At 38.0% G+C, this 72,089-nt stretch overlaps 1 protein-coding gene across 1 annotated transcript; it reads right to left on the bottom strand.

Moving 5' to 3' along the window:
- Positions 1–27,096: 27,096 nt before the first annotated feature.
- Positions 27,097–56,909, bottom strand: LOC125238769 (V-type proton ATPase subunit D-like). The gene is made up of 6 exons (XM_048146203.1): positions 56,754–56,909; positions 40,934–41,105; positions 39,331–39,442; positions 39,141–39,212; positions 37,472–37,632; positions 27,097–27,155 (listed from the first exon to the last, which is right to left on the bottom strand). The coding sequence occupies exons 1-6, from the start codon at positions 56,770–56,772 to the stop codon at positions 27,104–27,106; spliced, it is 588 nt and encodes a 195-aa protein (XP_048002160.1). The 5' UTR covers positions 56,773–56,909; the 3' UTR covers positions 27,097–27,103.
- Between the last annotated feature and the right edge of the window lie 15,180 nt (positions 56,910–72,089).

The following is a 72,089-nucleotide window of genomic DNA, read 5'->3' as shown; positions in this document are numbered from 1 at the left end:
CGTTTTCCGGGATCTAAGGCTAAGCTAGATCGATTTTTCACCCCCGCTAACTCCCACATAACAAATTTTAGCGAAATCGTTAGAGCGCTTTCCGAGATCGTCGGTACATATGTATAATTATATAAATAAATAAATATTCAAGAATTGCTCATTTAAAGGTATAAGATAAGATATTATGAATATTGAAAAGCTAGAAGCGTTTACAATCAATCACGCCTGTATCCCATAAAGCGGTATGCAGAGCACATGAACTACTCAAGTTCCAGTGCCACTCTTTAGCCTGTCACCACATGGGCACACCTCGGACACTGGCGATCAAATATATGAAAGAGGCGCGTTCCTAAGCACACAGTCTAAGCTCGTGTAGGTGAACTGAACGCGTACTAAGCACTGTTCGCGTTTTTGAGAGGCGGTAACTATGAGGTAACCGTGAGGGGGTGGGCGGCACTTTCAGCGGAGAGCGGGAGTGGCCATATTGTACGATAGTACTCTTTATTATACTGTGTCTGTAGAGTGCCAGTTTACCTCATCTGTGATGGTAAATGTGAAAAAATATATGAAGAACCCTTTGAAAAATCAGTCGTTTACATACCTGTATGGTCCAGTTTTGTATTTTTTCCCAGTCACTATCGCGTGTTGAGTTGTTACTTACACATGAGTGGACATACTGACAGCAGTTCGGATGCTGTGGAGCACGGCAGGGTTAGATTAACAAAAAAAAACTACTATTTTGGCTCAGTGATCCAAAGTGAATCTTGGCCTCCGATTCGAGAGATCGCCACCTGTCCCGATCCTGCGCAGCCTCTTGCCAGTCACTGACTTGAAGCCGACGCAGATCCGCCACCACACTGTCCTCCCAGCGATACCTAGGTGCGTAGCCGAATGGCACAAACGCTCACGAAACGCTCACGAAACGAAACGCTAGTAGATACCTATCTCTATCGCTCTTGCGTATTGGCACGTCAGAGCCAGACTATACCTTTCGCGGCGTTTCGTTTTCGTTTCGCGTCGGAGAAATGCCATTCGTACGGGGCCTGGGTAGTGATGTGCAAGTTACGGAAATTTTCCAAAAAAATCTTAAATTTCTTGAAAAATTCACGACACTTTCACGAAAAATAAAGGGAATTTAAATTTATGAAATGGAAAGTTTCTATCCATACAATTGTCCATACAAAGTATGGAAATTTTCCGAAGTTTTCTGTGTGAAAATTTCAGAATTTTGGAGTGTTTTCGTCGGCACACCAGTAGGCCTGGGTAGACCCGCCGGACGGCCACCAGCCGGTCGACCCAAGAACGCTCTCTTGACAGCTCGCTCGTATCCCGTATATAGAGAAAAGAAATTGCTGGAAACTGTTATTTTAAATTTGTTCATTAATAAATGTTTAAGCATTATACGTCAACACACAAATTCAATTGCAAATGTATTTATACTTTTGTGAATTTATTCCTTCGCGTGATTTAACTTCAACAGCGCTCGAAGCAACAGCGCAGCGTCACTCTTTTCCGGGAAGCGAGGCGCGACTGAGGTTACGGGGTGGCCCAAGGTGAGGCCCAAGGTCACTTTGTACCTAAGTGGATTCCGTCTAGCCCAATTAGATTTTGAAATATTTAAGTGGTCCAATCAAAGCGCCGGTCCAATGATCGCAACCTTCCCCTACTCGTACAAGGTAAATGCACACTATAGGTAATAGTTGTAAAGCAAGATGGTTTAGGGTAAATGTAAAAACTGGCCAAGAGCGTGTCGGGCCACGCTCAGTGTAGGGTTCCGTAGTTTTCCGTATTTTTCTCAAAAACTACTGAACCTATCAAGTTCAAAATAATTTTCCTAGAAAGTCTTTATAAAGTTCTACTTTTGTGATTTTTTTCATAATTTTTAAACATATGGTTCAAAAGTTAGAGGGGGGGGATGCACCTTTTTTTCTTTTAGGAGCGATTATTTCCGAAAATATTAATTTTATCAAAAAACGATCTTAGTAAACCCTTAGTCATTTTTAAATACCTATCCAACAATATATCACACGTTGGGGTTGGAATGAAAAAAAATATCAGCCCCCACTTTACATGTCCCCTACATGTACCCTAATAAGACATTTTTTTCCATTTTTTATTTTTGCACTTTGTTGGCGTGATTGATATACATATTGGTACCAAATTTCAGTTTTTTACTGCTAACGGTTACTGAGATTATCCGCGGACGGACGGACGGACAGACAGACATGGCGAAACTATAAGGGTTCCTAGTTGACTACGGAACCCTAAAAAGGGTGAGGTTTCCGCGGCGAAATTTCCGACCCGTCAGATTCAGAAACGGAGGTTTTCCGGATAAAGCTCTGAACACACTAGCTGACGGTTTATCAAAACCTACGTTCTATCCGTTTTAGACTTTTTTTTATATTTACTTTTATATTTAGAGTAGTTTTTGGTTGTAATTCGACATTTAGAGATCTTCTACATCACTAATTAATTGTAGTAGAGTTATACTTTAGTTAGAACTTAGAATTAGTATATTATCAATTGTAATTTCAATTCAATTTTAAATATTTTCTAAATATGTCATAGTGGCACTGAAATTTGAGTAGTTTCATGTGCTCTGCCTACCCCTCCATGGGATACAGGCGTGATTGTATGTATGTATGTATGTACATAAGAAGAAAGAGTGGTAAGAGTGGCACTGAAACTTAGCAGTTCATGTGCTCTGCTTACCCCTTTATGGGATACAGGCGTGATTATATGTATGTTATATGTATGTATGTACATGTGACGTGTATAAAGTGCCCCTGTGGCCTATTTGCTGAATAAATTATTTTGATTTGATTTGATTATGAATAACAAAACTGATCTTTACTAGTTGGTGAGGTGAAAAACACATAAAAATATTTTGATTTTTGACCATACAACATATACACAAACACATGTATGAAAGATATATTACTCAGTGATAGGTGGAGGTAGATTTTTTAGATAGAGATGGAGAGTGACATAGGCTACTTTTTGTCTCTTTCTAACGCGAGTGAAGCCGCGGGCAAAAGCTAGTAATTATAATTATACTTCAAAACTCGCTATAGACGCACAGCTGACTATACATGTACAATGGACATACAGATCGCAGATAAGCCTACAATGGTTAAGTATCTAATAATAGAAAGGAGTCAGTCGTGACAAGCTTATTAAGGGGCGGCTTTCGCAATTTGACCTTGGACGAGATTGTAGCTTTGTTTGACAAAGTTATTGTTTATATGTAAGTATAAACTTTATTCTCTTAACATTTGACATATTCGATTGATATCGACCAGTTACAAATGTTACAATGGGTCCAATAGTATTTTATACCTTTAAACGAGCAATTCTTGCATATTTATTTATTTATATATATAAATAAATAAATAAATAATATTATAGGACATTCTTACACAGATTGACTGAGGCCCACGGTAAGCTCAAGAAGGCTTGTGTTGTGGTACTCAGACAACGATATATATAATATATAAATACTTATATAATTATATATAGAAAACATCTATGACTCAGGAACAAATATCTGTGCTCATCACACAAATAAATGCCCTTACCGGGATTCGAACCCGGGACCGCGGCGCAGCAGGCAGGGTCACTACCGACTGCGCCAGACCGGTCGTCATATATATCTATATATACCGACGATTTCGGAAACCGCTCTAACGATATCGCTGAAATTTGTTATGTGGGGGTTTTCGGGGGTGAAAAATCGATCTAGCTTAGCCTTAAGTCTCGGAAAACGCGATTTTTTGAGTTTTCATGCGTTTTTCTTTCGCGTTACTAAACGCAAAATATGGTCGCTAATTTCGTCGTCCGCGCATCAACGGCACATAGCTCAGTCGCAAGAGGGTTTGTCTTATATTCGCAGGCATATCGCAGGTGTCAGGGTTTCGAATCCCGGACAATTTTTTTTTTCTAAAGATGTGATAAAAAATAGAACAGACATTTTTAAACAGACCTCAATAATTCGGAACCTACCTTTCTAACAAAGTGTACAAGATTCAGTTTTATTGTTTGCTCGTGTGTACCCGGTATACGAGCCGCCCGATGGTAAGTGGTCACCGTAGCCCGCGGACGCCTGCAACTCCAGCATGCACTGCACGTTACCAGAACATTTTAGGCAAATAATTAATTGTAGTTGGGCCATATTTTTCAAAGTTTTCCACCCCACTTTTTTTGTAACATGGGTATTTTTTACGCGATTCATACTCAGAATCGCGAGGTCTTTCGATCCTGATCCTGTCCGTCTGTCCGTCTGTCCGTCTGTCCGTCTGTCCGTCTGTCCGTCTGTCCGTCTGTCTAGCTGTGTGTGTGTCTGTCTGTGGCATCGTAGCTCCCGAACGGATGAACCGATTTAGATTTCGTTTTTTTTGTCTGAAAGCTGAATTATTGTTCGTATAAACTAATAGACGTAACTGAACGCCATTGTACCAACTTGGTTAAGTGTTAAATAAATCTTTAGTGACTCATTTCCAACTGGGCCCTATCTAATAAAGCCATAATCAAGACACTAACATTATTTTACTGTATTGTTGTTTGTACAGATATGACCACGATATTAAGAAGTTAGGCACAGTTTCAAATAATCTGCTGTTATCAAGCAAAAGGTATAATATATTGTCGCTTAAGCACTGGTTTCACTCTAAGCATACCGTGGACTAGAGATGGGCCGAATATTCCGTAAAAATTCGGTATTCGGCATATTCGTGTGATACTATACAGCACGACCACGAATGATTTTATTAATTCTGTTGCGGTACAAATTCACGAAAAAAAATGTACTTTTTTGCACCTACGTTTAAAAAAATGTACCTTTATGGTTTTGGAGTTTCGACATAGGGGCCGTGGTCGTGCTAGGTAGGTACTCCCTGGCACGACCACACTATATTTAATGAGTTTTTAAATTTCTGTTGCAGTACAAATTCACGAAAAAAAATGTACTTTTTTGTACTTACCTTTTTAAAAAAGATACCCGCATGGTTTCGGAGTTTTGACATGGGTTGTGGTCGTGCTAGATAAGTACTTCCTGGCACGACCACACTATATTTATGTTTAATTTGATGGTCAAATGAATGTTAAACAAATATTTAGAAATTGTACTTTGTAAATTACTTCAAAAACTTAGTGTGGTCGTGCCAGGTAGTACCTATCCTAGCACGACCACAACCCATGTCGAAACTCCGAAACCATGAGAGTTTTTTTTTAAAAAGGTAAGTACAAAAAAGTACTTTTTTTTCGTGAATTTGTACCACAAGAGAAATTCAAAAAATCATTAAATATAGTGTGGTCGTGCCAGGGAGTACCTACCTAGCACGACCACGGCCCCTATGTCGAAACTCCGAAACCATAAAGGTACATTTTTTTTAAACGTAAGTACAAAAAAGTACATTTTTTTTGTGAATTTGTACCGCAACAGAATTAGTAAAAGCAAGTTCAGCAAGTTTTTCAATGTTCGTATTCGGTCGAATAGTTCTGTTATTTAAAAATATTTTAAGCGGGTTACTCACGTATTAAGTCGATATAGCGTTCGACATGTTTCGGCTCAATTTCGAGAGCCTTTCTCAAGAGTAGCGACACCCCGCCTTTACATGTCGAGAGCGCGACGCATACTGCGGGCGCTTGCTCGGTGCGCGCGGCCGCTGAGGACAGGCGCAGGGGGGGTCGGCGGCGCGGGCGACGTCACCGTGGCGAGATCGGAGCTACCCACTATGTTACTTTTGTCAAAAGCAGGATTGCACACAACACTTATTACGTCACTTGTTAAGGGTGCGTTTACACTGGGGACCGACGTAGTGCCTAGAACTGTTTTCCAACTCGGTGGCACCGACCAACCACTGTCACGATTGAAATTAGGATGACGACTAATTTCTATAGCTTCCCGTATTTTCCGCTGAACGAAGAACTTTTCTCGCGCCAGTACGGTTACCCTATCAAATCTTACATAGTGCTTAAAATATTTTTAAATATGTATGAGTCTCACGGGAGTTTTATAGTTCTGTTATATTGCCTAATATTTACCGAATAAACAAAGTAAATAAATAGCGCAAGTTGTTTCGTAATTCAACTGATAATGGCTATTTCAGCATTCTACGGAACCACCAATGGGAGTTAAAAATGCGTTAAGAAAGTAAAAATATCGTAGCTTAGGAAACAAAAACCAAAATTGTCTTATGCACTAAATTATAGGAAATAATATTCGGTTCGGTAACAGCTGAACCGAATGTTCGGCCGAATATTCGTATTCGGCCCATCCCTGCCTCGGAGACTGGCAATCAAATCTATGAAAGAGGCGCGTTCATCGGGCGCGTTCCTAGCACACAGTCGTGTAGGTGAACGCGTACCATGCTTGTATGAGTGAGATATGACAGGTTGACTGTTCACGTTTTTGACAGGCGGTAACTGTGAGGTAACCGAGAGGGGGTGGGCGGCACTTTCAGCGGGGAGCAGGAGTGGCCATACTGTACGATAGTACTCTTTATTATACTGTGACACAGGCTTAACTTTTGAACGTCAGATTCGACAATTTGGCCCATATTCTTAGCTTGATATGTGTTAAAACATTTTTATATTAAAGGAAAAAATGGAATGAATGATGGATGGAATGGAAGAATGGATGGATTTTTCCTTTAATATAAAAATGTTTAGAATCGTTAGCAGACGTTTCTGCTTGTTAAAAATAAATTTAGTATGTGTTAAAACGTCAAATATGAATAATTATTAGCGCCACCAAAGTTGCAACGACATCTAGGCCACAGAACTTTGTTCTCTATGGCTTTGAGGTACGTTTTTTACTTTATTCGTCTATACGAAGTTACATATGTCTTTGTCCTTAAGTTTTCTATGAACGAAGGTTTAAGTCCGTAGTGTTTGTAGTCGGTTGTAAAATAGTAGATTACAATACCGTGTTAGGCAACACCTAGACCGCATTACTGTGCAGTTATTAATAGAACCAGCTTTGCCTACTGTGGAGACATTATCACTTATCAGAGTTATACTTTCCCCTCACTAGCTCGGAAACACGTATTTCATCCTTTAATACCAGCGGGTAAAAACGCATTTTATCCACTAGTGAGTAAAGTGATTTGACCTTGAATATAGTCAAATTAACTGCTTTAAAGTTGGTAAAAGTATGTGAATCTAGTAATGAAGATGATTTACCACCTGTGGAACTACTGGAAGCCGCGATAAACGCATTTTTTGCGTTGTAGTTTCCTCGCTATAGTGAGGGAAAAAGTTTTGTGTTACACTCGGGTGCAAATTCTACTTCTCGTGTATTGAAAAACTCGCTAAGTTCAGGATTCTATTCTCGAACCACTCGCTTCGCTCGTGGTTCAACTATAGAATCCTTTCACTTGCTCGTTTTTCAATTCCACGCTCGGCGTTAAAATACAACATTGCCCCCTTGTATAACAAATAACTATTTTGCAAACATTTCATTTTTGGCAACAGTCATCTACTTGCTCTCCGAGACGTTTCTAAAAACCCTTTACTCGATCGGGATACGACCTTTCATAAGTAACAGGGTTCCTGATGACAACCTTTCTGCTCCATCATCAGATCAGCTCCATGATACCATAATATTGCATTGTCGCGTTATTTACATACATAATTATGTGTGCAAAATTTCAGCTCAATCGGAAACCGGGAAGTGGGTCAAATTTAGCTTTGAATTCTACGTTTTGATTTTGACCCAAACTAACATACTAACAAGGCAAGTTGAATAAAAGCCGAAATGATTGGAAGCGCTGGCAGCCTAGCGGTAAGTACGTGCGACTTGCATTCCGGAGGTCGCGGGTTCGAACCCCGGCTCGCACCAATGACTTTTTCGGAATTTATGTGCGAAATGTCATTTTGATATTTGCCAGTCGCTTTTCGGTGAAGGAAAACATCGTGAGGAAGCCGGACTAATTCCAATAAGACCTAGTTTAAGATTACCCTTCGGGTTGGAAGGCCAGATGGCAGTCGGTTTCGTAAAACTAGTGCCTACGCGAAATCTTGGGATTAGTTGTCAATGCGGACCCCAGGCTCCTATGAGCCGTGGCAAATGCCGGAATAAAGGAAGAAGGACGATAATTTAGATAACAATGACATTTCCTGCAGAAGTCTACTGTGGGATTTCAAGTATGATCAGAAATAAGTATATTATAATATAATTATATAACTACGCGCCATGTTGTATTTTTTTTATACTACGTCGGTGGCAAACAAGCATACAGTCCGCCTGATGGAAAGCTGTCACCGTAACCTATGGACGTCTGCAACTCAAGGAGTGTCAGATGCGCGTTGCCAACCCATTAGAAACCTGTACACTCTTTTGCTGTGTTAAGTACACAGCAAAAAGGAGTGTACAAGTTCTAAGGAGGGTTCGTAGTAGACCTCGTAGAGTCGGATAGGTCCTTCCGTCACCAGCACACCGCACCCTCGTTGAGCTCTGGCAGCCTTACACACCAGCAGGAACACAACACTATGAGTAGGGTCTAGTGCTATACTGAACCATCATCACATTTTTTTACTGCAGAACAGCGCCCTTTTGACAATAGTCATGGTCATGGTCATCATAATATGGTCAATCTTAGGTTTTAATTGTGACGTGCGTATCCTACAAGATTTCCTAATGGAATTTTTGAACAATTTTTAGAAAATAATGGTGAATTTTATCACAGTACCTGCATAATGAAGAAGATATCGATACAATTGTCATTTATTCACTTAGTTAAGTTTACAATTTTTTTAATATCCATCACCAGCTTTCTTACTCTAATAAAATCACCAATTAGCTACAAATCACTAGAAATAACAGTTTAGTTCTCTGGTAGTTCAGAATCCAGAGAGCTATCTTCTTTTTCAGTTGTTTTCTCTTCGTTTCTAGAACATGTAAAGAAGGAGCAACTCGAGACTCTTTCTTCAGTCAAATTATCTGTCTCAGACTCGTTGCAATTCTCTCTAGGAACGAAATCGGTGAAGCCTTGCAATACCTCTCTAAATCTGCTTGATGAGAGACTTGCTTTTCTCATACTATCGACCAAAGCCGAGGGCTTAAGCGCGTACTCAGAGTGCGCGCTACCCGGTAATCTTTTCACCAACGCTTCTCTATCATGGATTACGGCTACCAATCCTACCTTCCTGTCTTTCACACTGGATGTTCCAGAATTGGCATCATCGTCTTTAGGCTTCCTTTTAATCGTAATAACCCTACGCTTCTCAGAGACAGAACCGTCGGCGTTTTTCACCTTTATAATTTCCGTTATTTCCTCAGTTTCAAATACCCCTAGTTGCATATCCGATGATACCTCACTACTCCCCATACTGGTGCCTGTTGAAAAAGCAGTTTTACTATCACTTTTTGGCGGTGATTTTATAGAAACTGAGGGCTTCTTAGGAATCGCGACTTGTGTGCTAGTAGGTAATCCTAGTTCTTTTACACGATCTTTACAATCTGGGCACAGTGCGTTTACATTTACGTCCTTAGGTATGGGTGGTCCTTCAAGTTGTTTTTTTAATTCAGCTGCGGTTTGTTTAAAATGTATTATTTCACTACCCTCCCGACCTTCGCTCTCGTACTGTTTTGTAATGCCGAGTAACGTTTCAAGTTGTTCCAGTAACTGTTTTCTACTTTCTTTAGCCTGGACTCTTTGCTTTTCGTCCATCCCAGCCATAGGTCCTTGGCAAAGTGCGCATTTACTAGACTTTTTGGACATAGGCGATGGTTGAGTCATTTTTTCTAAGCAATCTGAGCAAATTTTGTCCATATCCACATCCTTTGGCCCTTCGAATCTTCTCTTTAAGTCAGCTGCGGTTTCTTTAAAATCTGAAAGCTCGTCTCCCTCCCGGCCTTCACTCTCGTACTGCTTTATAGTGCCAAGTAATGCATCAAGCTGTTCCAGCATTTTCTTTCTGCTCTCTTTAGCCGCAAGTCTTAGAGCAGCATCCGCCGCATCTAAAGGTCCGCCACAAACTGAACATTTCTGTTGTTTGAAATATGCTTCTTTACACAAACCACACAAATCCTCGACGTTTACACCATCAGGTATACTTGTGGGTGGTGTTCGTAGTTTGTTTTTCAATACTGATGTAGTTTGCTTAAACTGTATCAAAGTGTCCCCCTGTGAAATATCCTTTTCGAATTTCGTTGTTGGAATTATAGGTTCATCGCAAGTTATGCATTTCGGCAGTTGCATCAGATATATATCCTTGCATATATCACATAGATCGTTAAAATTGACATCTTTTGGCACACTCGTTGGAGGCGTGCGTAGCATTTTTTTCAAGTCCATTGTAGTTTTCTTGAAGTCGTCTAATTTGTCTCCCTTTGCAGTCTTTTCATAATTTTCCGTTGCGGATAGTAGCTTATCGATATTTGTTTTAATCTCGGAGATAGCGGATTCGTCAGTCAATGCTGGTCCTGGGTGGAATGGACCACCACAGGCCACACAAGCATCTGAGTGTGGCGTCTCTGGTACCGGATAATCTTCTATCTTCATATCTTTCTTACCTCTCGATTCTTTTTCCGCTTTTTCTTTAGCCTTCCTTTTATGTCTGTATTTCACTTCCAAGACTTTTTTCAATCTAAAGAACTCTTCTCTCTCCAACTCTTCTAATTCTGACAGAATATATCGTATCGTAACCATAGTCCTGGGTATGATAATTTTGCCCAAAACTTTTGCTTTCCTGCAGACAATTGAGTTTAGCTTTGACATTTTATTTAACACATTAAATATTTGTAAGAAAGCTGCCGATGGTGGATTTCGTTTAGATTTTTTGAATGGTACATAATACGATGTATATATATTTACTACACTACTGTTAGGTTGTCTGGAAGAGATCGCTCTTAAGCGATAAGACCGCCTCTTGTTTTACCTCTTAAGTTGTTGTGTATACTTACTATATTGTTTCCTGTATTGAGGTGTGCAATAAATAGTATTTGTATTGTATTGTATTGTTACTCGTTGAGATCAGCAAAAATAAACAACGTTCTGTACAAAATCAAGACATTGTTGCCTTGCTCAATCTTATTCCTGTACTTGGGTTAGAGTTAATATATCGAGAGTTTACTGGTGAAACCCAGTAGTTCGAGCAAACTGGTTTTTAAAATTCAAACTATGTGTAATTTCCACAATGTTATTTCAAGGACAAATTATTTCATATTACGATATAGATGAGGACTTCAGGCGTGATTAAAACCAGAGTTTCACATTATCCGATCCGATATCGGATGTAGGAAGGATTTTAAAGGAAAAAATCAAAGATGGCAGCGTAAATATATAGGATATCGGTCCGACATCGGATATCGGATCGCATAATGTAATAACGCACTTAGGATCGCACGTTCGACTCGTCTTATTGAACGGCGCGGCGAATCTAACAGAAGACTACGAGTCAACTGAATATTCGTATAATACTTTGCACTCTTGTAATAAAGTGCAACTTTACTATTCGTTTTAGAAGCATCAAAAAAGCCTTCACGAGTTGGTGTGGTAAGGATAATATATCCTAAAGTACTTTTAACTTGATTTGACAAATTAGAATGTATTAGCCGTTCTGCACCGATAGCATGGTCGCGCGATAAACGATAAATCAGTAGGCCGTCCCTATCGTACTAACAAATAGTGCGAAAGGGACGGCTTGCCTGCCTAGAGAAAATAAATTTGAAAAGTAAATATAAAATGAGGTCCCTGAATCATTTTTCACATCACCCATTTCAAAAGGCTTTCTTCTCTGTAATGAGGGAGCAAAGTGACACGTTCTGTTGAAGGACTTTGTTTCTTTATGTTTTAATAGTACATTGTGCAACAAGGGGAGGAAGTTGAATATTACTAACGAGAGTAAGTTAAATCGCGACGGCTTATCGGAGCGATTTAAAGACTCGAGTTAGTAATATTCATACTCCCCGAGTTACACACAATGTTTTTCATCACACTCTCAATGTAAAAAGTATGTAAATAGATGTAAAAAAGTTAAATACGGTGCAAGAAATTTCATTATTCCCTTGGGAGAACGATTTTTCAATAACTTACGCTCCGCCTGCGTGCAATAGAACATTTAAAATGCGGGTGTGAAAACTACTTTCTCGATTAGACTTTGCCAATGTTCCCCCTATTTATTTTAATACCGTTCTGATTCCGTATGATTCGCAACAGGTAAAGAACCTTGGCAACCTTTGACGACCGGTCTGGCTCAGTCGGTAGTGACCCTGCCTGCTAAGCCGCGGTCCTGGGTTCGAATCCCGGTAAGGGCATTTATTTGTGTGATGAGCACAGATATTTGTTCCTGAGTAGGGCTTCCAATACCGGGATCCCGGTATCACGGGATCCCGGGATCCCGCCTTTTTTTGGCCTCATTTCAATACCGGTATTTAATTTAGTAATACCGGGATCCCGGTATTTTTAGAAACTAACAAATTTTGCCAAATGAACGTAAATTACTCGTCAAAAACGTTAAATTTCTGCATCATGATGGCCGCTACACGCGTAAAATCTTGCTTCTTGCTCTCGTTTCTCGATTTGACACATTCTCTGTTTGGTATTTTTACACTATTTGTATGAAAATGATAGTTTTTTCGATGATTATATAGATAAAAATACGTATCGAAAGCATTCATTGAGGAGGGCCTGTCGCGAACCTTTTTTGTTACATTTGTCGCACTTGTGAATTCGCACGTAAGTGTGACACAGAAGCAACACGTCAAACGTATTTGCAACAGGCCACAGACCACAGACCCTCTGTAAAAAAAATCGCCCTTATGCATCTCTATCATAGATATAACATTTTACAAAGAATTGGTTAATGCATATGAACTAACGTATAACGTAGCTACTCTATGGTTTACTGTGCATGTGCATTAATGTGTTGAACTCTAGTGCAAAACTTTGCGGTAATATTCCCTACAGTAACGAAATTGGGAAATCTGAACTATCAAAATCAAGAAAATTACTTTTCTAATCCGTTCCTATTCCGCGAAGTAATCTTCTTGATTTTGATTATCATGATTATTTCTTAATGTGATTTATAGTAAAATTATGTAGGTATGTGGGACAATTTAACTTTTTTGGCTAATTGTTCAATGATTTGACGGATTTATTTTATTAGTGCTTTAGCGCCTCTAGTGCCACGAAAAACAAAAATACCACTAAATTGTACCACAGATATTGATTACAAATATTACAATGTTTTTCAAAAAAAAAAACATCTTATGTTCTAGTTTCAAAAGTCTGTGTCTAGTTTCAAATGATGTGTCTTGTTATTTACTAAAGTGATTTATTATAGTTAAATGAACTACAAGGTTCTATTCCGCACGAGCCTAAAGAGATCGATTTGGCAGAAAACATGGCTTGCTATGGATGGCCGCGTCTTCTTGCGAAATGTGCGATCTGGAGGCGATATCTAACTCACAGAATCGGTTCAGTACTTATTGTCTTGCAGAAACTTTTTCGCATATATTTGATTGGTATAAAAGTTCTTGGCAGAAGTCACGATTGACAGAAACATCTTACGCAGAATATGCTTTGGCATAAATCATTTCGCAGATTTTTGTAATACCGAATTGTCTGTTGTCATAATGTTGATGTGCATAATAGTTTTCTAGTCGAACAATACTTTCGCAGATAATATTTGTGCATAATATTCAGGCTGCATAATGTTGCAGTTTGCTTTTTGATAGCGAGTTGGATGTATTATGGTATATACAACTATGCTAAATCAAAGTCGAGTAATGTTCTGTAAAACAATGTAAAACAACTGTGCCAAATGTGTCTTATGCTAGGGTTGTAGTAATAATGCCAAGTTTCCTGCAAAATGACCATTCGATCGATAGTGCTTCTGCGGAACATGTTATGCAAAGAGTGTTTCTGACTAAAATTATTCTGCCAGATGAGGGTAACCCTACAGAATCACCTGAGTAGAGACCTGGTGCTCTTCCCCGCTTGCTTTTATACCGCGTCCTCAGTCCTACTCATAACAAAAATAAAGAGCACGGGGCGTAAGGTAACTGTCCCATATTACGGGAACTTAAGACGTTTTCTACTTTGAGTGAGGATTGTAAAAAAAATGTGAAGTTTCTAGTCGTGTTAATTATTTTATTTTAAGGATAAGTATTCTACGATGGATTTAAGACACTATTTTGCATCGTAACTTCTAATTTATAGAAATTACCGTTGTTTTACTTAACCCTTAGTTTGTCCATTATTGCGGGATACAATTTTGGTATGGCTTCAATTCCGGGAGTCGTTGTACGTAATTACGGGATACCTTTAAAGTCGACGTTGTTGAAGCATAATGAAATAAAAAAATGAATTAAAAATATTGTTTACATAACATAAATAAATAAATGCACATATCGTTTTGATAAATGCTTATACAGAGTGTATTTTTTTACAATTGGCAATGTTTTGATGTGTTAGGGTGGGATGGGAAATATGATATTTTACGGTATAACGATTGTATGATATAATGACAGGGTGTTATGTCATTAAGGGTTTTGAATTGAATTGTTATAAGTTTTACTGTCTGTCTGTCTAAGGCATCGCTTACGAATGGATGAACCGATTTAGATTAGTTTTTTTTGTTTGAAAGCTAAATTAGTCGAGAGTGTTCTTAGCCATGTTTAATGAAAAACACTTTACAATGTCGGGGTTTATTTTTTCAAAATTTAATTTCAATCCAGAAGCTATTGCCGGTTATAAAAATTGCAAGGTACTCGTGAAAATTTCAGTTTTTTGGTACTGGTGATCACTGAGCTACACCGTATACATATATGGTGGTGATACGTTATTCAAGTATGTATATATAAATAAATAGTACTCAATAAATAAATATCATAGGCCGTTCTTACACAGATTGACTGTCCGACGAATTTGTACTATTTTATATTTATTTATTTATTTTCGGAACACCAACAGCTATAAATAACATTATGCTAATTTAAATAATAACACAAAGCCAATTACAGGTATTCACAGATAGAATTTGAATGGACAATATATAAAATGTACGCGCAAATTCGCACATAGCTATTGTGAAGTATGACATTAAGGAAAGGAAAAAAAAACTATGGCACAAATCTCGAAATATGCTACTCAAGGCTATTTATATATGTCTATCCTATTATGTATTGTAAATTTTAGCTTTCTAGTACTAATAATGATTGAGCTAAATCGTAGACGGACAGACTGACTGACGGACAAACCAATATGCGGTATAAAGATTTTTACCTAACTAAGGAAGTTTAAAAACATAATAGTCGGGTCTCTATACCTTATTTTCTGTTTTTATATTTTAATATACTTTTATATAGGCATACCGGAATAAGATACACTCATATAAAGTCGTGTACTTAATTACGACAGTCGAAACGAAGGCTATGTTAAAAGACAAACAAGATTTTTTTCTTAGTACATTGGAAGATTATATAACAATTATACTCAAAACATCGAAATAAGTAACCTTTGTGCTATAATTTTATGAAATAAAACGAATTTGATGTCGATGCCACACTCCAATATTTCTCACGTATTACTCAACGAGTATACATTTCGTTTCGTATTTATGAGACTAAAATCTAAAAAATATATGTGCCGTAATTATGTCACTATAAATCTGTAATCTTTACTTAATATATTTACATCAAATATATAAATATACTTCACCGCAAATAGTAATAAAACATAAAAACATTGCGGACTGTGGTTCCGTTATTCCGTGATACTCCCGTAATTATGTACTCCGCGTCAAAATGGTGTACATTATTCCGGGAGCGGGTATTTTAATTAAAATATGCTTTAAATTAATTTGAAAAGATGATATAAATGTTTTTTAATAACTATAAGACAATTATGATAAAAATTTAATATAAATAAACTTACCCGCATCACAGTAAACCCTTAAGAAGTTTCGTTGCCGCGTTAAGCTCACCGTCAAACACGCCCATAGAAACCACTGCGTGGTTGCGACTGACGCGTTTGAAGGTACCTCACGGCTTCAAAAGATATGATACATATTCGAAAATCGACTTTTTCGGTTCTATTTGATCTATAGTTAATAAAATACTGCATTAAATTAAGATTTTACTGATAGTTTCCTTATTTTGCGACAAAAACCAAAGTATCCCGGAATAATGTACCACATTTTACTATCCCGGAATAGTGTACAGTTACCTTAGCCCTTTGAACTATGTATACTTATAAACTATAGAAGTTGAACCGACTTAGCCACATAAGTTTACGAACCGTTTTGGGTTGAAATCGAAACATATGAAGTTCAAAATGTATTCGATTTGACCCATCACTAAGTCGGATTGGCAAGATTTCGCTGTAGTATAACACTCATGAAAAGTAACAAACGAAATTTTGAATAAAATTTGTTATTTTAAGCAAATTACTTGGTTTTTATATTTTCGCTACTTCAATACCGGGATCCCGGGATCCCGGTATTGAAATCCTCGATACCGGAATGAATACCGGTATTGGATAAGGTCCGGTATTTGGAAGCCCTATTCCTGAGTCATGGATGTTTTCTATGTATATAAGTATGTATTTATCTATTTAAGTATGTATGTCGTCGCTTAGCACCCATAGTACAAGCTTTGCTTAGTTTGGGGCTAAGTTGATCTGTGTAAGGTGTCCCCAATATTTTATATTTTTTATCATCATTGACAGTACGTTATCCTGGGGACCTCAGGTGAGCAAAGTCAGCAGGAAGATATTTGCGGCAGTTGGTTTTCTTAGGAGACTACTTCCTCCCCATTCCTATCAAAATTGCCCTCGCACAATCACTTCTCCTTCCCATTTTGGATTACGCTGATGTGGCCTATCTCGATCTCACTGAGGAGCAACTTAGTAAGCTTGAGCGTATCCAAAACGTCTGCATTCGGTTTATACAGAATGGGGCCTGTAACTAAGGCGAAGAATTGAACTCTAGGCTATTCTCCTTATACTGATCAACATTTGTTCGGCGACTTTTAAAAATAACTTGTAAGTATTTTGATTTTTATCACCCTTGAAAGTTTTTTCTAAGAGGTAATGTATTGCGAATTCTGTTAAGTCTAAAGTGTGACAGACAACGTCAATGATAACAATAATGGCATACATTGAAGCTTATATTTATTTTGTATGAAAAATTAAAAATTTAAAGATTTCATAATTTTTATAAGTCACTGAACAAATGTTGATCAGTATAAGGAAAATAGCCTACAGTTCAATTATTCGTCTTTGTTACAGGCCCCACTCTGTATTTGTAATATCCCTCCACCATTAAGATGCCTTAAGACTAAGAATTCATTCAAATTTCATTTCAAAAAATACCTATTGGACAAGCAAAATTTAGGAATCCCATACGGGTACTTGGTGGTAGATTACCGGATCTAATCTAGTCTAGTCTGTTTTTTAGAGTACATACACACGCACACGCACTAATTGCACATGTAATTATGCTATTGTTGTTTTTTTCTGTAGTGTTAGTACTTTTTATTGTTTATTTTTGTTTTAACTTTGTCGTAACTTTCACATTTTGTCTTTTCTGTATTCTATCCTATTTAAAACCCTGCTAAGTAGTCTTCGCTATCTTAAAAATCTTATCTCTGTTCTACTAAGCGCGCCCAGATTTTTTTCTGTCCCCTCCTCCACTTCAAAATTCTATAATCATTCTTTTACTTTTCCAACTGTGCGACTTTGGAATTCCCTACCTCATGACATAAGACGTGCTCAGTCTCCTAACTCTTTCAAGAGACTACTTAAACTCCATCTTTTATCTCTTCCGTAATACTTTTGTCTCATTACTTGTAAATACCTGGTACTGTTATATTATATAAACTGAACAAAAAGAGTAACATAATCTACCATTCCTTTGGATTACAAGAACATGTACAGAACAAAAACGCAAGTATGTATATTTTTTATTATACAACGCATAATATAATATACATTATATCAAAGAATAATACAGTACTTTAAGAAGTATTCTTATTTAATTACACCTATTAATTCATGAGAAAGAGAAGATCGGTCGTACAAAGAGAATTTTATGATGTATCTATTTGATTCCTCCTTGTATTTAGCATGATTTTTTGACATTATTTATCTTCTTTCTTCACATCTATTGTTGTTTCTTCTGTTGTTGTTTCTTCTGTGTCTGTCTCTTCTACAACTACACTCGGATCATCCCAAAACGACTTTGCTTTTACCTCTTCTATAGACTTTATATCTGGATCATGGATTTCTTGCTTGATAGTAAGAACTTCTCTTTTCTCCTGTACAGTGCCATCTGCATCAAGAAATCTTGTGACTCGAGTTATGACGCGCGTTTTAGATTCGAACAAACCAACGTCTTGTAACGATATACTGTTTTTATTAGGCTCACCTCTTGTAAAGCTCAAAGAAGATTCACACGAACATTCTTTTACTACCATGTCCGGTTGTTCAAAACTTAATATCGCTCCATCTGGCAAATACTTTATAGAAATTGGTAAATCGTCTTTTGTCATGTTATGCTGGGATGCGGAGGGCGTGGCACTTACATCACCACCATTTGCCTCCTTCTTGTTCAAATTTAATATGTATCCAGCTCCAGGAATAGATGTTAATATTTTTTCAAATATGGACATTTGTGATTCCTTTAAATCACCATTCGATTTTTTTGCCTCTGTTGATCCGGTTCCTGGGTGGGTTTCCGGCTGAGTTACTGGGCGAGTTTTTACTCGATCAAAAACCCACTTAGTTTTGTTTTTTATTGCTTGGTTATCTTCTGGGCATGCGCAAGAAATGTCATTTGGATACCCTATTTCTGGACTTGCATGCTTTTTCCCTTGTGGTGAAACATCAGCAATAACCTCACAAGCACAAGTTTCGGCCGGTTTAATATTTTTTTTAGGCTGCGTTATGTTGTGTGTTTTTATGGGATGTTTCGGAGTTTTGGATAAATGTGGTAAATATGGAGGTTCTATTTTTTCTTGCTTTTGGTCATCTTCTGCACATTCACAGTCATTCTTGTGTGATTTTTTCGGAATATTCCCGAAACTATTTTTTATGTCTTGTGCACCGTTCTGTTCATTTTTCATCATGGCTTCTGTGAGCTTACACAGATCACACATGTCTTCTGGATCGCTGTCTCGGCATACTGAATTCGAGTTGGAGGAATTATAAGATAGGGTGCCAATATTCACTTCAACTTTTGATACTTTTGCCCCGACAGCTTTACTGAGAGGTTTAGGCTGAGTTACTGGGCGAGTTTTTACTCGATCAAAAACCCACTTAGTTTTGTTTTTTATTGCTTGGTTATCTTCTGGGCATGCGCAAGAATCGTCATGTGGATACCCTATTTCCGGACTTGCATGCTCTTTCCCTTGTGGTGAAACATCAGCAATAACCTCACAAGCGCAAGTTTCGGCCGGTTTAATATTTTTTTTAGGCTGCGTTATGTTGTGTGTTTTTATGGGATGTTTCGGAGTTTTGGGTAAATGTGGTAAATATGGAGGTTCTATTTTTTTGTCTTGCTTTTGGTCATCTTCTGTACATTCACAGTCATTCTTGTGTGATTTTTTCGGAATATTCCCGAAACTATTTTTTATGTCTTGTGCACCGTTCTGTTCATTTTTCATCATGGCTTCTGTGAGCTTACACAGATCACACATGTCTTCTGGATCGCTGTCTCGGCATACTGAATTCGAGTTGGAGGAATTATAAGATAGGGTGCCAATATTCACTTCAACTTTTGATACTTTTGCCCCGACAGCTTTACTGAGAGGTTTAGATTTTATAACTTGATAAACTGCACCAGATACCTTTGTTTGTTCAGGTAATACCAAGCTAGTAGCGCCCGGCAACGTACATGATTCAACTTTTGGGGTTTCATTTTTATTAGAGCAAGGAGATTTAGACATAACTTGATAAACTGTGCCAGACGACTTCATTTGTTCAGGAAACAACAAGCTATTCGTATCCGAAAGCATATTTGCTTCAACTTTTGATACTTTTGAGCTGCCATCATTATTATAGCAAGTAGAAGGAGGCGCTTGTTCAGAAAACAACAAGCTGGAAACACGTGACATCATAGTCGCTACAAAATTTGATGCTTTTGGGGTAACAGCTTTATTACAGCAGTTCATAACTTGGTAAACTGTACCAGATGACTTGGTTTGTTCAGGTAACAATAAATTTTTACCACCCGACGGCATACATGGGACAGGGTTTTTCTTGCTAGGATGATGGCCAGGTAACACATTGGACGAAGGGTCTGACTTAGATCCAGGCAAAATTTTAGCGCCACAAGCATCGCAAAGGTTCTTCTTAGTCATCTTAGATTTCCCTTTGAAAACAAATGTAAAATTACAACTGCAATCAGAGGACGGTTCAGCTGACTCAAAACATATTGTATAATCTTCTTGTTCTTGTTTTTCTTCAGATTGTTTTTTTTGTCTATCACAAAGATGTTTTTCGGAATTAGTACTTTGTACTTTCGTTAATTGCTTTTGATTAAATGAATTATGGTCAACACGACACATGTCGCAGTCATCAGTAGTCATAGAATTTTTGCTTTGATTAGTTTTTAAACAATCACAACATTTTACATCTGTCAAAGAAGCATATTTTACATCTGGCTTTGAATGTTTATTTTTTACCGGCATATTACAACAAGATACATTTGGTGATGGCTCCGATTCCAAAGAATGTTTGCTTTGCTTAGTTTTCAGTGAAGCACAACAATTTATATCTGGCTTTGAATGTTTATTTTTCACCGGCATATTACAACAAGATCCATTCGGTGATAGCTCAGACTCCATAGAATGTTTGCTTTGTTTCGTTTTCAAAGAAGCACAACATTTTACATCTGGCTTTGAATGGTTATTTTTTACCGGCATATTACAACAAAATAAATCTGGTGATGGCTCAGACTTCATTGTATGTTTGATATGTTTAGTTTTCGAAGAAGCACAACATTTTGCAACTGGCTTTGAATGGTTATTTTTTACCGGCATATTACAACAAGATCCATTTGGTGATAGCTCAAACTCCATAGAATGATTGCTTTGTTTAGTTTTTAAAGAAGCACAACATTTTACATCTGGCTTTGAATGTTTAATTTTTACCGGCATATTACAACAAGATACATTTGGTGATGGCTCAGAGTTCATAGAATGTTTGCTTTGTTTATTTTTTAAAGAAGCACAACATTTTACATCTGTCTTTGAATGGTTACTTTTTACTGGCATATTACAACAAGATACATTTGGTGATGGCTCAGATTCCATATAATGTTTGCTTTGTTTCGTTTTCAAAGAAGCACAACATTTTACATCTGGCTTTGAATAATTACTGGAATGATTACAACAAGACACATTTGGCGATGGCTCAGACTTCATAGTATGTTTGATATGTTTAGTTTTCGAAGAAGCACAACATTTTGCATCTGGCTTTGAAATGTTATTTTTTACCGGCATATTACAACAAGATCCATTTGGTGATGGCTCAAACTCCATAGAATATTTGCTTTGTTTAGTTTTTAAAGAAGCACAACATTTTACATCCGGCTTTGAGAGGTTATTTTTTACTGGCATATTACAACAAGATAAATTTGGTGATGGCTCAGACTTGCATTTTGGTAAAATTTGGGCAGAGCATGTATTTGTTTTTTTCTGTCTAGTTTTGTTTTCATCAGAGCAAAGTTTACATTTAGAATCTGAATGTAAGTCGAACATTTGTTGTTTCTTCCATTTTATAGCTGGCGCAGAACACAGTGAACAATTTTCATGCTCTGGTTTTGACTTAGAAGCCGTGCAACAATGCATTGATAATAATTTTTCTGCTTCAGAAATTTCTTGACGATGCTTTTCACAAAGCCTTTCTTCGTAGTTTCCACATCTGGAACATTTTTCATTTCCCTTGTGTTGAAATTCATTGTTGTCAATGTGGCACATATTACTTGACTGAAATTTTATGGATTGATTAGATTTTTGGCGTTCAGGAAGATGGTCGTCACACAAATCAGAAATGGAGTCAGTGTTTGAAGCAGTTTCAGAACAAGCGTTACATTCGGATCTTTGCTGTTTCTTTTTTAAAGATCTCTGTTTATGTTCTTTATCCTGCTTATTTTGTCTACATGACTCACATTGATTTTGATTTTTAATTAACTTGTTTTGTGAACATTTGTTAGTAACGTCAGGCTTTATACATTCTTTTAAATCACATTCATGTCTATTTTTATTGCCTGTTTTGGGTTCAGATGCACAGCAAGGGCCGAGTTGATTTGTTGATTGTGTTTTATGCATACATTGTTCGTCAGAATCTTCCGCAGCATGTTTGATTTTTATTATTTCTTTTACTTCTTGGATGGTACCATCAGGATTTAAGTATCTTGTGACTTTCGTTATAGTACGTATCGTTTTATAATTTTCATCAGACTTACAGCTATCGCAAGGAATAATTTCATTTCTCTCGAGAAGTTTAGGGGTTTTGTGATTTGAATGGTTACGGCAGCAATCGTCGTTTTCGATTTTGCTACTTTTTGCTGGTAATTCTGAGCAGTGATTACATTTCACATCAACGAGTGGTCTCATGCTATTATCAGCTCCACAATAATAGCAAACTAGATCTGCATTTAGCTTCGCTTTTTGAGCGTTATTTTGTATTGTTTTCCTGTTTCTAAGCGGTTTTTCTAAAAGTTTACAAGTTTGTATAAACTGGTCTATATCAATTTGTATAGACTCAGAATACTGATAGCAATCACATTTTACGGATGTTTGCTTGAACGATGAGGATAAATTATTAATTTCTTCACTATTCACTTTCTGGTTAGTTTTCAAAATCGAGAGAACTTGTTCAGGGCTAGGATTTACTGGTTTTTCTTTCCGTTCTTCAGCTGTTTGTATTACATTCAAAATATTAAATTTCTTTTGGTAATTTATATTACCTATATTTGACAATTTCTCCATGACATGTTCCTTTTTCTCAACGGCTGAACTTTTTGTTTTAACATCTTCAATAATTTGTTTATTTAACTGTGCAACAGCAAACGACACACGAGTGCTAATTAAGTCTTTCATATCTTTGTGAATAAATGTTTTTCTGTGGGACTCAAGGTTATAATCACCAAAAGTAACTGTGTTACGTTTTGTTGACGTCTTTACAGACTCAGAGTAATAATTTTGTTTCTTCATTTTTATTTCTTGTCTATCTAACAGGAACGTTATCATAAGTGACATTCTTCATTATAAGTTTTTTCGGAATCATGCTTCGATTCTACTAGGAGAACGTTGAAAAGACTAGAAGTTCTAGTAATATTATTAAATTGCTCTGAGTTTCCTTTCTTCCTTTCATGTGCATTTTTTACTTTTCGTGCTTTATTTACGTTAAAATTATCTTTTTTCTTCGATGTTTCTGATTTGATTCGACGTATATTTAATTTCCTTGTTTTGATAATTTTGCCGCAAACATCCCTAATGACAATTAATACATTTTCAATTGCATATAATTATCAATATCTCTTAAGAATAGCCCGTCACGAAATAATTTAATTTGTCATTTTTATATTAATATTAAGGATTTCATTTTTTTATTTCGTGACGAGACCACTTTTGAGAAATATTACTTGTAAAAATTGTGGTTATAGTAGAAAGCTGCCGATGGCCTTTTCCGTATACTTAAAAAATACCAAAAAAGATAATAAAATTATTCTCATTTAGACTACTGATTAGTAAAAATAGATGAATTGATCAATTTACGATAAAGGTATTTCTCAAAAAGTAATCACGTCACAAAATATACGATTACATATTTAATTTTAATTGTATCACTAAGGGCCAGTTGCATCAACCACATAAGGCAGTCACATAATCATCAAGTAGCAGGTCTTTGGAAATTTCCATACAAAAAATTGAGCGATTTCTGAATTGGAAAACGGTTTTTTAGTGCAGCTGACCTTCAGGCAGGATTAAAAGAAGAAGCATTTTTTTTATACGAATTACGCACGAAATCGAAGTCTAGAAAGGGGTCATATTGTTTAAAAGCTACGCTGTAGTGTCAAACTCCTACCTCGGAAGCAAGTTTTAGCTGTCTCGTAGAAACAAAAACTCCAGATTTGGAATGTACATCTGTCTATGTCTGTATAAAATATATGTAATGTTTTTCGTGTAACTTGTTGTTAATGTAACTGGTTTTTAATTAAGTATCCTCTTCGATAATCCCATTCATGTTTCTAGCTTTTAAATTTGTCCTGTTTTCTGTTTAAGTCCCTCATTTATTATTCGTTACTTTCGTCGGTAAACTTTAACATTTTCTTTGACCATGTTCGCAGTCAAATCTATATTTCTCTTTATTATGTTGTAGTTTTATTTATATTAAATGTGTCGCTTAACTTCAAAACTGGGTAAATCCATTCTGCTATAAGGTTGATTATCTTTCAGATCGTATTATTCATGTATGTTTATTAGTATTAAGATTATTTAACGTTTTCTATCACTCACTGCATCACCTACTCAAATCAGTTGTTTTTTGTGTCTTGTCTCCACTACCCAAAGGTTGTCTGGAAGATATCGCTCTTTAGCGATAAGACCGCCTGTTGTCTACCATAGTTAATTAAAGTTATGTGCTTTTTTTTTAATGTAATCTTGTTATATTGGTGAACAATAAAGAATATTTGTATTTGTATTCATACTAATATTATAAATGGGAAAGTGTGTGTGTCTGTTTGTTTGTCCGTCTTTCACGGCAAAACGGAACGACGAATCGACGTGATTTTTCAGGTGAATATAGTTGAGTTGTAGTTATAGTTGAGTTGAATATAGTTGGAGAGTGACATGGCCTACTTTTTGTCTCTTTCTAACGCGAGCGAAGCCGCGGGCAAAAACTAGTATTTTTTTTATATATTCAATTTTAAGCAGAATGGATTTACCCAGGTTTGAAGTTAAGCGACACAAATAAGGCTCTGGACGATAGAACAACAAAGAAAGAGTCTGTAAGAAAACCTGAAATGACAAACATGATCAAAGAACAGACTAGTGAAGTAAAAGTGACGAATAACAATGGGGCGAATTTAAAAACTGGATAAAACATCAATGAGTAAATTGTTGGTTATTTTGAGCAAATAAATAAGAACAGAAAGAGAAATGTCTATACATTTTTATTAAAAAAAAAGCTGTTCACCTATGTTAAACTAGAATTCAAATCCCTGATATCAAAATAATTAATTTCGAAACTGGTTAGAGAACTGTGCGCAAAATAAAGTTCTTCTGCTGATAAGCAATCGCGTAAAGTTGGGTGTATCATAGTAAAATCTTCTATGTAACATTCAGATTTTGCTTTAACGTTATTATTGAATCCTTTGTCATGTTCAACATTTAAAAACTTTATTGTACTAGATCCTCCTTTTCCCTCCGGTTGTTTAGTAATAATATCCTCCGTTTTAATGTCAATAACTTCATAGTCATCATAATATTTAGACAGTTCAAATTCGTTGAAATCTGCCATCGTACCCTGATCGAAAGTTTCTTCTTGAATGGTCGTAACTTCTACTTGTTCTTCAACTGTGCCGTCAGGTTTTAAGAATCGGTTAGTTCTGGTTATTTTACGAATTTTCTTTCCTACGGTCTCTTCAGCCTTAGTGTCAGACTTCTCACTTTTGCTATCGTCAGTATTTAGAACAACTTTTCGTTTTAGTTTCTCTACGTGTTCTTGAGGTTTCTCTTCGTGTTCTGTAGTTTTGATGTCAGTCGTTTCACTTGTTTCAATGACATTACCGAAAGAAACTTTTACGCTTGGTTTAATTGCAGGTTTTTCAATATTAATTTCAATAGCTGCATCTACTTTCTCAATATCAGTTACTACATAGTCATTATCAGGCTTCGATGATTTAAATTCGTCAAATGCATACATTTCAGACGGGTCGGAATTGAAATTTAATTCTTTAATAGTAGTTACATCTGTATTTTCTTGAACTGTGCCATCAGGGTTTAAAAATCGGTTAACTCTAGTGATTTTTCGTACTTTTGTTGCATGGCATTCGACATCGTCGGGATCTTTTTTTTCTCCACTTTACTTACGTCAGGAGACACACTTATCAGTGTAAAAGGTGAAGGTGCTTCAGGTTCAGCACAGCAGATATCACACAGTTCATCGGATTCCATTCTATAATCATCTACGCTGCTTCTGCAAAAGTCACATATGCTCGGGTCTGGCGAATGACTGTGGATCTGATAGTTATTGTTTTTTACAAAACCCATATATCTAACTTCTTCGACTATCGCCGATTTCTTTTCCTTTTTCCTACACCGCTGAAGATATTTAATAGTATCGCCACAAACATTTCTAAAACGTTCTATAGTGTTCGAATCTAGTTCGATATTCTTACTCAGTTCAATGACAGTATTTATTTGCTTGATCAATTCCAACTCAGACTTCATTTTCAAATGTATTTCTGTTTTATGTTGTCTCAATGTATTTTTATATTCATTGCATAATACTAAAAAATTATAAACTTTTTGCTGAAAAATATCATCGAGTAATTTTTCACCTTTTTTCAGTTCAAAATTAACATGAGGTTCAAGCATTGTCTCCATACACTGGCATTCTTTAATAAACATGCTAACTCTGGATTTTATACTTTGATCTTTTAAAATTACTTCTGATAATTCTTTTACGTCAGCAATTTGGTTTTTAAACAACCCTATAATACTATTTTTAGCAAGTAGATGGTTACTAATAATATTTATGTTTGATTCGTAACCCTGCATTCCTAGCAGTTTAAATATTGTCTCATTGGTTATTTTATCACTCGTTCCTGGAACTTCGCTAAGATTTATTATTAAATCAATGTCATTATCATCGATGTTATTATTGTCATTTGTTTTGACGAGTGTATTTCCTTTTGAAATGAGATTAGTTAATATGTCCTGAAGTTGATCAATGGTTTCAACTGAGATGTTAACGGATAGATCATTGTTGACATAATCAAATGATTTCTTAGCATCCATAGTGTATATATCTTTTCCAAGATTGTTCATTGCGTTAAATTATCTAGCTTCTAGTTGACTCTTTTTATTAGCATTCTGCAGTATTGAATATCTTATTATATTAATATCAATTGAAAGTTCTCGTCAGTTTAGCGAAATTCAAATAAGTTCTCTTAAATTGTTTGTATGTCCAAACTCTTCAATCGGCATCCTGTTGACAATGAATTTAGCTTTTTGTTAATATTCTTGCTGTTTTACTGCCGATGGATCTCCGCTACTTAAGTACTTTTATTTGTCAACTAAATGCACAGATTCTATTACGAGTAGATAAAAAACGTATCACAAACATTATTTCAAATTTAAGCAGAATGTACTTCTCGTTATACAATACTCATTTTATTACAAAATTAAGGGATACAATGGTTTATAAGCAAGTCTTATTGTTTGTTTTTCTTGGATATTCTCATTTGTTTTTTATCACGATCATCCCATTTTGTTTTCGTCGCGCATTCTTTATTTATCCCTTTCTTACAGTATTTTTTATTTGTCACTTTCGTTAGTTTTCTTTGTCATCTTTGTTGTTTGCCTATTTCTTATTTCAGCAGATTTGGTATTTTCACTCAAGTCAGTTTAATTTTTCACCGCTTTATCCAGTCAATTTTCTTTGTTTTAGACGTTCGTTTGTCAATTTCAAAAACATTGTACTCAATCAAAGAATTTTAGTGGTGGTTATAAGCATACGACCTCATGATAAACAGTCTCAGTAACCTATTGACGCCAGCAAATTTAAAAGAGAGATGAGTTTAAAGAGAATTAAAAATTGAGGTGAAACAATAGCCACAAACAGGCAGGTGAGTCAAAAAGGCAAAACAAAAATGAACTCTATTCAAAATTGTTGACAATGAACATGTAAAAACTTACATCGGAGAAAAATATTAGAGATAACATGACATCAATGATCACTAGTAGACAGAGAAAAGTATCGATACTAATTATTTTATCCATGATTACTTACAATAATGACCATTAACCATCAAATACGACCGACACATATCTAGCAATAATTTATTTGAAAAAACTTAGTCTCGTGTATTTTTTGTTTTACAAATCTGATCTTTTAAGAAATATCTTTCTCAAACGCATTGTATTTTATAGGTTCTCAGGTAATAGAATTTAGAAACGAACCCTGGATTGTTTTTATAACAAGTCCTTAAGTAGGCAGAAGGCATCCACCGGCAGCTTTCTAGTTTTAGAATCTAAGCTTAAAATTAAAGAATCTGGCCTTGAGGCCTTATAGATCTCTAACCTTTTAACCGCTTAAGTCACATACACACATACACATACAGTATACATTATCAAAATGTTAGAGGTACCTACAGATGTCTTGCAAAAAAGGGTTTCCTTCCATTTTTCCGGAAACGTTCGTATTTGTCATGCTAGTCCAGTCAATGTCAGTACATCTTGTACTGATTCTGACTGAAGTATCATGGCGCGTTTGTAAAGTATGAATTTTCTGAGATGAACTTTTCGCTTTAGCCGTAATCTGTTAAACAAAGGCCTTTGTGTGAACAATAGACACAAAGGCCTTTGTTTAACAGATTACGGCTAAAGTGAAAAGTTCATTTCAGAAATACTAGCAGCTAGCTCCCGTTTAAACGGCACGTGCTATAGTCTTAGTGTAGTTAAAAAGCAACTATCGTGATAGTAATAAGGTTCAAATCCATAAAAAGCCCTTTCGGAGATAACACGTTTTGTCATTTTCAAAAAAAGTTACCTGCATACTGCAAACTGTTTAATAAATTTGAACTTTATTGCTATCATGATAGTTGCTTTTTAAGTACACTGAGACTTTAGCACGTGCTGTGGAAACGGGAGCTAGCCGCAGTGAATAATAGAAACAAAGGCCTTTGTTTAACAGATTACGGCAAAAGCGAAACGTTCATCTCAGAAAATTCATACTATACGTTTCCGTACAATACGAAGGCAAATCTTTACATGAAAAAACGTAAAGGATCAGAAGTATTAAAAAATCCCACGTTTTAAAAAGTAAAAACCAATAAAAACACAAATGGAGCCATTTTGTCAGATTGCGGCTAAGAAAGCTGAATATTTTGTGACTACTGCGGTTATAAGGTAAAAGAGTTGGTCCTTGTCAGAAATAGACGGTCAACCAAACCTTGGCACTAAAAGGAGTGGAATTCCTTGCCGGCGGCTATATTTCCCAGCTCATATAACCCGGCAACCTTCAAATCAAGAGTGAACAGGCATTTTCTGGGCGAGCTCACTCCATCGTAGGCCACGTCTTTGCCTTTGGCTAGTCTGTGGTCAAGAGTAAGCCCGTTTATAGAAATGCACATTTTCTATGAGAATTTTAATACATTTTTATGTGTGTTATGGGTAATATTTTACCTAGATATTTTTCCAGCACGAACGAAGTGACACTAGTGACTTCCTTCCGATAGTAATATTTATAATACTTACGTCATTCATTATTGCCGTGGAACTGAATCTTGAGTAGTTTCATGTGCTCTGCCTACCCGGTTTTGGGTACCTAATATACGCTTGAATAGAGGTTAACATTAATGTTTTATACAAATGTCACATTTGAAAATAGATGGACAATAATAATAAAACGAACCATATTTTAAGAGTTAACTTACATAGTATTAAAGATTTTAGAGATTTTTTATTAGAGGTAATTAATAATCTTATATAGGGCTATTTATCAATAAAAGGAATGTCGATGTTGTTTAACCCCCGACGCAAAAACGACGGGGTGTTTGACGGGGTAAGTAATACGAGATATAAGAACGTATCGTATATTACTTATAATATATACGCTCACTTTGTATAAGCTTGTTCAGCATAACGTTCACTGGTTATAATGCTCAAAATCGATAAAAGCAAATCATATAATTTCGAAGTGGATAATGTTTATTCTCTATAATATCGGTGTATATAAAGATTAATGTATATAACGTTAGGGATACCTAATATTTATAACATATATTAATCAATTATTCTATCATCAAAATGTGTAATGTTCATAATATCTAAGATCTATGTTTATAACGTTTGGGATACCTAATATTAATAAAATATATTTTTCAATTAATCTACCTCTAAAATTAAAAGGCGTAATGTTCATTCTGTGTGTAAGATTTTAAATGCATAATAACCTAACGTAACCCACTTTCTTAGCAACAGTTTTGTGTGCGGGTCGCAGTTCTAACCTAACCTAAACCTACTCTCTTAGCAACAGTTTTGTGTGAGGGTCGCAGTTGTAACCTAACCTAAACCTACTTTCTTAGCAACAGTTTTGTGTGAGGGTCGCAGTTGTAACCTAACCTAAACCTACTCTCTTAGCAACAGTTTTGTATGGGGGTCGCAGTTCTAACCTAACCTAAACCTACTTTCTTAGCAACAGTTTTGTGTGGGGGTCGCAGTTCTAACCTAACCTAAACCTACTCTATTAGCAACAGTTTTGTGTGGGGGTCGCAGTTCTAACCTAACCTAAACCTACTTTCTTAGCAACACAGTTTAGTGTGGGGGTCGCAGTTCTAACCTAACCTAAACCTACTTTCTTAGCAACAGTTTTGTGTGGGGGTCGCAGTTCTAACCTAACCTAAACCTACTCTCTTAGCAACAGTTTTGTGTGGGGGTCGCAGTTCTAACCTAACTTAAACCTACTTTCTTAGCAACAGTTTTGTGTGGGGGTCGCAGTTCTAATCTAACCTAAGCCTACTTTCTTAGCAACAGTTTTGTGTGGGGTCGCAGTTCTAACTTAACCTAAACCTACTATCTTAGCAACAATTTTGTGTGGAGGTCGCAGTTCTAACCTAACCTAAACCTACTTTATTAGCAACAGTTTTGTGTGGGGGTCGCAGTTCTAACCTAACCTAAACCTACTCTCTTAGCAACAGTTTTGTATGGGGGTCGCAGTTCTAACCTAACCTAAACCTACTTTCTTAGCAATAGTTTTGTGTGGGGGTCGCAGTTCTAACCTGACTTAAACCTACTTTCTTAGCAACAGTTAAATGTTATATATGGAGAACGGTATGGTATATAAACTGATATTAAGCTAATATAATCGTTATATTAAGTAATGTTATTTATGGTGGACGGTATACTTAGTGTATGGTATATAAACTGAAATTAGCTAATTTAAACATTATATTAAGAAATGTTATGCATGGTGAACGGTATACGTAGTGTATGGTATATAAACTGAAATTAAGTAACGTAAACGATATATTAAAAAACGTTATGTAAAATTAATATTATGGCAATTAAGCGTTATTTCTTACAAAAGTATTGATTTTGGTGTTATATCTAACGTTCATTATTGCTGCTGAACGTTAGTAACATGAAATTATATATATTAACGTTATATCTCGTGGGACGCACCCGTTTGACGTGTCTGTCTGTGTGTGTGTCTGTCTGTGGCATCGTAGCTCCCAAACGGATTAGGACTTAGTTTTTTTCTGTCTGAAAGCGGAGTTAGTCGGGAGTGTTCTTAGCCTTTTTTTTTTTTTTTATACCACGTCGGTGGCAAACAGGTATACGGCCCGCCTGATGGAAAGCGGTCACCGTAACCTATGGACGCCCGCAACTCAAGGGGTGTCACGTGCGCGTTGCCGACCCATTAGAAACTTGTACACTCCTTTTTTGAAGAACCCCATACTGTAGTTCATCGGGAATACCTCGACAGGGAGCTCATTCCACAGCCGGAGCGTTCGTGGGAGGAAATTCCTCTGAAACCGCACGGTGCGCGACCATTTAGGTTGCAAGGTGTGTGGATGAGCGCCCTGTCGATGGCGAGCGGTGCGATGATGAAAAGTGGCCGTTGGCATCATGTCAAACAGTTCTTCAGAACACAACCCATTGTACAGGCGATAGAACACACATAAGGAGGCGAAGTCCCTCCTTAGACTTAAGGGTTCAATACCGCCTGTGAGTTTGGGATCGTCGACAATTCGTACAGCGCGTCTCTGGATCGAGTCAAAGGGTCCAAGCTGGTATCCAGGTGCTCCTGCCCAAAGGTGACAGCAGTACTCCATGTGGGGTCTAACTTGCGACTTGTACAAGAGCAGTCTTTGCCCCGGAGTAAAGTATCCCCTCGCTCTGTTGAGCACACCGAGCTTTTTGGATGCCAACGCAGCTTTCCCTTCCAAGTGACAACGGAATTGGACGCTACTCGAAATGTCGACTCCGAGGATCCCAATACTTCCTGACAAGGTAAGGGCTGTGCCTTGAAACTGTGGAACCACAGTAAATGGGGTTTTCTTAGCGGTGAACGCACACACCTGTGTCTTAGTGGGATTGAAACAGACTAGGTTGTCCCGACCCCACACCGAGACTCCGGACAGAATCCTCTCGATGTCCGACACAAGCTTTTCACGACTTTCTAGCACCACTGAACGAGGGATATTAGCACGGCCCGTGTAAAATGTATCCCCAGTACTGTCATCCGCATAGCAATGGATGTCGCCGATAGACAACATGTCATTGATATGCAGCAAGAACAGCGTTGGGGATAGCACAGAACCTTGCGGGACGCCAGCGTTTATGTCCATGCTATCGGAGCAGCTACCGTCTACTACGGCTCGTATGCGTCTGCCGGACAAAAAGCTGGCAATCCATTTGCATAATCCCTCGGGCAGTCCATAAGATGGTAACTTCGACAAAAGGCCCCTATGCCAGACCCGATCAAATGCCTTCGCTATATCTAGGCTAACTGCCAATGCCTCACCTTGACTCTCAATGGCCGAAGCCCAGCGGTGAGTTAGATACACTAGAAGATCACCAGTAGAGCGACCGTGGCGAAAGCCATACTGGCGGTCGCTTATTAGATCGTGTTCTTCTAGGTATCCAAGGAGCTTCGAGTTAATTACACGCTCCATGACCTTAGAGAGAAGGGAGGTAATAGCGATAGGCCTATAGTTTGATGGATCCGATCTGTCGCCCTTTTTTGGGACAGGGTGCACAAGGGCCGTTTTCCACGAAGATGGAACTTCCCGTTTGCTAATAGAAAGCGTGAAGAGATGCGTTAGCACGGGACACAACTCTGGAGCACAGCGTTTGAGCACAACTGCAGGTATGCCGTCTGGCCCGCTCGACTTGTGAACGTTTAAGGACAGTAGCTCCCGCCGAACATCCTTCTGGGAGATGCGGATTTCCGGCATGGAGTGTGCGCACCGCGGTATGGTAGGTGGCACGGTGCTACCGTCATCGCTCACAGTCGAGTTCGAGGCAAAAAGAGTACCTAGAAGATCGGCTTTCTCTTTTGCACTATGGACCAGATTACCGTCAGCATTTCGCAGTGGTGGTAAAGACGACCGACAAAAGTTCCCCTCGGCAGCTTTGGCAAGAGACCAGAAAGCGCGACTCCCGGATGGGTAGCCTGCGAGTTTCTCACCAAATCTGCCGACAAAATCGAACTTTGCTCTGGCAATAGCTTTTTTACTAGACCTCGAGGCAGCGTTCAGCTTACGTTTCACATCAGTAACGTTCGGATCCTTATCAGCTACGGCCTTGGTCCAAGCCCTGTAAGCGGCTTGCTTACGTGTTGTAGCTTCCTTACAGGGCCGGTTAAACCAAGGTCGCTTCTTTGCTCCTGCAGCGACTAACGAGTTGGGAATGAAACAATCCATTCCCAGCTGTATTGTCTCAGCGACATTTGTCGCACAGGAGTCTGGATCATCTGATGCGAAACAAAGCTGCCTCCATGGGTACGAAGCGTAAAACTCTCGCAATCCGTCCCAATCTGCTGACCCGTACTGCCAAACGCGACGTAGGCTAGTTGGCCGCGGTGGATCAGGCCGCGCGCAAGGCGCTTTAGTCCGGACGAGACAGTGATCGGACGAGCCGAGAGGTGCATTCACTGTGACGGAATATCCGTCCGGACGCGTGGTCAGCAGGAGGTCCAGTAAAGAGCTCGTATGGTCCTCGATGTCTGGTATTCTCGTGGGAGAATGTACCAGTTGTGAGAGCCCATAGGCCAGAGAAAATTCATGAGCAGACCTTCCCGCAAAGTCGGTGGACCGAGAACCAAGCCACTCAATGTGATGGGCGTTAAAGTCCCCCAAAATCACCAGCTCTGCGGATGGGTACTGCTCAAGAACTCTGTCGGACGTCAATTGTAGGTGCTCGAAGAGTCGGTTTGTCTCCGTGTTGCCGCTATGAGACCTGTATAGGCACGCGTAGACACGGGTGTGGCCGCCGTAGTCCACACGCACCCACAGAACTGACAGGTCCCGGTCTTCAAAGGCTTGAAGACGGCGACAGCATATATCCCGCCGGGCGTACACACATACACCGGCGCGTCTCATGAACTTATGTTCAAGTGTATAGCCGGGGTACGATAGGTATGATGTGTCCGTCGGGCAGGATATCTGCGTCTCCGTGAGGAACAGTAAGGTCGGCTGCGCAGTCTCCAAATAGCAGTGGACTGCGTTCAGGTTGGAGTGTATACCCCTGATGTTGCAGAAATCCACTTGCGTGGATAGAGATTCCGCTGATGGACCAAACTTTCTTTTTCTACGAGCCATTTTTTTTTTTTTTTTGTGTACTTATTTCTAAGGAGGGTTAGAGGTGCCGACGACTCAAAGGACAATAGACGGAACAAATCTGGCGGGGGACTATGCAGGTAGTGCGGTCTGCAGGCACGGCGTACGGAAGGGCCCCCGGTCCCCCCCTGTGGCAGCAGCCGAGTCCACTCCGGTCTCCTTCTCCGGCACGACCTCTACCCCAGGGATTTTTCGCAGGTTGGTGGTTCAGCCTCCCAAGGCGGAGATTAAGGTAATCCCTGGGTTCGGGAACCCTACTGACCTGCGGGCGGCCAGCGGTCAGCCGTTTCACCGGGTCTCCCTGATAGCCGAGCCTGCAGTCCGCGCCTACACAGACCGAAGCCAGTATTATTAGTTCCGTGGGTCCTCCAGTCGTCAGCACACCATACCCTCGTTGAGCTCTGGCAGCCTTACTCACCAGCAGGAACACAACACTATGAGTAGGGTCTAGTGCTATTTGGCTGCGGTCTTCTGTAAGGCGGAGGTACTTCCCCAGTTGGGCTCTGCTCTAGGTTCGAGCGAGATGATATACGCTGTGCTGTGCCCTACCACACAGAGCGGGATATCATTCGCTGTGCCCTACCTCTAGGTAGTCCAGCACCAGCAAAGTGCAAAAATGAAAATGAAAATGAAAATGAAAATGAAATATTTATTTTTCAAGTAGGCATATTACAATGCGCATATGAACGTCAAATAAAGCTACGCCGGCTCTAACCCTACGCCTCAGCCTCGAGAAGATTTCAGTCCCCCTCAGTTGGGAGGGGGTATCCACTATGGGACCGGCAAGAAACTCGGCGGGCAACTTCTTTTCAAAACATTACATCTTATAATTAACATGCATTAAATAACAACATACAATTTAACATGCAAAAGTATTCATCAAAGAATATGAACAGACTAGGTACTCTATGGAAATCAATTTCAATAAATTATATTATTGCTTAATAATACGTCGTTCTTCTTCAGAGAAAACATATCAAATTGTCATAGAAGAAAAAGATAATATGAATCTCAATATCATTAAATATGTAATTTACCTACACAACATAAAATATTTGATGTGCTTTCTTATCTGTCAAATTTTGACAGACAAACATGCATGGCCCGAACCAGAAACTACAAAAAACGAATAGCAATTAAAATAATTGTATTATGTATAGAGGACACAGTTCAGATAAGAAAGCACATCAAATATTTTATGTTGTGTAGGTAAATTACATATTTAATGATATTGAGATTCATATTATCTTTTTCTTCTATGACAATTTGATATGTTTTCTCTGAAGAAGAACGACGTATTATTAAGCAATAATATAATTTATTGAAATTGATTTCCATAGAGTACCTAGTCTGTTATATATGGATATCAGAATTCTTAGTGAAACAGTCTAAATTCTTAACAACATAAATTATACTATCATAAATGTATTGGGAAGCTACAGTTAAGATATTAATTTCTTTGAAGAGTTCTCTTACTGATTCACGTGTTCCTAAGTTGTAAATAGAACGAATGGCTCTCTTTTGTAATACAAAGATAGTCTGTATGTCAGCTGCTTTGCCCCAAACCAGAATACCGTATGACATTACACTGTGAAAATAACTATGATACACTAGGCGAGCTGTCTCAAAAATAAAAAGAGGACAAAAAATGCTTCATTAGGCTACCTACCCCCTATTTCAACCCTAACGTGTGATACATTTTTAACAGGTATTTAAAGATGAATAGGGGTTTACTAAAGACATTTTTGGTAATGTTAATATTTTCGGAATAATCGCTCCAAAACAAAAGACAAATGTCCCCCCCCCCCCCTCTAACTTTTGACCCATAACTTTAAAAAATATAAAAAAAATCTCAGAAGTAGAACTTTATGAACCCTTTCTAGGATTTTTTTTTGATTTTTTTTTGAACTTGATTGGTTAAACAGTTTTTGAAAAAAAATTATATAACTATTTCTGAAGTAAGTTTGTAATTTCACCGTATAAGCAGGTGTTTATTGTATCTAAACTACGGAACCCTAAACTGAGCGTGACCCGACACGCTCTTGGCCGGTTTTTATATGATTATCACCTTGGCTAAACCTGCAGGATTACAATAATATACTCTGTCAAACAAGTCTGTCAGTAATTATAAGAACAAAGAAAACTATAGGTATCCTTTTCTATAGCACCCTAAGGGTCCCCCCACATCTAGCGTCTCGCGAGCGTCGCGTCGGGCCAACTGTATGGGTAAAGCCTGACGCCGCGTCGACGTCGCGTCGACGCGGCGTTTTTTTCATACAGTTGGCCCGACGCGACGCTCGCGAGACGCTAGATGTGGGGGGACCCTAAAGAAAAGGATGCATATAGTTTTCTTTGTTCTTATTTACTGACAGACTTGTTGGACAAAGTATAACTACATAATACAGTTTCACAAAAAAGAGTAGAAATGAAAACTATTTTTTTTTATTATGGCAACACTAACTTTTCTCATACGAATGAAACTCAATAGTTGCCACATGCACTAATGTCTAAAACAATGAGCGCCTCTCACCATCAAACGTTACAGTTTGGCGAGGATTCCTGTAAAACTGTTAATTATAAGTTTTTTTTGTGAATAAAAAAAAAACGAATTTCATAGAAGGTGGCTTCCCTATTATTTTCTTCTCTTTTTTGCCAGGCTGAATGTTTGATCAAACATAACGTAAGCCTTTCGACAAACTTACATAGTGTTTATATCGAATGGGGTCAAATTATATTTCGTCAACTTTACATGTCACCAACGGATCGTTGAATCAGCTAAAGTTCATGATACGCCTACGATTTTACGAATCATCGAATTTAACAATCGGCCTGTGTATAACACAAAAGTCAGCCAGATCGTTAAATCAGCCATATCGTAAAATCAGTTTGAATCTGAATTCTCTTGCTATATACTTCTGCCGGATTCAACAATTCGCCGAAGGTATAAAATCGCACTCACTTGTTAGTCGCGTCATGCGATTCCTCCAAGCTCCTGTAGTTGGACCGCAGCTGCTCGATGTAGATCATCTTGCGCAGGAGTTCGTGCCAAGTCTTCTTGGCTTCGGCTACTAGTTCGCCGCCCTGCCCGATGCCGAGAAGGGGATACGAGTCGGGGCAGTTCTGAAAATCACATTAAGGTATTATGAGGGCTGCTACTTATGTATCTGGAAAACAAAAAACTAAGAAATATCTAGCCTCCAAATCTCCAGCCTGCGGCTGTCGCGAGTTATTAACACTCGTAGACAAAATCCCCCTTACCTCCCTTGTTGCATAATATACTATTATTGCCTTCATATTTGTTAGACAAGACGAATGGTGCACTTTTTAACCGCCGCCCCAAATCTCAAGCAAGGTGGTTCTCAATTCGTGTGTATGTTTTTTTTTAAATGTTTGTTCCACAATATCTCCGTCGTTACTGGACCGATTTTTTTTAAATTAAATGCATACAGATTGGTCCCATTTTTATCAGAACCCAGTTCTGATGATGGGATCCTGGAGAAATCGAGGGAACTCCTCAAATCTGAACGGCACACTTATAGTGACTTTGGTATTTTTATAAGAACAGCATGCACTTACGTCCAGAACAGTACCATTTGGTGCAGTGGAACTGCTGATGAAGATCAGAACGGAACTTCTTAAATCTGAACGGCACGTTTATAATGACTTTTGTATTTTTATAAGAACAGCTTGCGTTTACGTTCAGAACAGTGGTATTTAGTGCAGTGGAATTTCTGACGATGATCAGAACGGAACTCCTCAAATCTGAACGCCACATTTATAGTGACTACCGTATTTTTATAGGAACAGCATGCATTTTAGTTCATAACAGTCACATTTATTTGTAAGGAGATTAAATTTTTTCTCTTTGTTATGCTTACATATTGAGTTTTCAAATTTTGTCAAGCTCGATTTCTTATAATCGGATATCGGATTCATGAGGAATTGAGGAAACTTCAAACCTTAACGGTATACGTATATTCATTTGTGTTTCCATCAAATAATCAAAGATTTTCATTAAAAGCAGATTTAAAAAATACCTACACATTTTTACATAATCCAACATTCGGAAGTACATTTCAGCAGAATCACAAAAGCGAGGTTTTTTTCTTAAAAATTATCAATTCTTATTGTTGCATTTTTCATAGCACTTTTTCATTCTGATTGTGGTGTTGGATGTGTGTGGGAATTAGTCCGGTTTCCTCACAATCGACGTTTTCCTTCACCGAAAAGCGACTGGTAAAATATCAAATGACATGTCGCACATAAGTTCCGAAAAACTCATTGGTACGGGCCCCGGTTCGAACCCGCGACCACCGGAAGTCGCACGCTCTTACCGCTAGGCCACCAGCGCTTTTTAAGGCGGTCGACCAGTGTTTGACTTTAAATATTTGTACAAAGCGCGAAACTTAAAGCTCGGCCACACATGCGCGTTTTGAGAGCATAGGCGGAGCGTTAGCGGAGCGCAATGATAGCGGTGCGCTGGAAGAACGCTGGCGTTGCGCCCAGCGGACGCCGGCGGGAACTAACGAACGCGTATTGCGAACGGAAATACGCGCGTTCCACTCCGCTGACGCTACGCTTTCAAAACGCTTCATGTGTAGCGGAGGCTTTAGAGAGTTAATACTTACATCTTCGATCGCAAATAAAGCTATCCTGCAGCCAGCTATACTCTTGGTGGTCCTGCCAACAGTCACGCACGCCTGCAGACAAACAAACGTGTTATAATCAAAATTATACACCGGGTTGAGGTACGTTATTTCTTAGACTATCAGTGTAAACAGAGTTATTTTTTGCCATAGGTCAAGTACAAAAACTTACAATTTTGGGAAAATTCTCGATGACCATTCTGTTCATGTTTGGAAAGAAGTAGCGACACCTAGCCAGCACGATGAACGCGTCGGCCACTTGCTCGGAGAACGCCGCGTATTGCCTGCAACAGAATAACCACAATAACTAATAAGTAGTTATTTGTTGTTACAAGGGGGCAAAGTTGTATTTTAACGTCGAGTGTAAGTGAAAGGATTATATAGTTGAACCACGAACGAAGCGAGTGGTTCGAGAATAGAATCCTGAGCGAGTTTTTTAACACACGAGAAGTAAAATACATTTGTACCCGAGTGTAACACAAAACTTTTCCCCTCACTACAGCGAGGAAAGTACAACGCAAAAAATGCATTTATCACTGCTTCCAGTAGTTCCACAGGTGGTAAATCATCTTTATTACATTACCTAGATTCACCTACTTTTATAAATTTTAAAGCAGTTAATTTGACTTTATTCAAAGTCAAATTACTTTACCCACTAGTGGATACAATGCGTTTTTACCCGCTGGTATTAAGGGACAAAACACGTGTTTACGAGCTAGTTAGGGGAAAATATTTTGACGCATACAAAGTGAATCTTGGCCTTAAATGACAGATCGCCACCCTGTCCCGATCCTGCGCAGCCTCCTGCCACACCTCGGACACTGGCGATCAAATATATGAAAGAGGCGCGTTCCTAGCACACATTCTAAGCTCGTGTAGGTGAACGCGTACCATGCTTGTATGAGTGAGATATGACAGGTTGACTGTTCGCGTTTTTGACAGGCGGTAACTGTGAGGTAACCGAGAGGGGGTGGGCGGCGCTTTCAGCGGGGAGCGGAAGTGGCCATACTGTACGATAGTACTCTTTATTGTACTGTGCTCCTGCCATCACTGACGGAGCTAACACAGATCCAACTACCAGCAGGTCGACTCAAGAACGCTCTCACCAGACCGCACCATCGCTTCCGACCGTGAAGTCTGTGAAGAACCAGCCAACTTTCGCCGATGATATTGGGTTAAGCTACTAACTCCTCGATCTCGATGTTGTATTGTACTCACACGGCCAGTTCCTTGGCGATCTTGCGCAGCTCAGCGCCCGTGGCCAAACCGCTCCTACAAGAGTCTCCTGCCTGTATTGCATTGTATTGTATTGTACACACACGGTCTAATAACGGACGGTCATAAGGTCTAGTTACCCTTCGGGGAAGGTCAGATGGCAGTCGCTTTCGTAAAACTAGGATTAGTTGCCAAAGCGGACCCCAGGCTCCCATGAGCCGTGGCAAATACCGGGATACCGCAAGGGGAATGATGTATTGTACTCACACGGCCAGTTCCTTGGCGATCTTGCCACAGTATAATAAAGAGTACGATCGTACAGTATGGCCACTCCCGCTCCCCGCTGAAAGTGCCGCCCACCCCCTCTCGGTTACCTCACAGTTACCGCCTGTCAAAAACGCGACCAGTCGACCTGTCATATTTCACTCATACAAGCATAGCACGCGTTCACCTACACGAGCTTAGACTGTGTGCTAGGAACGCGCCTCTTTCATATATTTGATCACCAGTGTCCGAGGTGTGATCTTGCGCAGCTCAGCGTTGTATTGTATTGTACTCACACGGCCAGTTCCTTGGCGATCTTGCGCAGCTCAGCGCCCGTAGCCAAGGCGCTCCACTGCATGAGTCGTCTGCCACTCTGCGCTGTTAGTAGGCGATTCCTCATCTGTTGGAGGGAGATTAGGGAGGGCAGGACAGGGAAACGGGTCTTGCCTGCTGTCTCGGCATTATCATCTGGAAAGAAACGCATGTAAATAAATAATATAATAAAATCTTATTTCAATTCAACCAGTATAAGTTTGTTTCTGCGATTCGGAAAAGCACCAATTCTAATTCTTACACGTTTGAATTTTGAATGTTAACTATCTCCATTTTTAGGGTTCCGTAGTCAACAAGGAACCCTTATAGTTTCGCCATGTCTGTCTGTCCGTCCGTCCGTCTGTCCGTCCGCGGATAATCTCAGTAACCGTAAGCACTAGAAAGCTGAAATTTGGTACCAATATGTATATCAATCACGCTAACAAAGTGCAAAAATAAAAAATGGAAAAAAATGTTTTATTAGGGTACCCCCCCCCCTCCCCCCTACATGTAAAGTGGGGGCTGATATTTTTTTTCATTCCAACCCCAACGTGTGATATATTGTTGGATAGGTATTTAAAAATGAATAAGTGTTTAATAAGATCGTTTTTTGATAATATTAATATTTTCGGAAATAATCGATCCTAAAGGAAAAAAAGGGCGTCCCTTCGCGCTTTAAAAAATATGAAAAAAATCACAAAAGTAGAACTTTATAAAGACTTTCTAGGAAAATTGTTTTGAACTTGATAGGTTCAGTAGTTTTTGAGAAAAATACGGAAAACTACGGAACCCTACACTGAGCGTGGCCCGACACGCTCTTGACCGGTTTTTATATATTTAGTAAAAGTAAGTAATGTTTTGTAATCTTTTTTGTGTATCTTTTTATTTTAATTTATCATAATTAACTTCGTTTCCATCACAGATACAATTGGTTGTCTTGTTTGCATTTTTGTAGTTAATTACCTGTTGTATTTGTTTTCAAGAACTTATCTCACGCATGTCTATTTCAGAGGTTTCTCTTGTATAACTTTAAAGTAGAAACTGTTTTGGCTTCTGAACTACCTTTAATTTGTAAGACATATGTATACGTATTATTAATGCTGTGTGTTTCCCAAATCAATAAAATAAAAATACATACATACAATCACGCCTGTATCCCATAAAGGAGTAGGCAGAGCACATGAAACTACTAAAGCTTCAGTGCCACTCTTGGCAAATAAGGGTTCGAAAGGAAACGAAACTATGACATTGCAATGACAGGTTGCCAGCCTCTCGCCTACGCCACAACTTAACCCATATCGCCTTCTACGACACCCACGGGAAGAAAAGGGGGTGGTGAAATTCTTAACCCGTCACCACACAGGCAAATAATTGATATAGCCCGTTAAGCGGCCAAGTTACGGCTCAGCCACGACATTGGTCTAAGCGCGACAGCGGCGAGCGGCGGCCATACATTGAAGCGAGACACAGCGATGGGACTTTTCATTCGCACGTATGGCTGCCGCTCGCCGCTGCCGCGCTTAGACCAATGTCGTGGCTGGGCCGTTAAAGTGGGACTGGGCTGGTCACGTCTGCCGCAAGCCGAATGCCTTATGGGCCAAGTCTACCACGCAGTGGGAGCCCCTCGAGTCAAACCGAGGATCCGGCAGACCTCGTCGGCGATGGCGGGATAACTTAGACTGCTTTTGAGAGACTGGCCAGTTGTCGCACAAAACCGAGAGGAATGGAAAAAGAGAGGGGAGGTCTTTACCCAGCAGTGGGAGACAATAGGCTCATAATAATCCATACCAATATTATAAATGGGAAAGTGTGTGTCTGTTTGTTTGTCCGTCTTTCACGGCAAAACGGAGCGACCAATTGACGTGATTTTTTAAGTGGAGATAGTTGAAGGGATGGAGAGTGACATAGGATACTTTTTGTCTCTTTCTAACGCGAGCGAAGCTGCGGGCAAAAGCTAGTAATAATTTAAATAAATAAATGTTTTGACGTCCGGTCTGGCCTAGCGAGTAGTGACCCTGCCTGCTAAGCCGCGGCGCGGTGCCGCCCACCCGCTCTCGGTTACCTCACAGTTACCGCCTGCCAAGAACGCGACCAGTCGACCTGTCATATCTCACTCATACCATCATGGCACGCGTTCGCCTACACGATCTCAGTGTGCGTAGCCAAATGCACAAACGCTCACGAAACGCTCACGATAATATCTCTTTCGTAGCTATCTATCTCTATCGCTCTTGCGGATTGGCGCGACAGAGCCAGACTACATTTCTGAGGCGTTTCGATGGCGTTTCGTTTTGCAGAAATACCATTCGGCTACGGGGCCACACTGTGTGCATTCATCGCGTTTTGCCGTGAAAGACGGACAAAGACAGACACACACTTTCACATTAGGGCGATTCTCAGAGATGACGTTCGGTGCCTGATTTCGGTGCTGATTTTTATTTACTACTTTTTTGATATATCAGTCTATTTATTAAAATCTAGCCTAAATATAAAAAAATATTGGTGGTGGAGGCCTCCATTAGAACCTTATAGTTTGTAAGAAATCTGACATTTTAAAACCACCGAAATTATGTATGGGCTGTAATCAATTTGCACCACCGAATTCAATTTTTTACACATTATTCTACATTTCAACTTTATATATAATGTATTATTCAATTTATTGATATTTTTCATTTTAATTTGATGACAGGTCATGTAAAAGACTCATAATCGCGCAATTTTACTAAATTTAACATGATAATAAATATATTAGGGTGATTCTAAGTTAAGAGGTAATACGTTGTATGGAGAGACGGCGCGAACTTTTTTGTTGTTTTTTACCTATTTGTTTATTTGTATTAGTTAAAACTGCCAATTTGAAGTGTTTACAAAGAGGACCAGTCAATTTATTTGTTTTATCGTGTTTTATCAGCGACCAGGGGAAATACTCAGTCCAGGGGAGATACTGTTGCACAGGGGAGGATACTTTGTGACCAGGGAAGAGACAGTTGTATGAAAAATTTAGTTTTATTTTTTAAGAATTAACTCTATTTATTGTTTTTATTATAATTATTGATTATTTATACTCAAGACTTTACATTTCATAACATTCTTACAGCAAGAAAAGTGATAATTCCTTAATGAGTTGTCTTATTTTTCACTTCTCCATATTATCCATTAAAACAAAAATAATTTTAATGTACAATCAATAGGCAACAAGTAAACAAAAACCTATCCTTTTAATATCAGTATTAAACCTTTTTATTAAACAGCTTCACGAAAATTTCATATGAAGTTGAATGTGAATGTGTCCTCTTTTTTTCTTAATAGTTGCGTTTTTATGGAAAGAAAACCTTCTATCGTAAAGCTAAAATAAAAATAGGTACAACGCTAAACAAAGGTTAAGAGAAAACGGAAATAAAAATAATCAAAACTAGTACAAAGTATCTCCCCTGGCTTTTTTGATACGCCAGGGGAGATACATTTTCGATGAAAATCAAAAATAGCTGTAAAAGTGTTTCTCGTACGCAATTCATAAATAAACGTAACAATATATTCAACATTTACAGTGGATATTGTTATATATATTAGTATTTAAACAAATGATTGTGAAATAAAAGTAACCAGAGGAAAGACTGCATTCACTCAACATTTCTGTACCCAGCGAGTGCCGTGGCCGAAATAATCAACAAAACGGATGCATAGTTGCCTTACGCGCCTCTTGACGGTAACTTCACATAACACCCTGTGTATTAGAGGACAGAACCTCCACAGATTAACAAATTAAACCGACTTTTGAACGAAAACTAAAAAGCCAGGGGACGAGACACGAAACACGTAGGACAAAGTTTGGAGTTCATAATTGTTGTTAAATACAGTAATATAAGAAATTCCACTCATAAAATACTGTTCCTTAGTTATTTATGTTTGTAAAATTAAGGCTATTAAAATAATAAGTGAATTTTAACAAAGTCATAATTACTTGTTGACAAATAAATTCGGTTGGGGGACAGGCCAGGGGAGAGACATTTTTCCTACATTAGAGCTGATTGTGACTAATTTACATGAATTTCTGTAATAATTTTGAGTGCCCAGGTAGAAAACATTTAGTTTTATAAAATAAATATGTTATTATGAAGTATTATCTTGAAAAAATATATTTTTTTGTCAGTGCCGTCCAAAGTACCTCTTAACTTAGAATCACCCGTTAGTCATTATCGAGTAGTGAATTTTGTACCCATACTATGCCTTAATTTGCTTACAAACATAGTTTTATGTTTTTACAAAGTATATCCTACTCTCGTATTTAAGCATGAAATGTTAGAAAATAATAAACAAAACCCAATTTACAACTCGGAAATCGACCTCGGTGGTCACTTTTTAGGGTTCCGTACCTCAAAGAGGAAAAACGGAACCCTTATAGGATCACTCGCGTGTCTGTCTGTCCCTCTGTCACAGCCGATTTCTCCGAAACTACTGGACCGATTTACTTGAAATTTGGCACACGTATGTAAGCCTGTGGCCCAAAGACGGACATGTAATTTAATTAAATGAAATTTAATCACAGGGGTCACTTTTGGGGGGTAAAATTGAAAATTAAAAATCAAAGTTATTAAAACTATATTGTGTTACATATCAAATGAAAGAGCATTTTATCAGCATCTGAAATATATATTTTTTATATTTTTTGTTTTGGTAATTAAGAAGTAATTTAAGAAAATAAGCAAAAAATGACCATTCCCCCCCCTTATCTCCGAAACTACTTAGCGTAAAATTTCCAAAAAAATACACGAGATAGCCCTCTCCCTGTAGATTACAGGAAAACCTATTAGAAATCTACAGTCAAGCGTAAGTCGGACTTAAGAGATAAAAACTCAGATTACGAATTTCACTCACTGCCGCTGCAAGTAGTTACTAAACGTCTTAAAATTGTCTAAGCGCGTTGGACAGGTATAAAGAAATTCATTTCTGTCTTTTTCTTTATAGAACTTGTTCAATTTTTTTTTCATTTGTACAAAATGACTTAAGTTCCTACTAAAAAGGAGGCGCTTAAGACCGTTTATAAATTGACTGAGCAAAATTTTATTCAAATCGGTCCAAAAAAGGTGTCTGTTGACGAAAACATAGAATTTGTGCCACCGAAAGCCCAAATCTGAAGTCCATTTTGCTCTATCTCTTATCGTTTCCGAGATATATACGTAAAGTCTTGAAAGTGCGAAACGTTAACTTTGCCATCATAGTCGTTCAGGCGCTCATGAGTTCTTTGTATGGAAAAGTTGAAAACCGACTCGCACTTGACCAATGTTCATAGAACGTTGTGGTTTTTTTTATTAGCAAAAATGACTTAAGCGCCTTCAGAAGTGCAGGTGCTTAAGACCGTTTGTAAGTTAAAGTTAGCTGTGATGGCTCAACGAAGAAAGAAGATTTCAATATCCTACTTATACATATTTCATTAATTTAACTATACAGTTTTTATTACTCAAGCCAAGTGTTACGTTAGCTATTGCTATTGAAAAGAAAACTTGTGTATAAATATTGAAACAAATTATGGGACGCGTCTGACGGACGCGGCTAACGACCGCGACTGATAAGCCGATGGCTTGCATGGGCGACGGTCGCGCGATGGTCGCGCGACGGCGATGCGACGCATACGAAATCAAACCTTATCGATATCATGGGGTCTCATCCGGAACATCGTATAATTAATGTCAAATCAAAATCATAGATGGCGCTACGTGCCACGATTAGCCATTATGACCTATTTATTCAATAAATTTAAAGGTCTCAAAGGTATTATTTTAGTCTCATGCATTAAGAATATCATTAATTTAATACACAAATCCACACAAACACGAATTCAATGCAATATTTTTCAAAATTCGAATCTAAAATTTATTACACGACTGAATACAACATCAGCAAACTCGCATTGAACGTTATTGAGTCGTCTAAGTATTATTACCTCTCGTCACTAGATGGAGTGACTGTGCATAACGTACGTGATATAATTAGAATAGCCACTTGAGTGCGGGCTAGTCATACGCTCAAAAAACCAGTGTAAGGGCGCTCTCCGGAACCATGACACAGTATAAAACCAGTAATAACTCTTCTTACAAACTTCACGCCGCGCGGTGTGTCCCCCTCCCTCCCCTCGCATGCGGCGAAAACATGCGAAACTGGTGATTATTGGGCTGGACAGTCGGGGCCGCGTTTGCGCGCTGTGTTGACGTGTTGAGTTCGGGAGAAAATGACGTCAGCACCGAAGACATATTTTCGTTACTGTAGTGTTTATAGGTGTATGGAAAGTTCTCAAAATGCGGAAATGTCATTCTTTAGAATTCCTAGACACCCAGAAAAGTAAGTGGTTGTTATATATTTGCAGTGTTAGGTACATTATTGCTTACGTAAATGGCGTAAAAGTGAGATTTAAAGCTAGAATGACACATTAAAATCAATAAGGATTTATCTGTAACGACATTTAGGTAGATGCTGCGATCTATCTAGCTCGAAAGTTTGGTACCTACTTAAATATTGTGCAAACATCTATTCAAACATTTTATGTAAATATGATTTCGTCAGTATTTAAGAAACAAATACGTACTTGAATCTTTATTAGATAAAAAGGTAGAAAGAGCGTTGGTACTAGCATAGCGCCATACACAGTTACTAATACGAGTAGGACAGTAGGTACCTACGTTTCTAGTTCAAACGAATCTTTTTTTTATTGTGATGGATTGGGTGTATTCTAGAGAAAACATATAAAATGAACACTTAAATTAACGCTTTTGCAATTATTGTTACACAATCTACTATTGCGCGTATGAGAGTAATCTGAGTAATATATTTATAATGATTTTTTGTATCTTCAATACTGACTAATGTGGTGTCATGACGTGGTATTGTTATACTAAAACCTACTTACAGTTAATAGTACCTATTAGATTTACAACAACTTACATTGTACGAAGTCGATTATAGTAACGTTGTACAACCCTGCGTGACCTTGCGCAGTAGTAACGACCGCGCCGCCGCTGCCGGAGATTAACTACTGATATATCCTTATACTGTGACCATGATCTTCTTACGCGTCTGGACGGCACATTTTAGACTGGTTACGTAGCCGTATTCAACTCGTGTGCACTCCGTAACCACATGGTATCGTTAATGAAACTTATGAATGAATGGCGTTGTTGGTAAAACGAAAAGCAATATGTGAAGCCGGGCGTCCACTAAGCGATTCGTCACTAATGCACGCACTTTCATAACAAATTCAGAAGGCGAATTAACCCTTAAGAGGATACGATACCGAAGCACGAATTCAAATTTGAGATTTTTAGGTCTTTATCGCCGTCGCGCTGACGGGGGTGGAAGTGGAACCCACAGAGAGGCCCTGTCCGCCCGCGTCCGCCGCCGGCGCAAGTAGCTACTCGCGATCGAGCGCTCTCTATATTTCTCTAGTTTCGGACTTCTGATGCGACCGAGCGGCACCGCCCCCGACTGCGCGATGGCAATAAACACAAAAATCACAAATTTGAATTCGTGCTTGCCTACCTTATCGTGTTAGTTCTTCATTATTAATAAATCATTTTAATTGTTGAATGTTGATTAGAACTGTTATCTGGGACATTTTTATTTTTGTCAAAGTTGTACGTCCACCCGACTTTTTTTGAATTTGGAAATTTTTATGTGGTTTCCACTCAGAATCGTGAGCTCTTTCACTCCTAATAGGAAAAAAAGTCTCCCAAGTTTTTTCCCATTCCGTTACCATTTTTAGGGTTCCGTAGTCGACTAGGAACCTTTATAATTTCGCCATGTCTGTCTGTCCGTCCGTCCGTCCGTCCGTCCGTCCGTCCGTCCGTCCGCGGATAATTTCAGTAACCGTAAGCACTAGAAAGCTGAAATTTGGTACTAATATGTATATCAATCACGCCAACAAAGTGCAAAAATAAAAAATGGAAAAAAATGTTTTATTAAGGTACCCCCCCTACATGTAAAGTAGGGGCTGATATTTTTTTTAATTCTAACCTCAACGTGTTGGATAGGTATTTAAAAATGAATAAGGGTTTACTAAGATTGTTTTCTAATAATGTTAATATTTTCGGAAATAATCGCTCCTAAAGGAAAAAAAAGTGCGTCCCCCCCCCTCTAACTTTTGAACCATATGTTTAAAAATTATGAAAAAAATTACAAAAGTAGAACTTTATAAAGACTTTCTAGGAAAATTGTTTTGAACTTGATAGGTTCAGTAGTTTTTGAGAAAAATACGGAAAACTACGGAACCCTACACTGAGCGTGGCCCGACACGCTCTTGGCCGGTTTTTAGGGTTCCGTACCTCAAAGAGGAAAAACGGAACCCTTATAGGATCACTCGCGTGTCTGTCTGTCCCTCTGTCACAGCCGATTTCTCCGAAACTACTGGACCGATTTACTTGAAATTTGGCACACGTATGTAAGCCTGTGGCCCAAAGACGGACATGTAATTTAATTAAATGAAATTTAATCACAGGGGTCACTTTTGGGGGGTAAAATTGAAAATTAAAAATCAAAGTTATTAAAACTATATTGTGTTACATATCAAATGAAAGAGCATTTTATCAGCATCTGAAATATATATTTTTTATATTTTTTGTTTTGGTAATTAAGAAGTAATTTAAGAAAATAAGCAAAAAATGACCATTCCCCCCCCCCTTATCTCCGAAACTACTTAGCGTAAAATTTCCAAAAAAATACACGAGATAGCCCTCTCCCTGTAGATTACAGGAAAACCTATTAGAAATCTACAGTCAAGCGTAAGTCGGACTTAAGAGATAAAAACTCAGATTACGAATTTCACTCACTGCCGCTGCAAGTAGTTACTAAACGTCTTAAAATTGTCTAAGCGCGTTGGACAGGTATAAAGAAATTCATTTCTGTCTTTTTCTTTATAGAACTTGTTCAATTTTTTTTTCATTTGTACAAAATGACTTAAGTTCCTACTAAAAAGGAGGCGCTTAAGACCGTTTATAAATTGACTGAGCAAAATTTTATTCAAATCGGTCCAAAAAAAGGTGTCTGTTGACGAAAACATAGAATTTGTGCCACCGAAAGCCCAAATCTGAAGTCCATTTTGCTCTATCTCTTATCGTTTCCGAGATATATACGTAAAGTCTTGAAAGTGCGAAACGTTAACTTTGCCATCATAGTCGTTCAGGCGCTCATGAGTTCTTTGTATGGAAAAGTTGAAAACCGACTCGCACTTGACCAATGTTCATAGAACGTTGTGGTTTTTTTTTTATTAGCAAAAATGACTTAAGCGCCTTCAGAAGTGCAGGTGCTTAAGACCGTTTGTAAGTTAAAGTTAGCTGTGATGGCTCAACGAAGAAAGAAGATTTCAATATCCTACTTATACATATTTCATTAATTTAACTATACAGTTTTTATTACTCAAGCCAAGTGTTACGTTAGCTATTGCTATTGAAAAGAAAACTTGTGTATAAATATTGAAACAAATTATGGGACGCGTCTGACGGACGCGGCTAACGACCGCGACTGATAAGCCGATGGCTTGCATGGGCGACGGTCGCGCGATGGTCGCGCGACGGCGATGCGACGCATACGAAATCAAACCTTATCGATATCATGGGGTCTCATCCGGAACATCGTATAATTAATGTCAAATCAAAATCATAGATGGCGCTACGTGCCACGATTAGCCATTATGACCTATTTATTCAATAAATTTAAAGGTCTCAAAGGTATTATTTTAGTCTCATGCATTAAGAATATCATTAATTTAATACACAAATCCACACAAACACGAATTCAATGCAATATTTTTCAAAATTCGAATCTAAAATTTATTACACGACTGAATACAACATCAGCAAACTCGCATTGAACGTTATTGAGTCGTCTAAGTATTATTACCTCTCGTCACTAGATGGAGTGACTGTGCATAACGTACGTGATATAATTAGAATAGCCACTTGAGTGCGGGCTAGTCATACGCTCAAAAAACCAGTGTAAGGGCGCTCTCCGGAACCATGATCTTCTTACGCGTCTGGACGGCACATTTTAGACTGGTTACGTAGCCGTATTCAACTCGTGTGCACTCCGTAACCACATGGTATCGTTAATGAAACTTATGAATGAATGGCGTTGTTGGTAAAACGAAAAGCAATATGTGAAGCCGGGCGTCCACTAAGCGATTCGTCACTAATGCACGCACTTTCATAACAAATTCAGAAGGCGAATTAACCCTTAAGAGGATACGATACCGAAGCACGAATTCAAATTTGAGATTTTTAGGTCTTTATCGCCGTCGCGCTGACGGGGGTGGAAGTGGAACCCACAGAGAGGCCCTGTCCGCCCGCGTCCGCCGCCGGCGCAAGTAGCTACTCGCGATCGAGCGCTCTCTATATTTCTCTAGTTTCGGACTTCTGATGCGACCGAGCGGCACCGCCCCCGACTGCGCGATGGCAATAAACACAAAAATCACAAATTTGAATTCGTGCTTGCCTACCTTATCGTGTTAGTTCTTCATTATTAATAAATCATTTTAATTGTTGAATGTTGATTAGAACTGTTATCTGGGACATTTTTATTTTTGTCAAAGTTGTACGTCCACCCGACTTTTTTGAATTTGGAAATTTTTATGTGGTTTCCACTCAGAATCGTGAGCTCTTTCACTCCTAATAGGAAAAAAAAGTCTCCCAAGTTTTTTCCCATTCCGTTACCATTTTTAGGGTTCCGTAGTCGACTAGGAACCTTTATAATTTCGCCATGTCTGTCTGTCCGTCCGTCCGTCCGTCCGTCCGTCCGTCCGTCCGTCCGCGGATAATTTCAGTAACCGTAAGCACTAGAAAGCTGAAATTTGGTACTAATATGTATATCAATCACGCCAACAAAGTGCAAAAATAAAAAATGGAAAAAAATGTTTTATTAAGGTACCCCCCCTACATGTAAAGTAGGGGCTGATATTTTTTTTAATTCCAACCTCAACGTGTGATATATTGTTGGATAGGTATTTAAAAATGAATAAGGGTTTACTAAGATTGTTTTCTAATAATGTTAATATTTTCGGAAATAATCGCTCCTAAAGGAAAAAAAAGTGCGTCCCCCCCCCTCTAACTTTTGAACCATATGTTTAAAAATTATGAAAAAAATTACAAAAGTAGAACTTTATAAAGACTTTCTAGGAAAATTGTTTTGAACTTGATAGGTTCAGTAGTTTTTGAGAAAAATACGGAAAACTACGGAACCCTACACTGAGCGTGGCCCGACACGCTCTTGGCCAATTTTTAGGGTTCCGTACCTCAAAGAGGAAAAACGGAACCCTTATAGGATCACTCGCGTGTCTGTCTGTCCCTCTGTCACAGCCGATTTCTCCGAAACTACTGGACCGATTTACTTGAAATTTGGCACACGTATGTAAGCCTGTGGCCCAAAGACGGACATGTAATTTAATTAAATGAAATTTAATCACAGGGGTCACTTTTGGGGGGTAAAATTGAAAATTAAAAATCAAAGTTATTAAAACTATATTGTGTTACATATCAAATGAAAGAGCATTTTATCAGCATCTGAAATATATATTTTTTATATTTTTTGTTTTGGTAATTAAGAAGTAATTTAAGAAAATAAGCAAAAAATGACCATTCCCCCCCCCCTTATCTCCGAAACTACTTAGCGTAAAATTTCCAAAAAAATACACGAGATAGCCCTCTCCCTGTAGATTACAGGAAAACCTATTAGAAATCTACAGTCAAGCGTAAGTCGGACTTAAGAGATAAAAACTCAGATTACGAATTTCACTCACTGCCGCTGCAAGTAGTTACTAAACGTCTTAAAATTGTCTAAGCGCGTTGGACAGGTATAAAGAAATTCATTTCTGTCTTTTTCTTTATAGAACTTGTTCAATTTTTTTTTCATTTGTACAAAATGACTTAAGTTCCTACTAAAAAGGAGGCGCTTAAGACCGTTTATAAATTGACTGAGCAAAATTTTATTCAAATCGGTCCAAAAAAGGTGTCTGTTGACGAAAACATAGAATTTGTGCCACCGAAAGCCCAAATCTGAAGTCCATTTTGCTCTATCTCTTATCGTTTCCGAGATATATACGTAAAGTCTTGAAAGTGCGAAACGTTAACTTTGCCATCATAGTCGTTCAGGCGCTCATGAGTTCTTTGTATGGAAAAGTTGAAAACCGACTCGCACTTGACCAATGTTCATAGAACGTTGTGGTTTTTTTTTATTAGCAAAAATGACTTAAGCGCCTTCAGAAGTGCAGGTGCTTAAGACCGTTTGTAAGTTAAAGTTAGCTGTGATGGCTCAACGAAGAAAGAAGATTTCAATATCCTACTTATACATATTTCATTAATTTAACTATACAGTTTTTATTACTCAAGCCAAGTGTTACGTTAGCTATTGCTATTGAAAAGAAAACTTGTGTATAAATATTGAAACAAATTATGGGACGCGTCTGACGGACGCGGCTAACGACCGCGACTGATAAGCCGATGGCTTGCATGGGCGACGGTCGCGCGATGGTCGCGCGACGGCGATGCGACGCATACGAAATCAAACCTTATCGATATCATGGGGTCTCATCCGGAACATCGTATAATTAATGTCAAATCAAAATCATAGATGGCGCTACGTGCCACGATTAGCCATTATGACCTATTTATTCAATAAATTTAAAGGTCTCAAAGGTATTATTTTAGTCTCATGCATTAAGAATATCATTAATTTAATACACAAATCCACACAAACACGAATTCAATGCAATATTTTTCAAAATTCGAATCTAAAATTTATTACACGACTGAATACAACATCAGCAAACTCGCATTGAACGTTATTGAGTCGTCTAAGTATTATTACCTCTCGTCACTAGATGGAGTGACTGTGCATAACGTACGTGATATAATTAGAATAGCCACTTGAGTGCGGGCTAGTCATACGCTCAAAAAACCAGTGTAAGGGCGCTCTCCGGAACCATGATCTTCTTACGCGTCTGGACGGCACATTTTAGACTGGTTACGTAGCCGTATTCAACTCGTGTGCACTCCGTAACCACATGGTATCGTTAATGAAACTTATGAATGAATGGCGTTGTTGGTAAAACGAAAAGCAATATGTGAAGCCGGGCGTCCACTAAGCGATTCGTCACTAATGCACGCACTTTCATAACAAATTCAGAAGGCGAATTAACCCTTAAGAGGATACGATACCGAAGCACGAATTCAAATTTGAGATTTTTAGGTCTTTATCGCCGTCGCGCTGACGGGGGTGGAAGTGGAACCCACAGAGAGGCCCTGTCCGCCCGCGTCCGCCGCCGGCGCAAGTAGCTACTCGCGATCGAGCGCTCTCTATATTTCTCTAGTTTCGGACTTCTGATGCGACCGAGCGGCACCGCCCCCGACTGCGCGATGGCAATAAACACAAAAATCACAAATTTGAATTCGTGCTTGCCTACCTTATCGTGTTAGTTCTTCATTATTAATAAATCATTTTAATTGTTGAATGTTGATTAGAACTGTTATCTGGGACATTTTTATTTTTGTCAAAGTTGTACGTCCACCCGACTTTTTTTGAATTTGGAAATTTTTATGTGGTTTCCACTCAGAATCGTGAGCTCTTTCACTCCTAATAGGAAAAAAAAGTCTCCCAAGTTTTTTCCCATTCCGTTACCATTTTTAGGGTTCCGTAGTCGACTAGGAACCTTTATAATTTCGCCATGTCTGTCTGTCCGTCCGTCCGTCCGTCCGTCCGTCCGTCCGTCCGTCCGCGGATAATTTCAGTAACCGTAAGCACTAGAAAGCTGAAATTTGGTACTAATATGTATATCAATCACGCCAACAAAGTGCAAAAATAAAAAATGGAAAAAAATGTTTTATTAAGGTACCCCCCCTACATGTAAAGTAGGGGCTGATATTTTTTTTAATTCCAACCTCAACGTGTGATATATTGTTGGATAGGTATTTAAAAATGAATAAGGGTTTACTAAGATTGTTTTCTAATAATGTTAATATTTTCGGAAATAATCGCTCCTAAAGGAAAAAAAAGTGCGTCCCCCCCCCTCTAACTTTTGAACCATATGTTTAAAAATTATGAAAAAAATTACAAAAGTAGAACTTTATAAAGACTTTCTAGGAAAATTGTTTTGAACTTGATAGGTTCAGTAGTTTTTGAGAAAAATACGGAAAACTACGGAACCCTACACTGAGCGTGGCCCGACACGCTCTTGGCCGGTTTTGATATCGGTGGTCAAAAAATCCACCGAAACCACGGAAATCAACACCACTGATATCAAATTTTATCGCTTTTTAGGGTTCCGTAGTCAACTAGGAACCCTTATAGTTTCGCCATGTCTGTCTGTCCGTCCGTCCGTCCGTCCGTCCGTCCGTCCGTCCGTCCGCGGATAATCTCAGTAACCGTAAGCACTAGAAAGCTGAAATTTGGTACCAATATCTATATCAATCACGCCAACAAAGTGCAAAAATAAAAAATGGAAAAAATGTTTTATTAGGGTACCCCCCCTACATGTAAAGTGGGGGCTGATATTTTTTTTCATTCCAACCCCAACGTGTGATGTATTGTTGGATAGGTATTTAAAAATGAAGAAGGGTTTACTAAGATCGTTTTTTGATAATATTAATAGTTTCGGAAATAATCGCTTCTAAAGGAAAAAAAAGTGCGTCCCCCCCCTCTAACTTTTGAACCCTATGTTCAAAAAATATGAAAAAAATCATAATAGTAGAACTTTATAAAAACTTTCTAGGAAAATCGTTTTGAACTTGATAGGTTCAGTAGTTTTTGAGAAAAATACGGAAAACTACGGAACCCTACACTGAGCGTGGCCCGACACGCTCTTGGCCGGTTTTTTTGGAGATACTCGTAACTGAAATAGCATGCATGATACAGAGGAGATGTCATAATGACGAAATAACATCCTTTCAAGGATTTATTAGTACCTTACATAACGACAAATGCACTAAAACTGTGAGAGTAAATTGAACCACCGAATCTTAAAAAACATGGGACCAAACCCACCGAATGACTGAGAAACCTTTAAAAATTCCCCTTTATGAAACGGTACTGCATCGAATCTCTACACTGAATGGTTAAAACATAGCTAAAACATACTATATTTGTGCCACTATGTCCCTGATCTACTAATTTGTAATGTTTAACAAATTACACCGAAATCAGTCACTAGCCCGGGACACATCGTAAATTTGTCTTTACTCGATGAGTTTAGCTAACATATTATTTTTATATAGAAAATAGTATAGGTTAACTAACACCTTATACGTGAATATCTATATCAACTGCGATCAACAACTCCATCTTGAGTTATGATTTTTTGTTTTGCAAATTCTGGGTGCGGGACACGCCCACCGAAGGTCATTTTTCGCGTTTAATATTTTATTACTTATATTATACAAATAATAAATAAATAATTTTATAGTGTACCAAGTAGAACAGAGGCTAAAGATTATGCCTGAATTAATTCAGATTTTTAGAACAGTCCGTTCTGACGTTTTTTGCCCCGGACACGTAAAAACGCGCCTCCTGAGAACTGCCCATTTATATTAGTATGGATGGATACATAATCCATCCATACTAATATTATAAATGGGAAAGTGTGTGTGTCTGTTTGTTTGTCCGTCTTTCACGGCAAAACGGAGGAATGAATTGACGTGATTTTTTAAGTGGAGATAGTTGAAGGGATGGAGAGTGACATAGGATACTTTTTGTCTCTTTCTAACGCGAGCGAAGCCGCGGGCAAAAGCTAGTCAAAATAAACCTTATACATAATCAAAAATAATTTCATACCTTCGTCCTTGTCCGCCATTGCGGTTTCTCAATTATTTTGATGTTATTTCCAAATTTTCTATTTTCGTGAACATTCCGGGTTTGTCTATTGCACTATTTCATGTATTATGGACGGTTGTATGGATTTCCATACAATTTCTATGGATTTGGTGGTATTTTGTTACATGGTCGGTTGGGTGTGACATCGTTGCATTTTGTTTTCGATGTGTCAGTTTTAGAAGATTCTGTCAGAAATTGTTACGTTTAGAAGAAAAAAATTGTGATAGAAAGCGGTCAAAGAGGTTTTAATAAGTACAATAAAAAGGTTGGATATTTTCAAAGAGAATCGAGTATATCAGAGCTTGACCAGAAATATATGACTACGCGGTATTTCATTGCAACTATTATCTTCATACTATGACGTAGAACTGTACTGTCAGCCCCACGTCAGCCCATACAACAGAATAAAGGTGCGAGCACACCGCTGCTACCACAAAATTAAAATTTTGAAAAAAACCCCGACCGCGACATAGTAGACCGATTTTCTTAAAACATGGCTAAGAACACTCCCGACTAACTCAGCTTTAAGACAAAAAAAACTAAATCTAAATCGGTTTATCCGTTCGGGAGCTACGATGCCACAGACAGACACACACACAGACAGACAAACAGACAGACAGACAGACAGACACGTCAAACTTATAACACCCCTTCGTTTTTGCGTCGGGGGTTAAAAACGGCGACGGTTCGGAAACGCACGACGTGTCCCATAAGAAAATCACAGCGTTTCCGTACCATCTGCGTATTTTATATACTACTAGCTTTTGCCCGCGGCTTCGCTCGCGTTAGAAAGAGACAAAAAGTAGCCTATGTCACTCTCCATCCCTTCAACTATCTCCACTTAAAAAATAACGTCAATTCGTCGTTCCGTTTTGCCGTGAAAGACGGACAAACAAACAGACACACACACTTTCCCATTTATAATAATATCACTATCACTACATACACTACGTCCTACACTACGTCCCTATGTCCCTATGTATGCTTAAATCTTTAAAACTACGCAACGGATTTTGATGCGGTTTTTTTAATAGATAGAGTGATTCTAGAGGAAGGTTTACATGTAGGTATAGTACCCGCGCGTAGCCGGGGCGGGTCGCTAGTATAATATAAATGTAGTATGGATCAAATTTAATATCGTCAATTCGTCATAATTATTATCAAATAAATACTATAAATAACAAATCCCGTTAAAAACTCTTTGCTAATAAAGTCTGGCACACTAAAGTTCCCTATGTGCTTAGAAAAAAGAATATAAGATAGACTGTCAACTGTCTTTCATAGTCTTGTCAGAATTCGGTTTGCTTTTAAACTTAGTGCTAAAATAAAAATTTGCTATTTTAAAAAGTGCAAACATGGTTTTAACTATAACGTGAATGGTTATGTGTGAGTGTAAGAGAAATAACATATTACTTTGTGTTATGTTGTGACTATATTGTGTGAATTTTTAAGAATGCTTGGATCCCATATACAACGCTGCGAGCTACTTCGTATCAAGTAAGAAATATGAATTTAAAGTTTAGGTTCTAAATAGGTATTGTCTTCGGTTACCGCGATAGTTACCTACTCATGAAATAAAATTATGGAAACGGATTATGCTGCGTATGTAATTTACAATTCATCCCGACGTTTCGAACACGCATTCGTGGTCAACGAGTGACTGAGGAAAAATTACAATGTGCAATTAAAAGCTACTCACATATAAGAATGGAATGGTCGGGATGAATTGTATATTCATTATAAGTACGCGATATAATCCGTTTCCATAGTTTTTTACATTATACTTATGGGTGATTCTAAGTTAAGAGGTACTTTCGACGGCACTGACAAAAAAATATATTTTTTCAAGATAATACTTCATAATAACATATTTATTTTATAAAACTAAATGTCTACCTGGGCACTCAAAATTATTACAGAAATTCATGTAAATTAGTCACAATCAGCTCTAATGTAGGAAAAATGTCTCTCCCCTGGCCTGTCCCCCAACCGAATTTATTTGTCAACAAGTAAATATGACTTTGTTAAAATTCACTTATTATTTTAATAGCCTTAATTTTACAAACATAAATAACTAAGGAACAGTATTTTATGAGTGGAATTTCTTATATTACTGTATTTAACAACAATTATGAACTCCAAACTTTGTCCTACGTGTTTCGTGTCTCGTCCCCTGGCTTTTTAGTTTTCGTTCAAAAGTCGGTTTAATTTGTTAATCTGTGGAGGTTCTGTCCTCTAATACACAGGGTGTTATGTGAAGTTACCGTCAAGAGGCGCGTAAGGCAAGTGCATCCGTTTTGTTGATTATTTCGGCCACGGCACTCGCTGGGTACAGAAATGTTGAGTGAATGCAGTCTTAATTTCCTCTGGTCACTTTTATTTCATAATCATTTGTTTAAATACTAATATATATAACAATATCCACTGTAAATGTTGAATATATTGTTACGTTTATTTATGAATTGCGTACGAGAAACACTTTTACAGCTATTTTTGATTTTCATCGAAAATGTATCTCCCCTGGCGTATCAAAAAAGCCAGGGGAGATACTTTTGTACTAGTTTTGATTATTTTTATTTCCGTTTTCTCTTAACCTTTGTTTAGCGTTGTACCTATTTTTATTTTAGCTTTACGATAGAAGGTTTTCTTTCCAGAAAAACGCAACTATTAAGAAAAAAAGAGGACACATTCACATTCAACTTCATATGAAATTTTCGTGAAGCTGTTTAATAAAAAGGTTTAATACTGATATTAAAAGGATAGGTTTTTGTTTACTTGTTGGCTATTGATTGTACATTAAAATTATTTTTGTTTTAATGGATAATATGGAGAAGTGAAAAATAAGACAACTCATTAAGGAATTATCACTTTTCTTGCTGTAAGAATGTTATGAAATGTAAAGTCTGAGTATAAATAATCAATAATTATAATAAAAACAATAAATAGAGTTAATTCTTAAAAAATAAAACAAAATTTTTCATACAACTGTCTCTTCCCTGGTCACAAAGTATCCTCCCCTGTGCAACAGTATCTCCCCTGGACTGAGTATTTCCCCTGGTCGCTGATAAAACAAATAAATTGACTGGTCCTCTTTGTAAACACTTCAAATTGGCAGTTTTAACTAATACAAATAAACAAATAGGTAAAAAACAACAAAAAAGTTCGCGCCGTCTCTCCATACAACGTATTACCTCCTAACTTAGAATCACCCTTATATAAATGGGAAAGTGTCTGTGTCTGTGTCTGTTTGTTTGTCCGCCTTTCACGTCAAAACGGAGCGACCAATTGACGTGATTTTTTAAGTGGAGATAGTTGAAGGGGTGGAGAGTGACATAGGCTACTTTTTGTCTCTTTCTCAGCAAAAGCTAGTTTCGTAATAAATAGGTAGTTAATAAATATTACTATGTAATGTTAAAATGTCACCAGGGGGCCGATTTTTGAATCTCACGGCGTTCGAATTCAGAAAATTGTCACTGAAAATAGTAGGCAATTTCGGTGAAAATTTTCTGATTTCGAACGCCGTGAGATTCAAAAATCGGCCCCCTGGTGACTTTGATTATTTATTTAACAAGTGCATATATTTACTTCATAAACATACTACCTAGCTTTTTCCCGCGGCTTCGCTCGCATTAGAAAGAGACAAAAAGTAGCCTATGTCACTCTCCATCCCTTCAACTATCTCCACTTAAAAAATCACGTCAAATCGTCGCTCCGTTTTGCCGTGAAAGACGGACAAACAAACAGACACACACACTTTCCCATTTATAATATTAGTAAGTAAGTATAAGTATGGATAATTTTGCAATATTTCCCCGAATAACCGTAACAATTAACCCTAACGCCGTGTCTTGCGTGGGCGACGGTCGCGCGACCGTCGCCGTCGCGTCTCATACTTCCATATCGATAAGGTTTGATCTCGTATGCGTCGCATCGCCGTCGCGCGACCATCGCGCGACCGTCGCCCACGCAAGCCACGGCGTAAGATTTCGGTGCATATCACACAGGTGCCAGCTAACCTATGAAGACATAGGTATCACTTAAGACCCGGCGGCAGACGTAATTACTCAAAATTGGCAATTTAATCCGGTAGCTTTAATATCTTGCCTTAATAAAGGTTTGGCTACAGATATTTAGCTGGCAACTTTACCTACCCAAAGTTACAATCTCTTACGGTTCGTAAACGTACATATCTAGTTTTTTTCAACATTATAAATGGGCTTACTCTTGGCCACAGACTAGCCAAAGGCAAAGACGTGGCCTATAATGAACTTTACGCCTCACACTTAAAAGTCAGAAAATGTTGTTTTTCGAATAGAATGATAGCACAGATATTCTATAGATTACGCAATAATGTGTTATTCCACATGAATTTTGCAATAAAATGTCAACTTTAATCGTCAAATTTTTGAGTTGACATACATACATACACATACAATCACGCCTGTATCCCATAAAGGGGTAAGCAGAGCACATGAAACTACTAAAGCTTCAGTGCCACTCTTGGCAAATAAGGGGTTGAAAGAAACCGAAACTGTGACATTGCAGTGACAGGTTGCCAGCCTCTCGCCTACGCCACAATTTAACCCATATCCCACAGTCGCCTTCTACGACACCCACGGGAAGAAAGGGGGTGGTGAAATTCTTAACCCGTCACCACACAGGCCAGCAGGCCAGCAGGTGAGTTAATATCTTATTGCAAAATGCATGTGGGATAACACATTATTGCGTATCAGCATCCTAATATGACTGTGTTGTTTTCGCCTGATTACGTAAAAGTATACTTTAGAAATATTTTTGATGTTTTAGGTCATAATAAAATATGGTAACATTTATTTCGGTTAATTGGACAGTACTTAATCATATAAGACATACCTTAAAAAAGGGTCAAGTAGCCTATTAAGTACCATTTTTTTCGTTCGGTAGCTCAATAAAAATCAAAAAGTAATCACGGTTTATATCCCGGTCAATATAAATCTAATGAAACTAACCATGAATCTTTTAAAACTATTATTTTCATTTTCGCTCCTGTTGCCTCTTAAGAATTACTAAGTCGATGTTAAAACACAAATTAAAAATAGTAAAATCCAAGCCTAGCTCAAGTACCTCAACCGAAGCAAAAACTATATTACAAACAGCATTCACTTTTGAACAATTATTCCATCCCCTCAGAGCCCCACCACTTGACAAAGACGCACAACTCACATATCTACAAAATGCGAAATTCTTTCACCCATTTTAACGCGAGCTCCGCCATGCCATTGGACTAAGGGTGAAGTATACAGTTTTCTTAACAATTAGGGTTCAATAATAAATGGTGTAATCGTGTCAAAGAATAATAGGGTTGTGTTTTAACAAAAGGACCCTCTTCAACACCTCGCCATTGATTTTGAGGTTTTTGTGAAGCGTGTCAATTTTATCTGATTACGATTCATGTGTGAAGAAAAGAAAAGATATTATGAGTAGTGACATGCTGACGTATTTAAAATATGATACTTGTGAAAAATTTACAGCTTTTAGTAATATAGTAAGTTGATACGAGTAAAGAGGATCGAGTATTATAGAGAGTTACTGTCAAAGTAAAATGTGTAATCACAGTGCATAGACAGCCATCTATCTACACAAGCTTAAAACTTTTGAAACTCAGTTTTGACAATTTGGCCCATATTCTCAGCTTGATATGTGTTAAAATGTCAAATATTAATATTAGTGCCATCTAGCCGAGCATCCCCCAAAGATGTATCGCCATCTAGGTCACCGTACCTTTTTCTGTGTGGTTTTGAGGTACGTTTTTTCTTAGACTATCTGTCTATACGGAGTTACATATGTCTTTGATACGAGTACCATGTTATTTTTAGAGTTCAAATACCAATCTCGAAATACGAGCTGATCTGAACTTACAGTGTTATTAGAATAATATTATTAAACATGTTTTGCTCCGTAACGAAGAGCATTTTCATTGAGCACGCGCGATGCCGATTTTATCCCGACGCAGAACGCCTGAGTTAAGTTTAATAGACTATGCACTATTCTATAAAAAAAATTACGTTACTATTTCGGAAAAATGTTTTTTTTCTTCTCCGCTAGGAGGCGGTCCTAAGTGATACTTTTCTATGTAACCGTAAGATTAAGACGCTAGTTTCTTAGATAAATTAATTGTATTTGATCTAAAAACCTTCTCTTAAAGTTAACGGAATTCAATAAAAACAGGGTGTATAATATACAAACACTTATATATAACACATATAATTATAATCAAGTTTTAAGCAGCTCTTTGTCATGTACGTTATTTCCACACTTTTCTTGCACAAGTATTAATTTCCGTGATACTTGTACTTTTATATATTTTGTGGTGATATCTCAAAGGGTTCAATTACTACCAACGAAACCCTAAAAACACTATTCATCGTAAAACAAAAATGGCTGCCATTCACACCTGTCTTCAAAAACACGATCAGTGTGGGATTTTAATACCACAAAAGGCACAGCAATATTTTATTCAAAAACGTCATAAGTTTCACAAAAAACACAAGAACAAAACTTTACTGCAGTAAATTTATGCCTTAATTTTGTATGGTTGTTTTATCATATATATTATTTTTAATTTTTGTGCGATGAATATGTGAAAACACTGCTTTTTATGTAGTTTTGAGAACCCTTCAACTTTTCTAGGGATCTATTACGGGGGGATGAAAAGTTGAATAACCTTGTTTTTTACGCTTTTCAGTTATGCGATTATGCGTGGGAGCCTTTTTTAATTTATGTATTAGATGCTTCAGTAATAATAGGCGAGCCAACTAAAAAAAACTAATTAGTCCGTCAGTTACATTATACAACAATTTTAGACAAGTATTTTTTCTTTTTTATCGTAAACGAAAAATGACGACGGTACAGTGCGTTGAAGTTTCACGTGACGTCACGCCTAGGTACATTTTTACTTAGAGGTGACGTCACGAGCCCCCACTCCGGAACTTTGGGTGCTCTATATCTTTGTATTTTTTTCATTAATTAGAAAAAGCGTAAAATATGTGTTCATTATTTTTGGACGATCTAACTGACGGACTAAACAGAATGCCATTTTTTTTATGTAGTCGTCCTCCCTATTATGTCGAAATCGCGTATAATTTAGACATGCCCAAGAACGATGTAATACGGAACTGATAACGCCCATACAAAAAAGCGTATCGCCGAAATGTATGGGCTTTTTAGGCTTAAAACTAGATGGCGCTGTTTCGCAGCCTAGAAGCGACCAAAATCATATTTTCCCCAAATATTTTTGCGTGTTTTCATTTTATATAAGAACAAATGAATGATTTCTTTATTTTAATATCATGACATCACATCAGCACATTTAAAAAAAAATTGTAGGCATCATCACTGTAGTTATGATAGTATTTAATAGATGGCGCTAAAAATTGAGGTACCTACGATTTAGTATGGCGATTGTACATCCTATATACATAATCCTTGAATATGGCCCAAAACTCCGTTTTACTATGTCTCTATCTTACGATCGATGAAATATGTTACAATGTAAGAAGCCTTCACTAAATTCCTTTGACGTTAGGTAATAATGATAACCTTGAAATCCATACTAATATTATAAATGGGAAAGTGTGTGTGTCTGTTTATCCGTCTTTCACGGCAAAACCGAGCAACCAATTGACGTGATTTTTGAAGTGGAGATAGTTGAAGGAATAAAGAGTGACATACTCGTAGGTCAGTTTTTCTCTCCTTCTAACCCCCCATTTCCCTAAAATAGGATGTTAGAATTGGGGTAGAAGCAGGGGCGGCTCACTCCGCGATCCTATCGCCGCGCTACAAGTACATGCCGGCGGCCGCGAGTTCGCGGCCTACTCAGGGGTGGCGCGCATTCTCATGGAACGCACGTTCGCACATTCTAATTATTATTTTACGTCGCGAGTTTTTTTTAAGTTTCATATGCGAATTCCGCGTGTGGAATGGCTAATAAAGCTTAGTTAAATGGATATCATGAATAAAATAGCACAATTTTACATAGATCTACTATTGACTGAGTCCCACGGAAAATTTCAATAAGGCTTGTGATGTTGGGACAAACAAAAATATATAAATACTGTATATATAGCTAGAAAGTACCCAAGACATGAATATAATAGTATAACATTTTTTGTAAATATTAATTCGTTTTAATCCATAGGCAACCCTATCGTCCGACGCTGCGCACGTGCGGGTCGTTTCTTTGTTAGAATTTTGTAGGCATTTAAAAAAGCGGCATTTCGTGAACATCAAAGCAGTGGGCCTTCTGTACTTGTACTATTATATATTCTGTGGTAGAAGTCCATAATTGTATAGAGCGTTACGCAATTTAACGCAAGCGAAGCCGCGGGCAAATGCTAGTTATGTGTAACTTATTAAAATATAATAACTATTGAAATTCCTCGTTTGATAGAAGTTTTGATCGTTGAATATAATTTTCTTTCAACAAATAATTATATATTAAAAGTTAAATTAATAAAAGCTTGTAAAACTGGGTCACTATCAAGTTTACCTTATCGCTAAACGACTATTTCGGCTAGATGTCAGAAAATTTAAATATACAGTCAGTATAAAGTCAATTCAGCTGGGATGACTTGAAAGTAGAATACTCAATCAGCAAAAAGTAAATTTAACTGGATGGCTAAGACTTAGAATGAATGAGTAGCCAAACGTCTGGAAATATACATAGTCCGTATGATTAGCATATCTAAAAAGCCAAAAGTGTAGTTAGTTAATTGACGTCAACACAGAACTATTCAGTAGCAAAACGTCCGGAAATATAATGTGTTATCGCCATGGTTTATAAATATGTAACAGAACAGTTCTTATTAACAGTGCGAGAAGGTTTGAATTCTCAAGACACTTAAGCATTTTAAAACCAGACGTTTTGCTAACGGGTCGTTTGGCGTTTATTCTATTTAGCAATAAAAACATTAAACAATCCAGATTTTTTGCTCCTTAACTGTTTAGCGTTCATGTCTGTTTTGTAATACAGACATTCGAAGATGAAGATGTTTTGCAGTTAGATCATTTTAAATTGTTACGTTTTAAGATCCAGACGTTTTGCTAAAGACACATTTAGCATTCATGTCTACGTAGCCACAAAGACATAACACAATCCAGACGTGTCAGCTATATAGTCTTTTAGCGATAAGGTAAATTTGATAGTGACCCGTAAAACTAGGTATTTTGTAAGTTCTAACTTCTAACTAGGTGTTTAATTTTATAAGTTCTTACCAAGAAACTCATCGACCAGAATACTTTATGGCACCTACTTTATGATCTAGAAATTAATGGAGAACGCAATGTTATTATTATACACCCTGTTTTTATTGAATTCCGTTAACTTTAAGGGAAGGTTTAGGTCAAATACAATTAATTTCTCTATGAAACTAGCGTCCTAACTCTTACGATTATCGAATTATTAAAAAAAAAAATTACTGAACACGTGTGTGACATCCCTTACCACTTCCTAGTGTTATTTTTTTGACATGTGACGTCAAACACTTGACAATGACTTTAATGATATGATTAAGCTGGTCCTCTCACACCAATTAATCCATTTATTGTACAACCTGTTTTTATTGAATTCCGTTAACTTTAAGGTCCTTTAGATCAAATACAATTAATTTCTCTAAGAAACTAGCGTCTTAACTTTTACGGTTATTGAGTTATTAAAAAAATAAAAATAATCACTGAAAACGTGTGTGACAGCCTTTACCACTTCCTAATGTTATTTGTTTTGACATGTGCCATCAATCACTTGACACTAACTGGAATATTATTCCTAAGGGTCTATCACACTAATTAATTCATTTATTATGTATGAAAACGATGAAAATTATTTTTTTGGCGAAAATAACTAAAATTGATATACAGGGTGGTTCCTGATAACGAACCTAACGACGTGTCGAATTTAACGGAAAACAAAAAAAACACGGTGTATATGGAAATGAAAAAAAAAATTATTCTAATTTAACATAAAGCGATACACAGGGCGATTCCTGATGATGAACCTAAACACGGTGTATAAATATATAAATTTAGCTGAATAGTTTACCTTCTCTAGTTTAGAATTGTAGCTCTATGAAGAGTCAGCTGTGTAGCGTGCGGTTCAAAATGGCGGTGATCGCTGCATTATTTCTGACACTACCTCGGAACCAGCAGTTATTGAATTTTGCTGCCGTGTACTGTATTTAGTATAATAATGAAAACTGACATATGTTACTGAAGCGCTGGTAACCTAGCGGTAAAAGTCCGGAGGTCGCGGGTTCGAAACCTGGCTCCAATGAGACGAAATGTCATTTGATATTTGCCAATGTACTAATGTAAATTTTTAGTAGGGGGAAATTAGCTAAAATTACGGCATAATTAATGGAAGGTTTTTTTTAATTGAAATATGTACGTTATAGACAGAAGTTATTTTTCATCAACCCTCCCCACTCCTCCCCCCTCTGCGTCACCCCTCTACCCTCCCTTAAAGTGCCGAAAATGCGGTTTTTTTCGATTTCTGACAAAACTGTTGAAGATACAGAAAAAGCGCGTAGGAACGAAGTAATTCTTAATAAATTTACTACATATCATTCATTAACATTTTGGTTCTAGAACTTATAGTTTTCGCGTCATCCGTCACGAAAGTTGGTCCTTTGCTGCAATTTTCCTTAAATAATGTTAAGTTTTCGCCCAAAATGCTTACGAAATCGTAACTCATGACTAAAATAAAATTAAGGGGGAAAAATCACTACCATGGGTGGAATTTCAAATGTGTCTTGGAATTCCAGTAACTATTTAAGACGTAATATTTTCACGGTAGTAGTCGCTAGGAGTACCATTGATGCATATAGTATATCGATGACTGGGGATGAGCTTTTGGTAGCTGTTGGTAGAGCCCTGGAGTATCAATCCAGAAGCCGTGAGTTCAAGTTCCACCCATGGTAATGATTTTTCCCGCTGAAATTCATTTTCAGTTTATAATATTTTAGTATTATCAAACAGATTTCGTAAGCAATTTGGGAGAAAACTTAACATTCACTAAAGAAAATTGCAGCAAAGGACCAACTTTCGTGATGGATCACGCGAAAACTATAAGTGCTAGAACCAAAGTGTCAATGAATGATTTGTAGTAAATTTATCAAGGATTACTTTGTTCCTACACGCTTTTTCTGTATCTTTAACGGTTTTTGTCAGAAATCGCGAAAAACCGCATTTTCGGCTATTTAAGGGGGGGAAGAGGGGTGAGGCCGAGGGGGGAGGGATGGGGAGGGTTGATGAAAAAACACTTCGGCCTATAATGTACATATCCCAATCAAAAAAATTCTTCCATTAATTATGCCAACATTTTCATACATAACTTTCCAGAAGTAACGTACTATTTATTATAAATTAGCTTTTGCCCGTGGCTTCGCTCGCATTAAATTCGAACATTGCCGAATGCGCCATACAAAAATCCACCCCCCATTTTAGGAAAGTGGGGGTTAGAAAGAGACAAAAAGTATCCCATGTCACTCTCCATCCCTTCAGCTATCTCCACTTAAAAAATCACATCAATTCGTCGCTCCGTTTTGCCCTGAAAGACAGACAAACAAACAGACACACACACTTTCCCATTTATAATATTAGTATGGATTTACCAAGTAATAAATCTAAATAATAATATAATAAATCGCTTTTCGGTGAAGGAAAACATCGTGAGGAAACCCAGCTAATCCCAATAAGTCTTAGTTACCCTTCGGGTTGGAAAGTCAGATGGCAGTCGCTTTCATAAAACTAGTGCCTATTGGTGCCCTTGGGATTATTTGTTATAGCGGACGCCAGGCTCCCATGAGCCTTGGCAAATGGGCAACTTTTTTTTTCCAAAGTTTTCCACCCCACTCTTTTTGTAACATGGGTAATTTTTACGTGATTCATACTTAGAATCGCGAGGTCTTTCGATTCTGATAGGAGAAAAAAAATATCCCAAGACCTCCATTACATTTTTCAAACCTTCTTTTCCGTTACCGCCATACAAAATGTATAAAAAATGGTAACGGAAAGGGAAAAAACCTTCGGACACTTTTTTTATCCTATTAAGATTGAAATAGCTCGCGATTCTGAGTGGAAAACACATAAAATCTGAATCCTAAAAAAAAAGTAGGGGGAACAACTTTGAAAAAAAATCGTCCAAATGCGGGAAAGACGCAAGGAGGGTTGTGACTAAATATACATACATACATACATATAATCACGCCTGTATACCACAAAAGACTAAGCAGAGCACATGAACTACTAAGTTTCAGTGTCACTCTTGGCAAAAAGGAGATTAAATAAATCCAAATTCTGACATTGCAGTGACAGATTGCCAGCCTCTCGTCTACGCCACAAATTAACCCATATCTCACGGTCGACTTCTATGACACCCACGGGATCACGGGAAGGAAGGGGTGAAATTCTTAACCCGTCACCACACGGGGCTATGACTAAGTATAAATGTCTTTATAGGGTATAGTGTCACCTGAGACGCGGTGCAACATCCCCTGTAATGCGCATTAATGCGTGCGTGTGTTTAATCCTACAAGAAAAGTGCACTGCCGCGTCGCGATCAGAGGCCTACCTAGATATAGTGACGTTTAGAATTGCCACAGAGGTTATTCCACAGTCATTCCACTTTTTTGTAACATGGGTATTTTTTACGCGATTCATACTCAGAATCGCGAGGTATTTCGATCCTTATAGGAGAAAAATATGTCCCAAGACTTTAATACATTTTTCAAAACCTTCCATTCCGTTACCGCCATACAAAAAGTGGTAACGGAATTTAAAAAACAACCTTGGAACACTTTTTTTCTCCTTCATGGATTACGAGCTCGCGATTTTGAGTGGATACCAGATAAAAATTTCCTAATCCAAAAAAAAGCGGGGTGGACAACCTTGAAAAAAATGGCCCAGATACGACATTTTTTTATACATGTGACGTTATCTGGGTAATTGTCCCGCGGCGTCGTATTTGTAAACGAACTTCGCTCATAACGCCCTAAGCGCCATCGACAATAAGGTCTCTTTATCTAGATAATGAAATGAAATGAAATGAAATAAATGTTTATTCAAAACTAAAACTTAAAACTAAACTTTAACTTCTTTCTTCTTTTCAAAAAACACATGTATGTAGGTTACTTATTTCATAGTCATGTTTAGTTCTTATTAGGTTATGTCAGGTGGCGCTTCTGTCAATGCAGTTTAATGTAATTCAAATGTAACGTGATGACAAGATAGACATTTCGCACATACGTTCCGAAAAACTCATTAATACGAGCTGGGGTTCGAACCTGCGACCTCTTTAATGAAAGTCGCACGCTCTTACCGCTAGGCCAACAGCGCCTTTTTTAACCCCCGACGCAAAAACGAAGGGGTGTTACAAGTTTGACGTGTCTGTCTGTCTGTCTGTTTGTCTGTCTGTACGTGTGTGTGTCTGTCTGTGGCATCGTAGCTCCCGAACGGATGAACCGATTTTGATTTGACGACCGGTCTGGCTCAGTCGGTAGTGACCCTGCCTGCTAAGCCGCGGTCCTGGGTTCGAATCCCGGTAAGGGCATTTATTTGTGTGATGAGCACAGATATTTGTTCCTGAGTCATGGATGTTTTCTAGGTATATAAGTATTTATTTATCTATTTAAGTATGTATATCGTCGCTTAGCACCCATAATACAAGCTTTGCTTAGTTTGGGGCTAAGTTGATCTGTGTAAGGTGTCCCCAATATTTATTTTATTATTATTTATTTATTTAGTTTTTTTGTCTGAAAGCTGAGTTAGTCGGGAGTGTTCTTAGTCATGTTCATGAAAATCGGTCTACTATGTCGCGGTCGGGGGTTTTTCAAAATTTTAATTTTGTGCTTAGGTTAGGTTATTATCTCAACACCTTCTATGTCCTGTCTGAAGGTATGTAAGTCTGTTTCGTAAGAGCCTACTCTAATAGGTGTTTAGCCGCGCCGCATAATGTCGCTATCTGGGCCTAGAGCCGGCCTAGAAACGTGTTTACATCTAGCCCTAGATTGATACACCCTGTATGTTTACATCTACCTATTGATACACCCTGTATATTTACTAATACGCACCCTATATTTCTTTCTTTTTTTTCGGGAAGTAATTAAATGATCAGCCGTTTTTAAAACTGATTCGCAATTGTAATCCAAACTGAAATAAATCGCTTACCCGCAGGTTGCTTAAAGAAATCTGATTTAAGGCTGATAGCTTACTGCCGCTTAAGTAATCAAACTGTCAACCAAAAATTTTTTGAGTAAGTAGCTCAGTATGACATTAATTGTGAACTAGTTTAAAAATACTTTCTGACCTTCAGTTGCTAACCAACTGTCCAATTTTGCTGACCAAATATATATTTTTGCTTGCCAAAAAAGGAATATTCTGCAGATCGATTAAATGACACCCTTTTTTTTCGCCAGGTGGCGCTTCTAGCGTCATCAACTACTATACGTTACGTCCCATATTTAATTAGTTTTTCGAAGATTTACGAAGCTTTTGGGGTTTCAAATACTATAATAAGTATTGCATTTCCCCAAATTATGATTTCATTTAGTCATCATCCTCCTTGCGGTAAGTGCGTGCGACTTTCGTTCCGGAGGTCGCGGGTTCGAACCCTGGCTCGCACCAATGAGTTTTTCGGAACTTATGTGGGAAATGTCATTTGATATTTGCCAGTCGCTTTTCGGTTAAGGAAAACATCGTGATGAAACCGGACTAATTCCAATAAGGCCTACTTACCCTTGATGCTGGAAAGTCAAATGGCAGTCGCTTTCGCAAAAAGTAGTGGCTTCGCCAAATCGTGGGGTTAGTTTGGCAAAGTGAATCCCAGGCTCGAGCCACGGCGAATGCAGGGTTAACACAAGGAGGATGATGATGATAAATAAATAATAAATATATTATTATAGGACATTCTTACACAGGTTGACTAACGCCGTGTCTTGCGTGGGCGACGATCGCGCGACCGTCGCGCGACCGTCGCCGTCGCGTCTCATACTTCCATATCGATAAGGTTTGATTTCGTATGCGTCGCATCGCCGTCGCGCGACCATCGCGCGACCGTCGCCCTCGCAAGCCACGGCGTTAGTCACACGGTAAGCTCAAGAAGGCTTGTGTTGTGGGTGGGCCATTTTTTTCAAAGTTGTCCACCCCACTTTTTTTGTAACATGGGTATTTTTTACGCGATTTATACTCAGAATCGAAAGCTCTTTCGATCCTGATAGGAGATTTCCATACATTTTTTCGAACCTTCCATTCCGTTACCGCCATACA

The sequence above is a fragment of the Leguminivora glycinivorella genome, chromosome 24 (genome assembly GCF_023078275.1).
Source record: "Leguminivora glycinivorella isolate SPB_JAAS2020 chromosome 24, LegGlyc_1.1, whole genome shotgun sequence".
NCBI lineage: Eukaryota > Metazoa > Arthropoda > Insecta > Lepidoptera > Tortricidae > Leguminivora > Leguminivora glycinivorella.
The sequence above is the reverse complement of the archived record's forward strand: the minus strand, read 5'-3'. Positions and strand labels throughout refer to the sequence as shown.

Coding starts and splice junctions, on each gene's coding strand:
- LOC125238769 (XM_048146203.1), bottom strand. Junction 39,443..40,933: donor ATCGCCAAGGAACTGGCCGT/GTGAGTACAATA, acceptor ATTCTGTTGCAG/GCAATACGCGGCGTTCTCCG. Junction 39,213..39,330: donor TCGAGAATTTTCCCAAAATT/GTAAGTTTTTGT, acceptor GTTTGTCTGCAG/GCGTGCGTGACTGTTGGCAG.